Source organism: Mixophyes fleayi, chromosome 2, assembly GCF_038048845.1.
Source record: "Mixophyes fleayi isolate aMixFle1 chromosome 2, aMixFle1.hap1, whole genome shotgun sequence".
Taxonomy (NCBI): domain Eukaryota; kingdom Metazoa; phylum Chordata; class Amphibia; order Anura; family Limnodynastidae; genus Mixophyes; species Mixophyes fleayi.
This window is the reverse complement of record NC_134403.1, coordinates 35,464,775-35,536,863: the sequence shown is the minus strand read 5'-3', so window position 1 is coordinate 35,536,863 and position 72,089 is coordinate 35,464,775. Positions and strand designations below refer to the sequence as shown.

Sequence of the window (72,089 nt, the reverse complement as noted above, 5' to 3'; positions counted from 1 at the left end):
TAGGCTTTGAGGAACAGAAGAGTTTTAAGTGTCCGTTAGAAGGAGCACAAAAGAGGGGACAGTCGGATGGAGCGTGGGAGGTCGTTCCAGTGGAGGGGGGCAGCCCGGGAGAAATCTTGGATTCGGTAATGGGATGAGGTGATTAGTGTGGAGGTGAGAAGACGATCATTGGCCGAGCACAGGGAGCAAGATGGAGTGTGAATGGACAGGAGGTTGGACATATGAGGATATAAGTAAGGTTTGGAGATGGCCTTGTAAGTGTTGGTGAGGAGTTTATAAAGAATTCTGTAGGGGAACAGAAGATAGTGTAAGCAAGTGTGGCAAAGAGGCTTATTTGCCACAGTTCTCCTATAAGGGAGCTGATAAAAACACAGCTAGTCTGCAGCAGCAGGCAGGGTTAAAGGTTCCCTGGGATCCTCTTTTAGCACACACACAGGTGTCCCACATGGGTGTGATTGGTTATACTTTGCTGTGATGTGTTTGTAGTGCTTAGGGTGGAGGATAAAAACACTCTCTGTATGTGTGGGTGGGACCACCGATGCCAGTAAGTGGCCGGCTTGCAGACAGGGAAGTAATGTTTAGTCAGGTGTAGGAGGTGGGGATTTTGTGTTCCTTTTTCTGGATGACTGCTGTACCATCACTAGAACTGTTTACCATCCTGACAACTGCTAATAAACAGTTAAGTGGTTCAGCATACCTGTGTCGGATGCCTGTGAATGCTGTACTTTCTCACACAAGGCAAAGAGGGGAGGCAGAAGAAGAGCGTTATAAGAGGAAGATTATACAACTCTTGTAAAGTAAACTATATAAATATTTGCTGAGACATAAGTGTTTTTTCTGCATAGAGAACCTTTTTTTCCAGCAGTCTGTTGTATTCGATGTAATTGACATCTAAACCTATGTTAGAGCATTAAAACACATGTACAAAACACTAAGTATGCCGTGGGAAAACAATCTGGATTTTACTCTTTCTTATAGTAAATTCCAGTTATTGCATGACTGGACTTTTCTGCAGTTACCGGGGACATTATTAAACATTTCGCACATTGAGTGTTGTCTACATCGGAGCCAGATTCCTATTGGTTCATTCAATTTCTTAGCACAACAAAAGGCTTACAGAAAGGAACATGCTCAAATGAGTGTTTCATTCTGGGATCCGCAGCTCACATACAAACAACATATAGAATATAAGGGTATGCTGACAACTGAACATTAAAAGCAGCTCTTAACACTTTCAAATTGCATTTAGAATCTCTTTATTATATTAATAGGTAGCAGTAACCCAACTTAGTAACCTGTATTGGATATACGGATGAAAAGGAACCAGTGTTTCATAAAGAACAGATAGGTGGTGAAAAAAACTAGGACATCCATGTGATATGGAGGCCGTTTAATCTATAATTTCCATCACTTTGTTTTGGGTCTTAAATGCAATAAAAGAATGATAGTATACACCAGGGGCTGGCTGGCAAATTGTAGCCCAGGGGGCAAGACTCGACCCAACAGCCTATTAGGAATATTTTAAAAGAGAAAAACATGTAGGTGAACCAGTGACCGGGCCCAAGATAGCCCACTATGGGGCTGGCCCAGGGAGCAGATGCCCCCCCAGCCTACCTCTGGTATCCCAACTAATCACCATAATGAATTAATCTGGGCAGAATTTTTTTTTTCAAGAAAGCCCCCCTCAATCCTTAATTAGTAACCCCACTATCCCTCTGCATTGCACTGCAATGGTACTCAATCACATAATTGTCTAATTTAAATATTCACCATCTGTACATGGGAGCCCTTACCTGTACCACCTTAACTGTACCTCTATATAGTTAATTTCAACCAGATATCAGAACCTAACTTGCCATCATTTCATGGTTTATGATGACTACATTCTGTAAAATATTGTTCAATATACACAGTGTTGTTTACAGTGTCTTCATGGAATAGGAAAATTACAAAAAAAAAAAAGAACTAACAAAAAGTGCATCACACATATTCATGTCAACACCACTAATGCTGCTGTCATCACCTAATCAAAATATCAAAATTTAATAACTACAAATCTTTGCACCTTATTCCATGGTTTACTTGTGCCACCTAGTGGAGCATTGAGTAACAGTTTTTGAATTTTCTCTTAAGATCCTAAACAATTGTACTGGTTGAAACACCACTATCATCATCATCAACATTTATTTATATAGCGCCAGCAAATTCCGTAGCGCTTTACAATTGGGAACAAACATTAATAAGACAATACTGGGTAATACATACAGACAGAGAGGTAAGTGAACCCTGCTAGGAAGCTTACAATCTATAGGACAATGGGCGTTAGAAACACAAGGGCATGTGCTACATCATATTGCACAATGGACCAGCTAGAACGCAAAGGTAAAAGTATTGAGTGGGCTGTGTGTGTGGCAATGTTGGTCAGAGGGTTGTTGTCTTGCGTTAGCTGTGTAGAGGATGGTAATAGGGTAATCTAGGGAGATTAAGATGGTGGTTGAGGAATATCATAACCTTGTCTGAAGAGGTGGGTTTTCAGTAAACGCTTGAAGGTTTGAAGATGAGAGGAAGTCTTACTGTGCGAGGGAGGGAATTCCACAAAGTGGGTGCAGCCCGGAAAAAATCCTGTACCTGAGAATGGGAGGATGTAATGAGAGTGGAGGAGAGACGTAGATCTTGTGCAGAACGGAGGTGTCGAGTGGGGAGATATTTTGAGACCAGTGAGGAAATGTATGTCGGTGCAATATTGTTGAAGAATTGTATTGGGTATCTGTACCAGAAACACAAGACAAAGGCAGAAATGTACGCCACTAAATTTGTGTCTTAAAGATATATAAACGCCTTAACTAACATTTTCACATATGAACTATTCAGTTAAAATACATTGTCCCAGGTGGTAATCATCATCATCATTAATTTATTTATATATATATATATATAGCACCACTAATTCTGCAGCGCTGTACAGAGAACTCACTCACAGCAGTCCCTGCCCCATTGGGGCTTGCAGTCTAAATTCCCTAACACACACACATACAGACTAGGGTCAATTTGTTAGCAGCCAATTAACCTACTAGTATGTTTTTGGAGTGTGGGAGGAAACCGGAGCACCCGGAGGAAACCCACATGGTCGGGAATTGAACTCATGACCCCAGTGCTGTAAGGCAGAAGTGCTAACCACTTAGCATCAAAAAGATGAGAATGCAGGCCTTTGAGCTGCTGTGACATTAATGTGTATCAGTCAACCAACTCGCGCAGTTCATCTCTGCAAAGCAGGTATGCCAAGCTGTCAGTCTCTCTGTGTTTGCTCTGCTAGAGAAGCTCCTCCTGCCTTACCTGGCAGCCTATTTCAGAAGAGTGAAAGAGCATGGTGGACATATTTAGTTTATAAACAGTCCAGTCATTTCTAGTATATAGTTTAGCTCAGAAATACACATCCTTTGATATATAATAATGTCAAATACTGAATATATAACAAAGAATTTATGCACACCCCACTAATACCCATTGAATTAATCAACAAGGTTATTGGAATTTATTTTAAATGAATTGCTCATAAGAATTGCTCATAGTCTGTGTGTGTATGTTAGGGAATTTAGATTGTAAGCTCCAATGGGACAGGGACTGATGGGAGTGAGCTCTCTGTACAGCGCTGCGGAATTAGTGGCGCTATATACATAAATGGTGATGATGATAAGATTGTTAAATATTGTCTCTCCTTGCTCTGTAATCATATTGATTATTACAAGATTAAACATACTGAAAATAAATTGCACAAAGCAACGTCCGTTGCGCAAAATTCTTTGTATTTGTAATGGGATGTTGCCAAGGTTGATGAAACTCCTGCTATTTTGGTCAGTTCTCTAATTTGTTCCAAATCTTCTTATGGGTACCTGTTGCGCAACTTCATCAAACACTGTAACCCAAGTTTTAAACACATTTTAAGCGGGGCTTCTTTTTCTTTTTTTTTAATAAAGATGAATTTGTCCTGGACCATCTTGGACAGTGTTGTTAGCTGTAAAGGAGGGTGGTGTCTGAGACTTTACAGCCTAGGGGCCTGGTTCATTAAGTATCTTAAATGAAGAGGTATCTTATTTCAGTTTCCTGGTCAAAACCATGTTACAATGCAAGGGGTGCAAACTTTTTTTCTGTTTTGCACATAAGTTAAATACTGACTGTTTTGTCATGTAGCACACAAATACTTGATAGCTTATTTGTACACTGAAATTTAAAGTTGATATTTGTGTGCTACATGAAAAAACAGTCAGTATTTAACTTATGTGCAAAACAGGAAACTAGTTTGCACCCCTTGCATTGTACATGGTTTGGTCCAGGAGACTGAAATAAGATACCTCTTCATTTAAGATCCTTAATGAATCAGGCCCTAGTAGAAGTGAATATTAAATACAAAAGACATATTCACCTCTGTGAAACCTGCCTAAAATTGTATACATGAAAATAAAGCAATACTAACATCATCTTTAACCTAACATTAGTGGAACAATGTGAACAATTCTTACATTTGCAGTTTGTACAGTGTACAGATCCATGGATTTTTCATTTCACACGGACGTAGACGAGTCTGCTTGGTTGTCGATGATTGCCCTACGTTTCGGACAAGCCTGCTCAGTTGTAATGCAGGGCGCCAACACGGATGTGCCATTTGCTTACATAGTGCAGTGTACTGGACAGATCCAGTGACCCAGCTTTGTCCATGATAGGTTCTATTTCAAGATTACTGGATGCTATTTCTAATGGGAGATTTTTGTGTCTTGGCCCAGCTAGTTCCTGTTTTCTACCCACCCTGACTGTTGGCTTTGAACCATTTGACTACCCCTATACCCTTTATCATCCTGATTTTGTGGCTCTCTGCCTGGCTATTACTGACCGTGCTGTTTGTATTAAAATATATCAGGTATCAGTCACTAAATGCTAGCACAAAGAAAGAACGAAACACTCACAAACTATGTATATGAAAATGATTTAATTAATAATAAAATACTTAGCTTCAATAAGTTGTTAGACAAACACATAATTCCTTGGATTCAGTGCATGAAGACCCCGTATTCAGCACTGTTACTAGAGAATATCATATAACACGTTGGGCTTCATCTGCTGACGGAGTACTGGTAATCTAGCTATACGGGAAACGAGGGCTGGAAAAGGTGAAAACGTGGGCTGCTGGAGATGTAGGTGTAGCCGCAGCTAGCTCCAATTGTGGCCTTCCACATATCCTAACTTCGTTCCTGCTTCTGCTCCTCAGCTCAGGTGCAGGGTGCTGGGTCCTTTCTGATGTTGAATATAAATATAAAAGATATCTAGGGGTAAATGTATCAAGCTGAGAGTTTCCGACGGGTTTGAAAAATCAATCAGATTCTAGTTATCATTTATTTAGTACATTCTACAAAATGACAGCTAGAATCTGATTGGTTGCTATAGGCAACATCTCCACTTTTCAAACCCGCCGGAAAACTCTCAGCTTGGTACATTTACCCCCTATAGTCAAATATTTTACCAATTCTCTATAAATGTCAGAAACATTCAAAAGAAATCATTACAAAACAGCAGTTATACTGAATCTGACTATTTGAGTTTTACCAATCCATAGATTATCTCGACTTACTCGGAAACTCCCGCTCACCTCGGACCCACGAGAGTGTTAAGTCAGTGTAGAGATGTAGCTGAAAATTGTTAATAAATTATAACATGTATTATACTTTGTTACATTATCATATTGTGTACATATAAGATAATGTAACAAAGTATAATACATATATATATATATATATACAAGTTAACCCGTGCATGATACTCATGCATTCTAGTCAAATCAAGCTACTTAAGGTGTTAAAAAGGTTCTTGTCATGCATTTGGGCCATAGCCCAGGCCTCAACCACCAACCACTCCCCACTGTCACCCCCGGCAACCACCAACCACTCCTCACTGTCACCCCCGGCAACCACCAACCACTCCCCACTGTCACCCCCGGCAACCACCAACCACTCCCCACTGTCACCCCCGGCAACCACCAACCACCCCCAACTGTCACTTCTCCTTCAAGAAATATATATATTTTTTTTTTTTAAATCTTTATAAACACTTTTAACAATTAACAAATTAAATTAACAAATTAAAAACATTAGTATACCAAATTTCAGCCCTTTCTGAATTTTTGTTTTCCACACACACTAAGAATTTAGTAGGTCAGTGTATAACTCCACCCAGCAGGTGGCGCTGCAGCTTGGTTTTATTTTTTCCACACACACACAGACAGACTAACACACGCCACTAGGCATTTATATTATAGATATATATAGACCTTGCAGAACCAGTACTCTAATGCACCTGGTGGGGGGTTAGAACTATACTTTTTCTAAAGTTCTTAAACTCAGCACCTCTCTCCAAACACCACCAGGCATTGACAATGGAAACCCAGTCCGACGCTCTACAAATGACTTGTGACCACACACACACACACACACACACACACAGACACAGACACACAGACAGCAGCACCAGGAATGGGCGATAACCCACTTGCACATTGATTGAAATGTGGCTGAGTAACTTAATGGTCTGGTAGGTAGTGGTGAAGTATTCTAAATTTAATCTGATAAGGGCGATAAGGTGAGGATTAATGTGGCCGCAAGATATACAAGTGCAATGACAATAATACAAGATATTGGAATAGGATTCACTGTACAATGGCATACAACAATGACATGTAAGAGAACAATATATATGGCAGTATCTGATAACAATGGAATAAGCAATATCTGCTAAATATTAAATAGATGAACAATGGAAACAAGTGTGAACTGGTAGGGTCACCGTTAGAAAATGTAAACAACTCTTAAGAGGATTTGCAATACACTCTAAACATTTAGGGGCATATTCAATTGTTGGCGTTACAGCCAAAATTAACGCGCCCCGCACACAATTACCGTCATTATGGTAATAGTGCGCGTAAATACCGGTATTACGGTACTTTTCTCGCTGGACTTCAGCTCGCGGCTCAGGGGCCTGCGAGCTGAAATCCGGCTTACTATTACCGTAATGCCGGGAATAGTTTTTCCGCGGCGGAAACCGCGGGCAATTGAATATGCCCCTTAGAATGTGATGATCTATCAAAGACATGTTAAAAGTTACTTTACTTGTTATAAAATCATGGATTAATATGGGCTCTAAAAGAGTTGTCACTCTTACTTATACCTAAAGGTGCACATCCTGATATATAAGGAGCTGATTACAGGTTACATGGATGAAATGGAAAAGATAACACCTGCAAAGTAAACAGGTAGCACTAACAATAACAATTAAGACAATAATATCAAAGAAGCGTAATGATAGGTCTCTTGTAGGTAACGACGATAAGGATAATCTCACTCTGAAAAAGAATAGGAATTGTAATGTACTTATAAGAAGAAGACATAGATGTGCACAGTACATCTATCTTAGACCATGAAGTACTGACCCTTGAAGTACTGACCCTTAAACAAGATAATGGTTAATATGTTCAACGGGAGAGGGGCGGAGTAGTCCCTTGGACAATAAGTACAATTACATTTTAAGGGGAGGACCAGTTTCGGCAGTTGAAAGGAAAGCATCTGACTCAAATAGATTGTTATACTGACAATTAGCTCCAGGTGTGGTGCAGTGCAGTATATGGCAGTTTACACACACTTGCACTCCCCTTGTTCCTCTGGGTTGGACCTGGGCTCCCTTGATCATCTGGTTGGATCTGGACTTCGGCTGTACCTCTAGGTGGACCTGGGCTCCGTCTGTTCGTCTCGGGGCTGGACTTGGGCTCCCCTGCTTCTCTAGGTGGACCTGTACTCCCTCTGCTCCACTGGCATCTTACACAGGACCCCTGGCAACTTACAATCTGGCAACGACAGACTCCCTGATGGGATTGTATGTTCCAACTGTTAGTCTAGCACAGTGGAACAGGCAGTTCCCTCTAATAATCTAGGATAGGGACAAGCAATGAGTGGCCATCCAAGCCTTCACCTCTGACCCGCAGGTCTTTTCTGCGTTATGCTCCATAAGTCCTTTCCTCAGCTTTATGCCCCGTTGGCCACAGACCTTATTCTCTTCTTTATGTCGAGCTGAATCATCTATTATTGAATTATGGGGCAGTGGGTGAAGTTCTGTGGGTCATACAACAGAGAATGACACCCACAAGGAACTCGCACAGCTCCGGCAACACATTTGAGATCAGAGGCGGTGGGAAGCGGGCGTCTGCACAATGTGGACTCCCTAGTTGCGTGGTTCCTGCCTATTTCATTAACGTAAGGTGAGAAATATTGTAGGTGGACCCAGGGCCATTTTAACACCACTATAGGTCCCCTAGCAAAGCAGTGCACTGGCCTACCTAAAACCAAAACAAGGCCTCTGTGGGGTCATAGCCTTCAAACTTCATTGCTCTCCATTCCATTTCTCTCATTATCTATGTTTAGTATATAGCTGTGTAAATAGACCTGCAGCATTTCCTGCCTTTTATCTTTTCATTTTATTCTTACGCGTTTTACACTGTTAGTGCCCAGACTGCTTCCCGCACAACACAATTATTTCCTGCATTTCTCATTAGTTTCAATACCTATCTAGATGTAGAAATACACAGGCAGTTCACTGTAATCTCATCCTGTGTATTTTTTTAAAGGCGAGAAGAAAATGGGCATATTTCTGCCGCAGGTAGTCAAACTCTTCGTTCATTCATACATACAGCAAGAAACCAAATACGTCAGCGAAAAAACTGCGTGATCTTAACAAGGAAATCCAGCAATCTGTCACAATACGAAAGAGGACATTTATTTTGTTAATGATGCAAAAATTCATCTGACTTTCAGACGCATTTAGGCCAAATCGATTTGTCCACTTTTAGTAATGTTGTTTATGTCTCATTAACTTAGACATACATAAGCAGCATGAGGCTGTCACAAGAAATATCATCAGTGTAAGCAAGAATAACTGCATTGTGTTATAGCAAGTCCACGGGTGTAATTACAGAGTTTTACACATTAACATCAGCACTTTTCACTGGTGTTTGTATTTTTATACTGTAAATTGTAACAAACTTAGTAATTAGTTTCAACTTAATACACAGGTACAGAATGAAACTATGTGACCTGTAAACAGAATGAGCATCATAATTGCTACAAAGCAATTTCGCAACCGATATATTGAAGTGAAAAACAAACTCAGAATTTCCCTATCAAACTGAAATAATATAACTTAAAAGACACTAAGGGGTATATTTACTAAACTGCGGGTTTGAAAAAGTGGAGATGTTGCCTATTGCGATTAATCAGATACTAGCTGTCATTTTGTAGAATGTACTAAATAAATGATTACTAGAATCGGATTGGTTGCTATAGGCAACGTCTCCACTTTTTCAAACCCGCAGTTTAGTAAATATACCCCATAGCCCTAAAATGTCAGAAATAAACCGTGAAGATCAAATACATTGTTCAGTGCTAACCAAACATCCCTCTGCAGCCCTATACACAACACAACCGCACACTACTGCCGGCCAATGATAAATGATTATAGTCCCTGGGACTGCCCTGTACCAAGCAACCAATCACAAGTATTTTCACATACCCAGCCAATCACATGTGGTTCCCACTACCAGCAATTCAGAATTGACCAGCAGAGGAACGCTCTTGTGATTGACTGTGTGGATAAGAGGAGTTATTGGGCCTCCCAGGTTTGACCATATAACAGTGGTCAGTGGTACAGTGTTAGTGGGTAGGTGGATCAGGTTCTTTTAGAGATTTCACCATCAAATCAAATAAATAGCACATTATTTATGTAATAAGGGATGTGACAAGATTGGTCTGACAGGCACAGTCTTCCCCATCTGTCACTTTGAACAATTAAAATGCATTATGCCTGTGTGAGCTGTCTAGTTGAAAAGCACTTTATTTTTTACTTTATTAAGCACATAATTGCAGCCATGGATGGACTTAAATGTAACCGCCTTATTCTTAAATAAAGCCAGGTAGGTTACACATGTTCATCAGAACATCATATCGGATTACAACATGGTGGATGTTTACTGGCCAAGGCACCACCCCGCTCTTACAAACAGGAAGTCTGGACCATGTATATACCATGCCAGGTCACAAAAGCATAGAAGGGGTTAAAACCAGGATTAAGGCAACAATCAATTGGTTTGAGCAGCTATTGTTCTACCTGGATCTGTGTCAGACTCCTAGGCACCAAACCAGCAGGGGGGAAACCGGCGTAGAGATTATATCTTCCCACACCCGTCTCCAACCCCTAAGGATGTATGTGCCAATAACTTGTTGGTAATTTTTTCAGTCTGGGTTTGGAGTCTTGTCTCCAACCAGATCTAAATGGTGACCGCTATCCTGTTACCTGGAAGAAACTCTGCTCCATCGGGAGCTGCTAGTGGGTCTGTCCACCTGGTTTGGGCACTGGGCATACAGATCGCTACCATCTCGGTAGACAGCTTTGGCCAAGCTGCTGGGAAGTAAGCTGGGGAGACTAAAACTTGGGAAAGATCCAGTAAAGTCGAGTGCTCCATTGTCAAGATAATTACCTCTTGAACACTGTAACTTGGCCAGAGAACTATTCTCTACAATTTGACCTGGTCAAAAAATTATTCCTATTTAAAACTATAATGGTTGTCTTAAAAAAGCTGTCTTTGGAATGGTGTGGGGTTGTTATTAAAATTTTCTGATTTTCTGTTTGTTGTTTTTGTTTAAATACTTCTTCTTTTGCTATTGGTTACAGTATGTTTGTCTACTGTATTAAATATATGATTGTATCATCTCTCTTTCTTTCCATGTGTGATCTAGAACCCCTAGTTACCAGGGTTACCTAAGTGGGCTCCTGCCCCAACACCCTGGTATCCTGAAAAGGGTTTTTATTCAATTAATATTTATTTGTGTATAATATACCGGGAACACTGGAAGGGCAAAGTGCCACTCCAAGGGCCCCAATCTTTTTTATTACCTCTATACAATCCAGGTGGTTCAGGAAGAGCCCTCATGTTTTTTAGCATGAGGTTGGTTGCCTCTGAGTAGGAAGACATAGCTTTTTGCAGCCCGCCACAGAGCAACCAGCCTTGTGCTCCTCGGTATGAGGCTGGTAAGGGAAACCCATGCTCGTGGTCTCCTTGCTATCCTCAACCAATCCCAGGCTTTCTAGCACTGGGATTGTTTGAGGATTTGGGAAAGGGGACACACTGCCCATTTTTCATTTTCTATGTTGAACCATGCAGTATACATAGGGACTGTCTTTATTGCAAGTAACAACTGTGTGCATGAAGTATATTATTATATAGTACATTAATTGGAACCTGGAAAGGTGCTTAAACACCAAATTACAAATATGCAGATGCAGGATCCCATTAACAGTAAAGAACAAGACCTGGGTGTAAATGTATCAAGCTGAGAGATTTCCGGCGGATTTGCAAAACCAATCAGATTCTAGCTATCAATTATTTAGTACTTTCTAAAAAAATAACAGCTAGAATCTGATTAGTTGCTATAGGCAACATCTCCACTTTTCAAACCCGCTGGAAAACTCTCAGCTTGATACATTTACCTCTTGATCTCTATGAAATATGTGCTGGTGCAGAATACAAGTCCTTTATGTTGAGTGAGAATGCCAATGTACCACCAGGAACGCCCCTGAAAATGCTGCCTCTCCACCCCTTTATTTCATTATAATAATCACGTTCTGCCAAAAGACGCCTCTACCTGTGAATGTGACCATCATGCTCCACAAACCATTGCGGCCCAGATGAGCGGGCTTCACTACGAATCTTTCAATATTTAGTTTACATGCAGAAGTGGGCATTTTTTTTAGCTTAAATTGTGCTCAGAACAGGGTTTAATCTATTTGTGGGAAGGATGTGATGCAGATATTTTATTTCCGCCAGGTCAACTTTGCAGTTGTCTTTGTTTAGTCTGAAATTCTTAAGTCCAGCTTTCTCCACGACTTAACTCATTGTATGATTATGCTGTTATGAATTGTTGTCATCTAAGTTAAGTTGACAAACACCTAAATTTTTATCTAACACTTGGAAGTATTTTGCTTTAGAAAGCCTTTAGGTGATTCATTCCACTGTGGAAACCTGATAATGTTCCCGCTTCACAGGTATATTCAGATCTCTGGAATCCAGACATACGTTCCAGATTCCATTGGATTTTTCAACAATCATCAATGGATTATAGCGTTTGGTTAACTCTTCTATTGTAATTATACATTCTCCATTCTGTACTATTGTACTTTTGGGGAGTGGATTTTGTGAGAAATGTCTTTATTTACTTAAATAAATCCTGGTAGCCGATACCTGGAAACACATGTACAAATTCAGCAAAATTGTCCTGAATGTAATTTCCATTTATTGCTATCACTTTTTAAATAATCCCTGTATAATCACATGTTTCACAGGCAGTTATTGGTGTTACATTTAAGATAATATATATATATATATATATATATATATATATATATATATAGGACAAGATATCTAGATGGCGCTTAACCTAATGTTGTAATGTTATCCATAAGGCATAAAGACAATTAAGTAGACAAATACACCTCCACAGGTATATGTGTGGCAGGCAGTCTTCAAAAACGGATGGTAAGTCTGAAAACAAATAGTACAATGGGTAAAGAAGGACGGCGCCTTCAGGTGTATACAGAATATAAATGACAAATAGGTGTACAATGCACAATAAGCATAGAACTGTCCAGACAATATATCCAATAAATGTCTTTATAGAACACTGCAAAGGTCTTCATATACCAATAGGCCGAAAATCGGTACTTAATCAGCGTGTAACAATTGAAACATCATACAGTAAGTAATAAGATGGTGTGCGTACCAGATAGAAATATAAAAAACGCTTATCTGTATCGTGGCTCCTAGGTCATCCCGACATATGATGCTCCATCATGTCTCCCTCAGCCGCAGTAATATGGAAATATATATAGTACAAGTTAACCCGTGCATGATACTCATGCATTCTAGTCAAATCAAGCTACTTAAGGTGTTAAAAAGGTTCTTGTCATACATTTGGGCCATAGCCCAGGCCTCAACCACCAACCACTCCCCACTGTCACCCCCGGCAACCACCAACCACTCCTCACTGTCACCCCCGGCAACCACCAACCACTCCCCACTGTCACCCCCGGCAACCACCAACCACTCCCAACTGTCACTTCTCCTTCAAGAAATATATATATACATTTTTTTAAAATATTTATAAACACTTTTAACAATTAACAAATTAAATTAACAAATTAAAAACATCTTAGTATACCAAATTTCAGCCCTTTCTGATTTTTTTTTCCCACACACACTAAGAATTTAGTAGGTCAGTGTATAACTCCGCCCAGCAGGTGGCGCTGCGGCTTGGTTTTATTTTTTCCACACACACACACACAGACAGACAGACTAACACACGCCACTAGGCATTTATATTATAGATGTTCTAATAATAAACACAGCCGCAACACCAATCTCATCCGCTCGTCATTAGGAGAGAATATATGAAAAAGCCATATGGTGTAGTATTTTATATAAAATTTAATAAACAGATAAATTTATAAAATGCAAACTCACAATGCAGATAAAATAGAAAAGCTTATCTGTAATATTTAGGCAGGATTGCTGGTAAATTGTCACATCTCCTGGTGGTACTTATAGACGTCCCTCCATAGGCTCCATACAAAAGCTCAGTGTAGGATAGGATCTATAGCTCCCAGAGTGTGGTGGTGTATACCAGAATAGTGTAGTAGTAATAATATATATATATATATATAAATATACACACACAGTGGGCAGGGCCGTAGCAGGGGTGGTGTGGCCACAGCCGACCACTATCACACCAAGCAAGCTCTAGGGCTTGCTTGGGGCTGCCACAAAGTGGAAAGCAGTATGAGCAGCTCTTCCCTGAGGCTGGTCTACCAATATTGTAACTTTGACTGTTCGGCTGTCGAGGGCAATCTTGGCAATGTGCTCCTCCCAGCCCACCATCTTCTCTAGCCCAGAAACCTGCATGAAGATGCTCTGCCCACTGGACAACCCACCAACTTCTCCACCATTTTAGAGCTGCCAGTCCTCTCCAGTGATATAGGTAAGTAAACTCTAACACACTCAGCATGAGTTTCTCTATCTTTCTCTCCCCTTCCACTTTTCTGTCACCCCTCAGCATGAGAGTCTCACCCAAAGCCTGTCATCCTGTCCCCCCCTCCCTCCCTTCAGTCTGCCCCTCAGCATGTCAGTCTGTTTCCCCACCTCCTTCCCTCTCTCCCCCTCAGCATGTGAACCTTCCTCCCTCTTCCTCCCCTTTTGTGTTCCCCTCAGCATGGGAGTCTCTGTCTCCACCCCCATCAAAATGTGAATCTCGTCTTCCATCCTCTCTGCCTTGATCCTCTTCATCCATCCTCTCAGGCTAATAACTAAATGGAGATAGGAGCTACTAATGTATTGGTGAGGGCTATTAATGTAATGTGGATAGGGCCTATTACTTTAACAGGAATAGGAGTTATTAATTTAATGGTGGTTGCTATGCATTTAATTGTGGGATGATTGTGTTTGTGGGGGCTATTTAATGGTGGGGTCATAGTGGTGCCTAATAATTTAAGGTAGGGTGTTGGGACTTTTAATACTGGGAAGGTTTGGAGATTTGCTTTTGATTGAATGTGGAACCGAGTTGGAGTAGAAGAAGACCTATTTATGAAATGTGAATGATGTTAATACAATGTCAGAGCTGAAGACGAGGAAATTTTTTAAAAGTGAATAACATTAATTTAATCTTGGGAAGGAGGCATGATTATTTAATATGGGTGCTTTGATTTAATATCCGGCCTGTATAGGGGGAAATAGGCATATGGGAATACTATCAACATGAGGCCTGTTTATTAAACAAAAGTAGCTACAGATTTAATGTCCGGCTGGTTGGATGGAAGGGAGGCCTAGATTGTTTACTCACTGCCCAGCTTTCCAGGAGGTGAATAATAACTCTCTCTTTTACAAACCAACATTCCAGGATCCAGTCAAGCAGCAAACGAGCCACCGCTGAGAGGCAGCATCTACTTCCACCAAGATGGGGGGGCGCCAGTGTTCTCTCTTGCCCAGGGCACTAAAATATCTAGTTACGGTTCTGACAGTGGTCGAAGTGGAAATTTATAAGTGGCGGTATGAAAGATGTAAATTTATGGAATTTTATAGATTTACACTGAAAGCAGCATTAGAAGTGACGGGGGGCATACCACCATATACCAGCCCACTTTGACCACAAGTCATAACATTGGGGTGTTTTTAAATTCAGTAAATACACCTGTGTATATATTTCATCGACAGTTCATTTTGTTTTGGAAACAGCGAATGTCATGGGTTGGGGAGTGAGCTCAGGTGCCTAGAAGTTGTAGTGTTATTTCACAGGTTTCTCTAAGTCAATCTTCTCCGTAAGAACATGTTATCATTGTACCAGCTGCAATTATTGTTTTACTTTTTATCTTTCCAATTGCAGCTTTATAATTATGCTGCACAATCAGACGTGAATCATCTCGTCTGCTTCTTCATAAACATGTCTTCAATATAAAAGATGCTCTTGTGTTTTTTTTTAAGTCCATAACTAAACGTCCAGAGTAGATCCGTACGCTGCTGCTCTGGAATGGATGCGAAGAGATCTGTTCTGTTTTGGATGTTATGTTCCTGGCTTCATTTATGGAATTGTTCGTCTGCTGCTCCTGCTCTGTTTGCTTTTTCTAGAACCACGAACTTCAGAGAACTGTACACCGCAAAGGTCTGTTGTATAAGCACCTGGGAATGTGGGGGTAGTTTATATTCACCTTATTGTATGTGTCATAGAAACTTGGTGGTCAATCAAATAAGGCATTAAAGAGGAATTCCACTTTCAAGCAGATTTCTTTATTTTTGTTGTTTTTAGAAACAATATTATTACTATTATTATTATTATTATTATTATTATTATTATTATTATTATTAATAATGAATATACTGTATATAGTATTTGAAGAATTGATTACTATTAGATTCTACATATAATAATATATCTTAATTCTGTGTTGTGAAATTATGGGAAATTAAAGTGGTTAAACATGTGGCAATTATATTGCAAAAAAACCTGAAAAGTAATAAGTTTCATTACTTTATCATATTAGAGAAACGAAACATCCTACTTATTGAATACATATACATTGTGTGTATGCATATATATATATATATATATAATCGCAAATATACAGATATGTAGCAGCGCATGGAGGCTTCATCATGTTAAGAACAGACTATACATATCAAGAAAGAACTGGGAACATATAGATTATTGGTTTTGCCTAATTTGTGCCATATGGTGCCTCTTTAAACCAACCGCTTAAATCACTGGTTAAAATAGGGGTAATAACCTGGGTCTTGTTATACAGATATATAGTGGAGTGAATACATACTGTAGTTTTGTGCCAAGAATACACCTGCTGGTAAGTGTTGCATTATAACAGGGGCCATTACAACAGAGGGCATTATACCAGGGGGCCATTAAAACAGCGGGCATTATACCAGGGGGCATTATAACAGAGGGCATTACAAAAGGGGCCATTACAAAAGGGGCCATTACAACATGGGCCATTACAACAGTGGCCATTACAACAGTGGCCATTACAACAGGGGCCATTACATTAGGGGGCCATTTCAACAGGGGGCCATTACACCAGGGGGCATTATACCAGGGGGCATTACAACAGGGGTCATTATAACAGGGGGCATTATAACAGAGGGTATTAAAACAGGGGGCACTATAGAAAAGAAAGCCCTGTACTACGAATATTATGCAGTGCAATTTTTGCCCACTTCCTTTTGCACCGTTGCTCAAATTCTACCTGGTTGGATGGGATGAACAGCAATTCCTAATTCCTAATGGGATTAAGATCTGGGCTATGACTGAGTCACTCCAGGACATTGAAATTTACATTAAGCCACTCTACTGCAGCTTTAGCTGTAATAAATATGTTCTCCAAAGTCTAAACAAGTCTCTACATCTCTTGCAGACTGCAGCAGTTTATCTTTCAATGTTTGTCTATATCTTTTTTTATCTGTTTTACCTTCTGTTTTGAGTTTTCCCATCCCTGAAGCAAAGAAACATCATCATAGCAATAACCTTCTGCCATAATGCTTCACTAGACATGGGGTTCTTGGAATGTTGAATATCAAACCATAGTATTGGATCTAGCATTGAGACCAAAAGTTCAGCAGTCTCATCGCACCATAGAATCTTCATCCACTTGGTATAAAGGTCTCATATATGCTTTCTGGAAAGCTCCAGGAATAATTTATGACAGTTTTCTTTTCGCCACCCTCCCATAAAGTAAAGACACTATTTTGTACAATAGACAATTTCTTCCATCCTTGCCATGAAAGAGTGTTACTCTGTCAGAATTTACATAATCTTGGTGACCCCACTAAGAAGTGGCCTTTTCAAATGGATGCTCAGTGCAAATTCACATTCTCCCCATTTATGAATGACCCAAAAGTGCTAGGGGGAATTTTAATAGTGTTTGAAATACTAATTCTCTCCCTGATTGATGCTTTTCCAGAAACTTTTCTTAGATACATTGTTCTTTGATCTTCGCGATGAAGCTTTTATTTGGAAATGAACCAACCAAATGCAGAAGGTGTATTTATTTTGAAAACAATTGAAACACTTTAACTGTACACAAGTTAAAAACAGTCAATTAATTATATGACATATGAACTGAATGCAATAGGGTTTATTTATGTGTAGCTTAGAAAAATGGGTAAATATTTAGGTAATGAAATGTTGTCTGTTGTCTGTTTGTTATTGAAATTATTTTAGAAAGAGCTTTAGGGGTACATTTACTAAACTGCGGGTTTGAAAAAAATGGAGATGTTGCTTGTAACAAGCAATCAGTTTCTAGATGTCATTTTGTAGCATGTACTAAATAAATGATAACTGGAATCTAATTGGTTACTATAGGCAACATCTCCACTTTTTCAAATCCACAGTTTAGCAAATATACCCCTTAGAGTTTTAATTTTAGAGTTTTATTTTATTTGCACTATAGTTTATCTTGTGTTGATCATTGGTAAGAATTCCTTAGTAAATCCATTTTGTTTCCATGATATAAGAAAATAAAATGTAAAAAATGCTCAATACTTTTTAACCATTTGTTCATCATGAGCACCAAATGGCCAATTATTTAGACAGACATGGGTCATTGAGAGACAAGATTTATTATCCGTTCAATATCAGATTTTGATTGAACCAGTTGGTCTAAAACATCTACATTGGTCAGCAAGCATGCCATGTATATAAGCAACTTTAGTTACATGAAGTAACTCATAGCCATCAATCCAAAGTTAGTTTTCCTTGCTACTTTCACATTTAGTAGATTGACTAGTAGAAATAAGAAGAAGTCTGATGAAGTCTGTTTATAGACAAACCTTGTTTTTGGTACAGTCAATTATATTCCCTCATTCGAACTTGTTTGTGTTTGAGGTTCATCAGAAGATATAAGTTAATCAGAAGATATAAGGTCACCTACTACGATTAAAGGAAATAAGGCCTCGGTTTAGTAGCAGATAAAATACAACAAAACAGTAACGGACTTGACAATGTAGACTCGGAGGCAGAGCAGATTTAGACCTCATGGGGCCCTAGGCAAGATACTGGTTTGGGCCCCCTCCCTGAAAAAATCCATAGCACTAAAGTTTTTTAGCATAATATATACCCGGGCTGGCTGGCAGACTTTAGCCGGGGGGGTTGGCAAGCATATAGCACTGGCCCATAAGTAGTGGCCCATTTTTAAAGGGTGGTCTCACCGCCGGCCCTAGGAGGGCCCTAGGCAATTGCCTAGGTTGCCTAGTGGTAAATCCGGCCCTGCTCGGAGGTTGTGTGCACATACAAACTATGTATACAGAAATACCTGATGACTTTCTAGAATAAATGTTACTGCACAATTTGTACTCTTTCATCTGGATTAATAGAAATAAGATGTAGAAACTGTTAAACTTGATAGAAATGTTTAACTTTATAGTATGATTTATTAAATAGGATGGAAACCCATGTTCAAAATCGCAATAGATATCACGATTTCATGAAAGGTTTGCAGGCTGAAGGGGGAGTCCCAGGCTTGGATTTGAGATGATTCTGTGGCAATCACATCCCACCCCGGTACGGCCTCTCCATCTAGTTATGCTTTATTGATGCCAAACTGCCCAGCCTACCATAAAAATATTGCAAATTATCTGAGCATTTATATCCCCTTTAACAAAAATGATTGGTAGGTCTATATCATTTATAAGTCACTATTTGACTTATTTATTAAGCCAACTGAAAAAAGTACAAATATGCCCATATACTAGGGATGTGCACCGGCGACTTTTGAGGTCTCGTGTTTTGTGTTTTGGATCCGGATTTTCGTTATTTTTGGGGTTCGGATTTGTCTCGCAAAACACTTGACGAAAGGTCTCGGTTCGGATTTAAGGTTTTGGATTCGGATTTTTTTTGAAAAAAACATAAAAAGTTTAAAAATCAAGTTTTTGGGCTTATTTTCACTCCTAGGCTATTATTAACCTCAATAACATTCAATAACAAGCATTTCCACTAATTTACAGTGTATTCTGAACACCTCACAATATAGTTATTAGTCCAAAACGTTGCAACAAGGTATCTTTCTGGACTGCGTAGAGGAGTGGGTCACCACAATATATATTAAAAACCCTGAACTTTTATGATTCGCACCAATAAATGTACCTGGACTGCGTAGAGGAGTGGGTCACCACAATATATATTAAAAACCCTGAACTTTTATGATTCGCACCAATAAATGTACCTGGACTGCGTAGAGGAGTGGGTCACCACAATATATATTAAAAACCCTGAACTTTTATGAATCGCACCAATAAATGTACCTGGACTGCGTAGAGGAGTGGGTCACCACAATATATATAATAAGAAAACCATCAACTTGTTTGATTCGCACCAATAAATGTACCTGGACTGCGTAGAGGAGTGGGTCACCACAATATATTAAAAACCCTGAACTTTTATGAATCGCACCAATAAATGTACCTGGACTGCGTAGAGGAGTGGGTCACCACAATATATTAAAAACCCTGAACTTTTATGAATCGCACCAATAAATGTACCTGGACTGCGTAGAGGAGTGGGTCACCACAATATATATTAAAAACCCTGAACTTTTATGATTCGCACCAATAAATGTACCTGGACTGCGTAGAGGAGTGGGTCACCACAATATATATTAAAAACCCTGAACTTTTATGATTCGCACCAATAAATGTACCTGGACTGCGTAGAGGAGTGGGTCACCACAATATCTTAAAAACCCTGAACTTTTATGAATCGCACCAATAAATGTACCTGGACTGCGTAGAGGAGTGGGTCACCACAAGATATATAATAAGAAAACCATCAACTTGTATGATTCGCACCAATAAATGTACCTGGACTGCGTAGAGGAGTGGGTCACCACAATATATATAATAAGAAAACCATCAACTTGTTTGATTCGCACCAATAAATGTACCTGGACTGCGTAGAGGAGTGGGTCACCACAATATATTAAAAACCCTGAACTTTTATGAATTGCACCAATAAATGTACCTGGACTGCGTAGAGGAGTGGGTCACCACAATATCTTAAAAACCCTGAACTTTTATGAATCGCACCAATAAATGTACCTGGACTGCGTAGAGGAGTGGGTCACCACAATATATATTAAAAACCCTGAACTTTTATGATTCGCACCAATAAATGTACCTGGACTGCGTAGAGGAGTGGGTCACCACAATATATATTAAAAACCCTGAACTTTTATGATTCGCACCAATAAATGTACCTGGACTGCGTAGAGGAGTGGGTCACCACAATATCTTAAAAACCCTGAACTTTTATGAATCGCACCAATAAATGTACCTGGACTGCGTAGAGGAGTGGGTCACCACAATATATTAAAAACCCTGAACTTTTATGAATCGCACCAATAAATGTACCTGGACTGCGTAGAGGAGTGGGTCACCACAATATATATTAAAAACCCTGAACTTTTATGATTCGCACCAATAAATGTACCTGGACTGCGTAGAGGAGTGGGTCACCACAATATATATTAAAAACCCTGAACTTTTATGATTCGCACCAATAAATGTACCTGGACTGCCTAGAGGAGTGGGCACTGGGCACCACAATAAAATATATAAAAAACCTTCAACAGGTCTGCATTACACTACACATACGGCTGCTCCTCCATCCTCTCCATCATATACATGTTGGAGTTTTAGCGTGTGACAACCTCTTGTTTTTGATAATGTCAGTGCATTTTGAATATTTTTCAATTTGCCCCACACCACTGAATGTACTTTATCTATGATACGCATCTATCTATCTTGACTGCGTAGTGTGGTGGCCCCGGTACACAATTTGGTACCGAGGCCACAATATAATTAAAAAACCCTCCACGTGTCAGAATTCCACCAAAAAAGGGTATGGACTGCGTAGTGTGGTGGCCCCGGTACACAATTTGATACCGGGGCCACAATACCTCCTCCAAACATGGTACAGACAATTCGTCATTGAGATCCCATCAAGTATGTTAAAGACAGACAGGGTCCAAGTGTTATTGATTGACTTTGTAAACCAAAAAACTGTCCCTGTTGCACATAGTCGTGCAATGAAGACTGACTTTTTCATTTAAAGGCACCATCTTTCAAGTGTAGTGTTTGTAAGTCTAAGTCATATTATACTTTTGGTAAAATTGGTTTATTTTGTTCCTCTTTATGGTAACTACTAATAGAATTAAAGTATTAAATAGAAGCGGCAGTTCCTCTTTATGGTAATTAGTAATAGAATTAAAGTATTAAATAGAATTAAAGTATGAAATAGAATTAAAGTATTAAATAGAATTAAAGTATGAAATAGAATTAAAGTATTAAATAGAATTAAAGTATTAAATAGAGTGGTATAGAGTTGTAGTGTGGTATAGATAGAGTGGTCCCCACAATATAATAATAAAACCCTCAACTGGTCTGAATTCCACCAAACAAGTATCTGGACTGCGTAGTGTGGTGGCCCCGGTACACAATTTGGTACCGAGGCCACAATATAATTAAAAAATTGGGCATCAACTGTCACCGTTGTTTAATATCTGATACACCTAAATATGGACTGCACAGTGGAGTGGCCCCGGTAGTAAATTTGGTGCCGGGGCCACAATACCTCCATCAACCCTCTAAATCCCACTCCACTGATGGCGGACACCGGGCGCACGTCTAACACCAACATTGCAGTTACAGCCGCAGTTATACGCTTTGCAATAGGGTGACTACTATCGTATTTTGTGGTCATGGCAAACGACTGTTGGACGGTCATCTGTTTTGTGAAAGACTTAGCGGTCTTACGACTTCCCCTCTGGGAAGATGACCGACTAACAGCAGCAACAGCAGCAGTGGCAGTAGTAGGCGTACCGCTGCAGGATTCCTCGGATGAATCCCGTATTGAGGAGGACTCAGTCTGGCTGCTGACTTGGGCTGCAGGACTGAATCTGATGGAGATTGTGGAGGAAGTTGACGAGGAGGGTGTTGCTGGTGTGTATCCAACTGGACCACGGGATTTAGGTGTCCCTGTACCGATGAGGGTCCTAGCCCCAGTTCCTGAACTAACCACTGAACTATGAAGGTTATTCAGGTGACGTATAAGGGAGGATGTTCCTAGGTGGGCAAGATCCTTACCCCTGCTTATTTGAGCTTTACATAAGCTACATATGGCCATACATTGGTTGTCTGGATTTGGATAAAAATAACTCCAGACCGAAGAGGTGCATTTTTTGGTCTTCTGACCAGGCATGACGATGGGCTTTTTCATCCCATGGACATCAGCTGTTTCCCCCCCTGGTGCCTCATTTACAATAACCACATCACCATCCTCATCATCAAGTTCCTCCACAGCGCCAGCTACATCATCAATAGCCTCCTCCCGAGCCACCTCTTCCCGTACAGTGATGGGAAGGTCAGGATTGACAACCACCAACATCCTTGGACTCGCCTTGTGGATTTGTGATAATTTCTCTTTAGAAGGCAGAGTTGTTTGCTGTTTTGTTGCTGACAGCATAACTCTCTTCAATTTTTTGTAGGGGGGGGGAGGAGGAGGAGGGCTAAGATCCGTGGGTGAAGCTGAACCACTAGTCATGAACACGGGCCAGGGCCTAAGCCGTTCCTTGCCACTCCGTGTCGTAAATGGCATATTGGCAACTTTACGTTTCTCCTCAGATGATTTTAAGTTTCTCTTTTTGCTACTTTTTCTTAACTTGGGCATTTTGGATTTTACATGCCCGGTACTACGAGATTGGGCATCGGGCTTGGAAGACGACGTTGATGGCATTTCATCGTCTATGTCATGACTAGTGGCAGCAGCTTCAGCATTAGGAGGAAGTGGGTCTTGATCTTTCCCTACTTTATCCTCCAAATTTTTGGTCTCCATTATATGTAGCACAAGATACTGCAGAATGTGTGAACTTGGTAATATTGCAGTACCAATGGACTTATACTGCTGTATTGGTTTTGCAAATTTGGTTATAATTATTATATATTTTTTTTTTTTTAAATTTTTTATTTTTTTTTACTTTTTTTTTATTTTTTAAAAACTTGGGAATAATGGGGAAATAACTATGCCCTTAGAAGCACAGAGCACAGGACACAGCACCACTGGACTGAACAGGACACGGCACAGGACCCAGCAGCACTACGGAACTCAGCAGGACAGAGCACAGGACACAGCACCACTGGACTGATACTGCAGAATGTGTGAACTTTGTAATATTGCAGTACCAATGGACTTATACTGCTGGATTGGTTTTGCAAATTTAGTTATAATTATTATATATTTTTTTTTTTTTTTAAATTTTTTATTTTTTTTTACTTTTTTTTTATTTTTTAAAAACTTGGGAATAATGGGGAAATAACTATGCCCTTAGAAGCACAGAGCACAGGACACAGCACCACTGGACTGAACAGGACACGGCACAGGACCCAGCAGCACTACGGAACTCAGCAGGACAGAACACAGGACACAGCACCACTGGACTGATACTGCAGAATGTGTGAACTTTGTAATATTGCAGTACCACTGGACTTTTACTGCTAAATGTGTGAACTTGGTAATATTGCAGTACCAATGGGCTTATACTGCAGGATTGGTTGTGCAAATTTTGTGGTAATTAAAAAAAATTAAAGTAGTTTTTGGTATTTTTTTAAAAAACTTTTTTTTATTTTTTTAAACACAGGGGAATATTGGGGAAATAACTATGCCCTTAGAAGCACAGAGCACAGGACACAGCACCACTGGACTGAACAGGACACAGCACAGGACCCAGCAGCACCACTGACCTCAGAAGGACAGAGCACAGCACACAGCACCACTGGACTGATACTGCAGAACACAGCACAGCACAGCACAGCACAGCACAGAACTAAACAGCACAGCACAGAACTAAACAGCACAGCACGAGATCTACCAGGACAGAGGACCACCTAACACACCCTCCCTCTACCCTGATCAATGCCCGAGTGAAGATGGCGGCGACTAGCGGGGAATTTATAGGATCCGAGTATCGCGAGATCCGACAACGGGATTATGAGTCAGAGCCTCAGTTTCACATTTGAATTTGGCGCCAATACCCGGATCTGTCTCGGATCCGACTCGGATCCGCAACGTTCGGGTGGGCTCGGATTTCATAAATCCGAGTGCGCTCATCCCTACCATATACGGTGGTCAAAGTGTAAATGTAGAAGTGGTAGTATGGTAAATGTAATGGCAATGTAAGTGAATGGAATTTGCTAGTTTAACAATGAAGGCAGCAGAAGTGACGCTATGGCGTACCAGTGTATACACCCCCACTTCAACCACTGCTCCTATGTGCACTTAGTAGTGAGTACAATTCAGCAACAACAACGTTTTATGAACTGCATAAGTGACAAGTATTCTCGGAACTTATATTTATGAACAACACATTAAATTGATGCTTTCACTGTGACATTTTAAATACTTCTTTTGAATTGCCCATAATGAAAAATCACATTGCTATTTGTCAAAAAATGTTGTGACTTTTTTGCGTCTCTTTGTGAAGGGTTATCGCTATGTTTGCAAAGGTTATACCTAGGGGTAGATTTATCAAACCTTCTAAAAATGAAAAGAGGAGGTGTTGCCCATAGCAACCAATCAGATTCTAGCTGTCATTTATCTAGTACATTCTAGAAAGTGATAGCTAGTCTCTGATTGGTTGCTATGGGCAATTCCTCCACTGTTCCTGGAAAGCATAGATGTTGGAACCATGATTGCCAACCATCAGTAAATTTACTGACAGTCAGTATATCATGCTAAGGGACATGTGGGTGGAGGAGAAGAGGTTTGAGGTACAATAAAAAATATAAATTAAAAGTGACAGATTTTCTGCTGCTGTTCTTATGCAAAGGGCCACAGGGCTACACAGAAGGGCCACAAATAGCAGTAGTGCTCCACTCTCTTTATATCTATACTACCAGCTGCAGCATTTTCTTCTTATCCAAATAAAATACCCTGTGGCTCCTCTTGTCAATTTTAGGAATATCTTGATAAGTATTACAGTACCAAAGGGCGAATGCATATGGCAGAAATGGTGTCGGGAGATGTTCTGCTATCAAGAAAAATAAAGAAAATGCAAGAGTTTTTTGGTCTACAAGCTACTGGAAAATTGGATTATTCAACCATGGCCGTGATGAACAAACCACGCTGTGGCATGCCGGACGTGGCAAACTATCATCTCTTTCCGGGAGAGCCTAAGTGGCAAAAGAGTACTTTAACTTACAGGTGACTATTGCATTTGAGAATAAAGTTGCATATCATTTGTGCTGCATACTATAGGGATATATCTGTAGTTATTTACTGTAAAATAATTTGAATTAACATGCTATGCTGGTATATATGAAACATTATTGTCAATAGATTTTGAATTGCTTGTGCTGTTTTTGGTGAAGTCATCCTTTATGCTAACCTTATTGTTCCTGGCTTACTCCCTGAAAAATACAGAGATGGTGGAATTGCTCTTCAAAGCTGAATTACTGGGTAGGGTATAAAAACACCCTATACACAGCTCCCCTCACGCATTTTTTCTCCAAGGTTTTTCTGAAGGGGATGCTGAAGAGGACCACACCCTTGAAAAAGTCCTTAGAGACAAAATGCATTGGGGTCCTGCTGGCAATATCTTACTTCTGTGACAGGGATCCACTGGCTGCACTTTGTCACACCTGTTGCCCTTAGGTAGCAAATATGGGACAATAGGAATCCATAATATTGTGATATGGAAATGAGGAGTATTTTAAATTTGTGTGATTGCATTTTTATTGCACTTTTATTAAAACATTTTAAAACCGCACTACACAACTTTATGCATATTCCTTTTTGACAGTCTGCAGCTGACAGAATAATTTCTACATATGAGAGTACAGAGACGTATGCATTCAAAATACCTGAAAGAGACCCAACCAAGTGAATTCAGATAAGCCCCCTATTATTTTCCATTTGCTACGAGGCCAGTTTTTGTTGTGTGGACTACTATCTATCTATATATATATATATATATATATATATATATATATATCCACACTATATGGACACAAGTATTTGGGCGCCTGACCATTACACCAACAGGGACTGTAATGACATTGTATTCAAATACATATACTTTAATATGGAGTGGGTCCCCCTTTTGCAGCTATAACAGCTTCCACTCCTCTTTGAAGGCTTTCCACGAGATCTTGGAGTGTATCTGTGGGAATTTGTGCCCATTCATTCTGTAGAGTATTTATGAGGTCAGGCACTGATGTTGGACTAGAATGTCTGGCTCGCAATCTCCGTTCCAGTATATCCAAAAGGTTTTTGATGGGGTTGAGATCAGGGCTCTGTGTGGACCTGTTTAGTTCTTCCATACTGAACTCGTCAAACCATGTCTTTGTAGTCTGGCACAGTTATGTTGTAATAAAAAAGGGCCTTCCCCAAACTGTTGTCACAAATTTGGAAGCATAGCATTGTCCAAAATGACTTGTTATGCTGAAACATTAATATTGGCCTTCACTGGATATAGCCCAAACCCTGAAAAACAGCCCCATACCTTTATCTCTCCTCCACCAAATTTCACAGTTGGCATAATGCAGCCATGCAGGGAGCGTTCTCCTTACATCCGCCAAACCCAGACTCACCCATCTGACTGCTAAACAGAAAAGCGTAATTCGTCACTCCACAGAACACATTTCCACTGCTCCACATTCCAGTGTCATCTATCTATCTATCTATCTATCTATCTATCTATCTATCTATCTATCTATCTATCTATCTATATATTCAACTCACTGAGCACACAAATTAGTTACCTTTAGAAGCATAAGCTAACTTATTTATATTATTAGTGTTGCTTTTAAACAAAAAAAAAAATCTAAAATGGTTGTTTCTTAAGTAAAAAAAAATCACATTTGTTTTAAATCTGTAGGAACAGCATTTTGTCAGGTATATGATTAGTGGTTCAGATTTGAGTAACATTGCATTTTTTGATATTCTAATATAATTGTTTGTGTCCTGAATGCTGGTGTGAAGCATTTTAATATTTGGATTACAGACATTTATTATGTTTGTGGTATTTACTTGCATGTTTATATACCCAGAAGCAGTACAACATAGTAAAACTCAAATAAATGAAATAAATAAAGGACGTGTGCACACAAAAAAAGAGATCTTGCTGCAATTGTGAGGTTTCTTCTATGCTGTGACACAATGTACTGAGGTTGGTGCAACATGTGGTTATGTCACAAGGGGAAGTTGTTAAGATTGTCTCATAATCTCCTTCATAAACAAGTCAATTTATTATAGAGATTAATTTCTGCTGTCCTTATAAAACCACAGGTCACTCACACAGACAACCATTGGCAAAGGATTATTATATTTTCTAAGGAGACAAAATACCAGCAGATTAACTAGAAGATGTTAGGGGTCTATTGGCACAAATCTTGTAGACAACTGCTCCAGGTTGTCCACTATTCAGAAAACAGGTAGAGACAGGATAGAGTACCATATTATGTGCCTCAATAAGTCTTTTGGGTGGCCAGAGAAGCAAATCAGCTTTAATGAGCAGTGCCAATGCGGAGAAATGGGTTGGGTACATAATTCAGACACTGGAAGTGTCGGCAGTTATCCCGTCGACGTGAAAATGTTGGTAGGCTCCATGCTGACACTTCCATTCTGCTGACAGGTTAGAAATGTCCACAGCGTGATTGTCGACATTCACAATGTTGATAGTCACAATGCCGACATTATAAAACCAATGTCGGCATTGTGAATGTCGACAATGCCTTAAATGTGACCACATCCCCTGAGAAATAGGATGATAATATATTCCTAAACTTTATATGTTCTATCAAATGGTCACAGGCAGAGCGGAGGGGGCGGCTAGGAGTGTAGGTAGAGATGAGATTGGAGATGTAGGGAGGGGAAGATTGAATAAGAGCTTTAAAGGTGAGGGTGAGGAGTTTAAATTTAATTCTGTAGGGTATGGGGAGCCAATGTAGTGAATGTTGGAGGGAGACTGCAGAGACAGAGTGGAGGGAGAGAAAAATGAGGCGGGCAGCAGCATTGAGGATGGACTTAAGAGGGTCAAGGCGAAAATCAGGTAGGCCAGAGAGAAGGAGGTTACAGTAGTCAAGGCAAGAGATAACAAGTGAGTGAACAAGGGTTTTCTTAGCTTCCATGGTGAGAAAGGGACATATCTTAGATATATTCCGAAGGTGGAAGTAGCAGGATTTTGAGAGGGACAGAATGTGAGGCTTGAATAAGAGGGAGGAATCAAGGATGACCCCAAGGCATCGGACTTGGGGGACAGAAACGAGGGTAGTGTTATTAACAGAAATAGAGCGGGGGGGAGGGGGGAGAGTCCTGAAGGGGGGAAGACTATAAGCTCGGTCTTGGAAATATTGAGTTTAAGGAAGCGTGGGGACATCCAAGATGAGATGGCCGAGAGACAAGCGGAGACACGAGACAGAAGGGAAGGGGAGAGGTCAGGGGATGAAAGATATATTTGGGTATCATCAGCATAGAGGTGGTACTGGAGGCCAAAGGAGTGGATGAGGACACCAAGGGAGGAGGTGTAGAGGGAGAAAAGCAGGGGGCCAAGAACGGAGCCTTGAGGAACACCAACAGGCAGGGGAAGAGGGGGTTATGTAGATTCATGAGTAGAGACTGAGAAGGAGCGGTTGGTAAGGTAAGAGGAAAATCAGGAGAGGACAGTGTTACATAGGCCTATAGATTTGAGAGTTTGAAAAAGGACTGCGTGGTCAATGGTATTGAAGGCAGCAGAGAGGTCAAGATGGATAAGAAGGGAGTAGTGTCTATTGGAAATAGCGAGGAGAAGGTCATTAGTGACTTTAGTGAGGGCAGTTTCAGTGGAGCGGAGGGGGTGTAAACCAGATTGGAGCGGGTCAAGAAGTGAGTGAGAGGAGAGAAAGGAGGTGAGACGGTTGTAGACAACCCGTTCAAGGAGTTTGGAGGCAAAAGGAAGAAGCGAAATAGGGCGGCAATTAGAGAGAGAGACATAGAGGTGGTACTGGAGGCCAAAGGAGCGGATGTGGACACCAAAGGAGGAAATGTAGAGGGAGAAAAGCAGGGGGCCAAGAACGGAGCATTGAGGAAGGAGGTGAGACGATTGTAGACAACCCGTTCAAGGAGTTTGGAGGCAAAAGGAAGAAGCGAAATAGGGCGGCAATTAGAGAGAGACGGGATCAAGGGACAGTTTCTTGAGTATGGGGGAAACAAGAGCATTTTTAAAAGAGGAGGGGAAGATTCCAGAGGAGAGGGCTAGGTTGTGGAGGTGTATAAGGTGGGAGCAGGCTTCAAGAGAGAGGGAGCGGAGGAGGTGCGTGGGGATTGGGTCCTGTTTACAAGTGGAGGGGGGAGAGGAAGAGAGAAGGGTATGAACTTCATCTGCAGATTCCGGAGTGAAGGAAGAGGGCATGGAGGGGGGAGAGGGTGGGGTGGGGTAAGAAGGGACTCCTGGGAGAGGTCATTACGTATAGACTCAATCTTGGATGTGAAGTGGGTAGCAAAGTTGACAGCAGAGAGCGTGGGGGGAGTGGGAGAGGGGGAGGGGAGAGGAGGGAGTTGAAGGTGGCAAAAAGCCGACGGATTGGGAAGAAATGAGAGCTTTAAAGAAAGATTGTTTAGAGAGCGATAGGGCCGAACTGTAAGAGGCAAGTAGGAACTTGAAGTGGATGAAGTCAGCATGAGTGCGTGACTTTCTCCAGAGCCGTTGTGCACTACGGGAGCATTTTTGAAGATAGCGGGTAAGTTTAGTGTGTCATGGTTTGCGGCTGGGACCGACGAAGCTTGACGGTAACAGCCGGGGCGACAGAGTCAAGTGCAGCGGTAAGAGTGCGATTGTAAAAGGAGATAGCCTTATCGTGGCAAGAAAGGGTGGTGATGGGGGAGAGGAGCGAGCCCAGGGAGGAGGAGAAACTGGTAGGATCAACTGTGTCAAGATTACGCCTGGTGAGAGTAACCTTGGAGGACGGGGACGATGAGAGGGGTGGAGAGATGCTAAAAGAGAGGAGATGGTGGTCCGACAGAGGAAAGGTTGAATTAATGATGTCAGAGACATTACCGAGGTGTGAAAAAAACAGATCTAGGGAGTGGCCACTGCGGTGGGAGGAAGAGGAGGTCCATTGAATGAGACCAAGGGAGGAGGAGAGGGAGAGAAGTTTGGAGGCAGCAGGATCTGGGGGATTGTCTATAGGGATATTAAAGTCCCCCAAGATGAAGGAGGGAAGGTCAGAGGAGAGAAAGTGAGGGAGCCAGGTGGCAAAGTCATCAAGAAATTGGGAGACAGGACCGGGAGGACGGTATATAATCGCAACACGGAGGTGGACTGGGTGGAATAGGCGGATAGAGTGTACCTCAAAGAAGGAAACAGAGGGGGATGGTTCAGGGAGAAGACCCCGAAAAGAACGGCAGGAGAAGAGAAGTATGCCGACACCACCACCTTGCCATTCCCCAGGTCTGGATGTGTGGGAGAAGGACAAGCCCACAAAAGAGAGAGCAGCTGGAGAGGTAGTGTCCTCAGGGGATAGCCAGTTTTCAGTGATGGCAAGCAGGTTGAAGGATCTAGAGATAAAGAGATCATGGATAGAGGTCAATTTGCGACAGACTGATCTGGCATTCCAGAGACCACAGGATAGTGGAAGAGAGGGAAGAGGAGAGATGTGGATGAGATTGTTGGGGTTGCTCGTCTGCAAGGGTGAGTATGATATGGAGCAAGGGGAATGACAAGTAGAGAGGGTTGGAATTGGATGAGAAGCAGAAATAAGAGGGGATTTGTCAGCAGACAGGAGACAAGGGGCAGGGGAGCAAGAGGTAGGGGAGGAGTGGAGATGGGGCAGATCAGGGGGTTTATAAATGGGAGAGGCAGAAGGTAGGAGTGATTTGAGGGAGAAGATTACCTGGGGGGAAAGAGAGGGAGGTGGTAGGTAGCAGACTGACACTGAGAGAAGAGCAGCGAAGGGGACACGAGGGAGAGGGTGTGAGTGGGGAAAGGGAGGAGAGAGGAAAAGATGGAAGATGGGGCAGCGTGTTAGATCAGGGGCCCAGAGGCACAGAAAAGAAGAGAGGAGTGAAATAGGGAGGGGGTTGGGAAGTGAGAGGGGGGAGTGAGGAGGAGGAAGAATATGGAAAGGTTCAACATGGGAAGCAGGGGGATAGAGGGAGGGGACAGAAGTGAAAGAGGAGTAAATCATGATAACGCTAGAGAAGGTTTGGAATAGACAGTTGAAAGAATTCAGAAAACAAGAATGGTAAAGGCTAACAAGTGGAGTGAGGAAATGGTGAGAGCACAAGAGGTGAGTAATATGAAAGAATGCAAAGGTAGAAGGAGAGAAAAGAGGAAGAAGAGATGTAAAGTATGAGTCAGGGAATAAGAAGCAGAAAGGACAGCAGAGATAGCAGATGGGTGTGTTTAGAAAAAACAGTTAGATGAGACAGTGACATCAGGCATGATTGGAAGGCAATAGTATAACATAAGGCATAATACAAGGTGCACTGAGCTGGTTATACAAGTCCACAGGACAAGAGGGAGTCAGTTCAAAGTTCAAACTAAGTGGAGCAACAGTGTGTATTAAAAGTGGGAATCCAAGCAGCATAAAACGAATCACCAAGTCATAATACTGCAGCAGGCCTGAATAAGTGTGAGAAACAGTTCAGGGAGAGTCCAGGCAGTTAACAAACCAGGTGGTGAAGGATATCAGAGCTCAGGGCTGATTGTTGAATGTTGTCCTCATATAGCAGTGTTTGCAGGTAAAATGTTCCCCTTCTGTTCTCCTTTTGTTCATCTCTTGTATATCTCTAACTGTACTAACTAAATTAGTTAATACACTTGTAAGAATCTCACTTAGAAGAATTGTCACTAGCTAACAGCTTCTCCATCCCCACTGAAACCGTATCTCCAGACTACAGTAAAACATGTTCTACCATATTGAGAGAAAATGGTAGAAAAATCCAAATCTATCCAAATCAACAGCTTCTTGCACCATCATTACATCTATACCGTACTCTTATGTCCTCAAGCACCATAGATACAAATCTTTTGTTTGGTTCAACTAATTTATCATCGTATTCCACACCTGTGATGGAAGTACCTGATTTGAGCAGCCATTAGTCTTCTCAAGCCTATAATGAGCACTCTATCTTTAAGAAGTATTTACTGCATGTGCAGTGCGACCATAGAAATGCTAAACCTTAATAGAAGAGGTTAGTGCAATAAAGCAGTGAAAATACTAACAATCCTTAATACCATTTATTTTCTTTCCCAGAATCCCTTTAGTGCAGGGAAAGAAAACACATTTGTATACTCACTGGGCAGCAATTAGACAGAAAGGACCTGAGTCATTAAGGAAAGTAAGGCAAAAAAAGATGTTCTTCGGGACAAACTATGTTATAATGCATGGGGTGCAAATTACTATATTATTTTGCACATAAGTTAAATACTGGCTGTTTATCATCTAGCACACAAATAATTGATAAATTTATTTTTACACTGATATTTAAAGTTGATCTAGGACATGCCCTACCCCAACAATAAATGTGTTCCCACATTTTAAATTTACCTCCCCTCCAATGCAACATGGTTTTGCCCAGGTGCAAAGTTACTCCTTTTTTTTTGCTTTGCTCTCCTTAATCACTCAGGCCCAACGATTCTTCCTTCATCCACTATTGGCTTATTGAGGTTGAAGATCTAGAAATTATTGACTTTAGGGATGAAAAATAAAGTAGATTAAAAGTTCAGCTTTGAGAAAACAATTCTATTGCTAGAGAGTTAAAAGACAACTAAAATCCAAAATTGCAATGGAATCATAAAGGTAATATACATTGGTCAGTCTGACATTTCACTGCAGCTGTATGAAAAATGAATGAATTACCTCTGTACTACAGACAGATGAAACTTCTCCAACATCTTTAGGACAGGTGCCCTGAAGGGATCTCATACAGGTCAAAGTGGATTTGGCAGACATTTGAATTACAGTGACATTACTGGCCCTACCCCTGTGTATGAACCACAGAGTGTGTTTTTATACAAGTCTGCAAGACTGTCACTCCAACTCTTCTGCCTGCATAGGCAGAGAAGCACCTCCATCAATATATAAACCTGCTGCAGAGAGTGAAAGAGAGCACCTGGACATATTAAATACAGTATCTAGCTATTTATGATAAAGTGAATAAGTTCTGCCCTATTTAAAGTAATGCCTGGGGGGTATTCAATTGTTTGTTTTAACGCGCTAAAACCAAAAAAAACGAGCGCTCTAAAAAAACTTTATATTATACGGTAATTTTGCGCGCGTAAACAGTTAATACGGTACTTACTCGCTGCCAGCGGGCTGAATTTCAGCTCGCTGCTCAGGGAGCTGCGAGATGAAATTTAGCGAGTGATTACCGTATTAACGGTAATATTTTTAGAGCGCTCGTTTTTTTTTTGTTTTAGCGCGTTAAAACAAACAATTGAATACCCCCCCTGGAGTCTGATTATCGCAGTTTCAAGATCTGCAAAAATCAGGTAATTTTGCATCAAGGATGCCTCCCAAAATATGCAGTCTGCAGCCCTTGGAGTTCATTACAATATTTCGTCCAGCAAAGTGAAATCTAATTTTTTCACGGTTGCACAATATGGCATGTTACTGCGGCTAGCCAACAATTAGTATGGGATGCCCCCAATCTGCATCTGTGCAGACTCCATAGTTTTCCTTGTTAATAAATAAATGACCTTTACTGTCAAATAAAATGTCAAATTTATTTCATGGTGTTGCCCTATTAGCATCATTATATTTTATTTAATCTTACTTTCTTCAAAGCAAAGCAAAACGACAACTTCTACTTATATTACTAAATATTATATAAATATTCTTCCATGCAGGATTATGACTGTCCCTTCTTAATTAAACATATAGCAAGTAGGGGTATCCCCACACTAGGGATCCCGCTGTTACCTGTAGAGTAGACTCGACTAGACCAGAATCACACATCCATACAGCTCTTTGGTGAGCTATGGATAGACTTCGGCCACCAGTGCCGAGAGCCGCAGTGAAAACCTCGATCTCACTTCGGTAAGGGATTTCCTAGGGTACGAGGCCCCTTCTACTTGCTATATGCAGGGGGTGGTTTAATTAGGAAGGGGTTTTCCAAAAGCGGACAACCCCTTTTAGATTATAATAAGGTCACTGAAAATGTCACATTGCTAAATACAACAATACCTTTCTTTTTTAGGATTGCAAAGTATACATCTAGCATGAGTAGACTAGAAGTCGATCAAGCCATAGATATGGGCCTGAAAGCTTGGAGTGATGCCACACCTCTAAATTTTGTGAGAACCAATCAGGGGGAAGCAGACATCATGATTTCCTTTGAATCTGGAGGTACTATGGCTTTTCAAGTAGGAAATGTTTTGTCTGTTCATTTTATAAGGTTACAGAATCTAATACAGCAGTGATATACCTCAACACTCCATTAGTAGTCTTAATTAAAGGGGATCTCCAACCCCAGATATGTTGGGCCCGAGTCATTAAGGAAAGTACGGAAAAAAAAGGAGTAAATGTTCTTCGGGACAAACCATGTTAAAAAGCAAGGGGTGCAAATTACTTTATTATTTAGCACATAAGATAAATACTGGCTGTTTTGTCATATAGCACACAAATATTTCACAGCTTATATGTACACTACAAATTAAAGTTGATCTAGGACATGCCCTGCCCCAACTATAAATCTGTCCGCACATTTTAAAATTACCTCCCCCTCCAACGCAACCTGGTTTTTCCAAGGTGCAAAGTTACTCCTTCTTTATGCTTTGCTTTCCTTAATGACTCAGGCCCGTTGTGTCTATAGACCGCCCCATATAATTTAATTAAACTTTGCAGGTTACGGTAGATGTGTAAACGAATACTTACCTGTGCCACCACAACCTGACCTAGGCATGCCTGACTGCAATGCTCTGTTAAAACCACAGCTCTGCAGTTTCCTGTAGGGGTGTTTGGTGGAACAAAAATGCTGTTTGTGCCCATTTCCATACAGTGCAATGCTGTATTGAGTGCAGTTTATACGTATAAAACAATCTTGCCAAGAGGTGTTTTCCTTTTTAGATGACTAGCAATTTCAACATAAAACCACATGATGGGTCATTTATTAAGAATAAAATAGAGAAACACAGCACGAAATCCAGTTGTGATGACTCACAACTACTTCTGTCCCAGTTTTACATAGCTAGTATTAGATTTCTATGTCTTTGTGAAAGAGCATCTTTAGGGCATTAATGTAAATAGTGAGCTACTTTGAGCCAACTTTGCAACTGCCAGCTCTAAGTCCCTAAAACTATATTTTGCTCTGTATGTGATATGTTAAAATGGACTGAAACAAGCGAAAATAGGGCAATGTACAAACAAATATTGGGGTACATGCAATTATGATAAAACAAGTGCCATTGACAGTGCTTTTTTTGTAAGAAAAAAGGTGCCGGAACTCACCTCTTTCTGTCCCCTCATTTATGTTTTGCCCCCCTCGTTTTCTGTAGCCCTCTCTTTCTGCCCCCTCATTTTTCTGTAGCCCTCTCTTTCTGCCCCATCATTTTTCTGTAGCCCTTTCTTTCTGCCCCATCATTTTTCTGTAGCCCTCTCTTTCTGCCCCATCATTTTTCTGTAGCCCTCTCTTTCTGCCCCATCATTTTTCTGTAGCCCTCTCTTTCTGCCCCTCCCCCTGCTTTTGTAGTCTGTACTTACCTTCTATGCTTCTTTTCTCACTTTTCTGCTTGATTGCGGCTCCTCTCACCGGCAGAGTTGTAACGTCACAACGCTGCCGGAGCCAGAAGCAGGACACACACTAAGATGCAGTGCTGCACTCTACCAGCACCGCAGAGAAAAAAAAATGTTAAAAAGTTAATTAAACTTTGAAAACCCATGGAAAAAAGTGCCGGAACTCCTTTCTGAGCGTTCTATTACAAAAAAAGCCCTGGCCATTTATAATATTTTTAACCAATATATTCTGAAGAAATTTTGTGCACATAAAACGTAGCAAAACTAAATATATTTCTGATGTTTCAATATTTTTCTGTTAAATTCTTAAGCAAACTTAATACAAAGCAACAGTATGTTTAAGACCTGCCAATTAATTAGGCATGGAATCTACAAAGTACCAAGTTGTGGTCTCAAAAGGCTTTGTTTCCAAATTTCACATCAAACAGTTTTAAAATCAGTCACATTGGAAAAAAAATGGATTATTAAGTGTCTCCCATTTAGTTCCATATGTGATAAATGGGATTAAGATACTGAGATTGTGAGGTCCTTTTAGTACATTGTGGGAGGATTATCAAAATATTCCCACACAAAATGTACAATGTTTTTGGGTCATTGCTTTGCTAAGCAGAGCACACATTTTCTCCCCTCAGGTAGCTTTATATTCTAATTTATTTCCAAAAAATCTTCATATTCGTCCTTTGTCATTATTATTCAATACATTCTGGATTGAAAAATTGTACTGCCATACAGGCCCAGACCAAAAAAAGCATTCACCATGCTTCACAGTAGGTCCAATGCCTCTCTATCATATCTTCATATCTTAATGTTCTATTCACTCCCAAATAAATTAAACTTGCTTTAGCCACTAAATCAATCTGAATGGCCAATGCCGACTTCTGTGGCTTCTAAATATGGGTCATAGATGGCTTTTTTGCTTATTTTTTGTGCGGATTGTGCAGTAAAGCCATGCTTATTGAGAACATTTTTCCCAATGTGGGTCCTTAGATGGACTTCAAAGTTCACTTGTAATACAGCAACCATTTTTGGTGTGATAAGGTCAAAGAAATGTCTTCACTTGTCTGCTGAACTGCTTCTTAGACAACTTCTGTTTCTGTCTCCTTGTGATTATGCCCACTGATAGCAAAATCCATGACATTGACAGAAAGTATCTATAGTGAAGACTCTCAATGTGCTCTCGTATGATCACCTTTTGCCAATTATTCTGCCCACTTCGATGTGCCATCTGAAATTGGGCAAAATTCAATCTCTTTTGAGAGTTTGGGCTGGAAGTTTCAAACATATTATGATATTGACAGCAGTAGGAGGACTATATACAATTAAAGCAAAGTGAGCTAGTTTCACATTTGAATGCTTATTGTTTATTATTGTTTTGTTTAACTTTAAATCACAAGATATTTTTGATGAGAAGAGAACTAATTAACTGAATCCAATTATTTATTAGATCATGGGGACTCCTATCCATTTGATGGACCTCGAGGTACTTTGGCCCATGCTTTTGCACCAGGTGAAGGTCTGGGAGGAGATACCCATTTTGACAATGCTGAAAGGTGGACAACAGGAGCAATTGGTGTGTATACAATTTTTATGTGAATTTTGCTATGAGCTGTAAATATATTTTTTTATCAAGTGAAGTAACCAGAATGTTGACCACATTGTAGGGTTTAATCTGTTCACTGTGGCTGCTCATGAATTCGGACATGCTTTGGGGCTTGGACATTCCAGTGACCCATCAGCTTTGATGTATCCTACCTACAAATATCAGCATCCTATTGGATTTCGCTTGCCCAAGGATGACGTGAAAGGGATACAAGCATTGTATGGTATATAAACACATTGTTCAGCTACTTCTATTAACGTCATGCTGCTTGTTTGACACTTAGGATATCGTTAATGTAGTAATGTCTCGAAAAATCTTGGTTGGCATGGGAATAACCATCAGGGCTCCTCAGCTGTTGAGACCTTTATAGCTGCTACCTATGCTGCTCTTGACCGTGCTCTTCTTTTCCATCTCAAAGAGAAGCTTAATGATTTACGTGCTGTGAGACTGCCATTAAGGTATTTGAAGTCCCACAATGCCAAGCACACAAACCAGAAATACCATAAGCTGGAGGGGTCAATACGTATTCAGCCCATCAGAAGCGACTAGAAAGTGCTATATAGTCATCATCATCATTGTGTATCATTGAACAAACCCTTCAGCACCTACAAAAGGTATATCTGTGGATTTGTTCACATCTAATTGTATTGCAAATCTTTTTGTACTTTGCCGATGTTTGTCGACTCCAATTTTGTCTCATAAGGTGTAGGGAGATGTAAATAAATGCAAGTTAACAATATGCAAAAAACACACATATACGAACGTATGAGTGCACATTTTTGGTGCTTATGTATATCACAGAAATGCATATCTTATGTAGCAAACAGATACACGCCCAACTCTTATATACAGAGTAGTGAAGAAAGTAAGGTAGGAAAATTATCACTTATTTCACAAATGTTCTTAAAATAGTGTAAAACATTTTCCACAGCCACATACTACAATAGACACAAAAGAGAAGGCTTTGGGTTGAAGGTGCCATAACAAAGTATTGTTCATCATGCCCAAATGCCAGCACCCCACCCTCCCCTAAAAGGATATCATAGTCCACTGGTAACTCTACTGATTAGCAGCAGTACCCTTTGAGAGGATCACTATGGAGTAAGTCAATCTCTTATAAAATATACTAGGGGAATAAGTACTTATTGGTAGCTCTGGACCATGTTTTAGGACTTTATGACAACATATTTGCTAGCTTTTAAAATTAAGCATCTCAAAATATATGTTAACCATTCCCAGGTGGTCTAGTGGAGCTTTTTAATAAGACATTTTAGCCCGTGCTATGCAAGATAATTGATAAAGATGTTTTCCATCAAGGAAGTTCCTCAAACTTCCACAGGCTTCTCAGTATGGATGACAGCCTTGAGGATTGTATGGCAGCCTTCATGATCATAACAAAAAAATTTTTTAAAAAAAAGACCAGAGAATCCAGAAAAATAGATACAGTAGCTTTGTCAAAAATCAGGAATTTCCAGCCAGAGAAATGGTGCTTGTTTTTATCATGGAAAGCAAGTTTTCTGCCACATGGTATGGGCCCTATAAAGTAAGAAAAAGAGTGTAATACATTAATTATAAACACAGCCATGTAAAAAAACAAGAACAGGTATACCATATAAATCTGCAGTAACCTTAGAAAGACAGAGAGTTTCTAGTTGACCTTAAACCTCCAGATCTTCCTAGCTGTGACCTAGATGCGAATACATTTTCTGTGCACTCGAATCATGAGGTCAGAGATTTTGGGGTGGAACAAAGACATTTTGCCCAGTTCCAGGGAAATTGGAATACTTACACATCATCATGACAGAACCAGTGAGAAAACTTAATATAAAACCCTATAGAATACCTAAAGCTTTTAGTTTAGAGGTCCAGAAAATGCTTGACCTTGGTGTAGTTGAAGAATCACATAGAAACTGAAATAAAGCAGTTGTTCTGGCACCAAAACCTGATGGCACAATATGATTTTGTAATGATTACCCTAAATTAAATACAATTTACATATTTGACTCATATGGTTGATAATACACTTGGATAAAGGTCAACATCTGATTGCCCTTGCCTTAACAAATGTTTAGTAGTAGGTTCTCCTTACCAAACAGGCAAAAGAGAAAACAGTGTTCCCAGCACCAGATGACACGTTCCAGAACTAAGTGCATCCAATTCGTTTATATTGGTCTCCAGCCATATTCCAATAATTATGGGGAAAATATTGAAAACCTCTTGCACCGTAGTAGCATACTGTGTTATGTGGTCATCCACAGTACAGACTGTGAATCTCATCTTCAAGCAAGGATTCAAACAGTACTTGACTCCTTCTAGCCTGCAGGTTTGTCTGGTATCCCTTCCAAATGTACTATTGGCCTGCAAAATGCAAATGTCTCAGGTACAAAATTGGTAGGGGATTAGTTAAACCAGCAGAGGAAAAGTAGAGACCATCCATAACTGGCCATTCACTCTTACTTAATTAAAACAGGTTAGTACATTTCTGGGAATAACCAGCTAATAGATGTATCCCTAACTTTGCAACTATTACTAGCCTGTTAAAAGACCAAAAAAGGAGATAGCCACAATAGTGTTAAAATTGGCCACAGAAACAAAGATGCACTATGAAGCTAACCAGTGCTAGTGGCCCCTGACATCTTATTCTTTTATATATTGCAGAAAGAGGTACTCTTCTCCAAAAAATCAGGATGAATAACGCCAAAAACTAAACCCCCAGTGTAGCAGACAATGTTGAGTCATTAGTGAGGAGACAAGAAAGTTCCAAATTTGTACTTTTATTGTCAGAAATGCAGAAACATGTTAAAATGCCAAAAGCTGGTTAAAATCTAGGGTATTTCCTTAACTGCAAAGAGGAGGAAGAGAAGTTCTTTACAATTTTTCTTAATGTGGAGAAATCTCTATAGCATGGATTAAAAGGTTGCAGTTAACTCACAGTTACAGATGGTAGACCAATATCCTAACAGAGCACATTTCTATGATCAAATCAACCCCCATTTTCTCTAAGGATACCCAGACTATTTGGAGGGAATTAAGTCGGTCAGGATTTGAGTCCTTAGTGTTGTCACCTGACATTCCAGAAAGGCATTGCAAAACCACCCTGCCTCGGCATAAACTGCATCCAGAATAATTGGGTTGAAATCCCATCAAGAGTCTTGTCCCTTACAAGGTTACCTCCCCATGGAATAGTATGTGCCAGGGTCAATGACTGTCTCCTTTGGAGCATCAGCAACAAACTCCTTTGTTGAAGGCAGCAAATCTCCAGGCACAATTGAGATGAACCAAAATCCCTTCAGTGTGGTATCAGCAGGTGTAGTGATAAAGATGTCATTCCTAGCCAGCAAGCAAAAAATATATATATATATATATATATATATATATATATATATATATTGCAACAGAAAAAACAAGTAGGGCGCCCCAATGTGTAATATCACAAATATGGTGTTGGGAAGATGTAATAACTGCGTACCGTAAGGATGTATTCAGGAAGTAAAGGTCATATGGAGGTTTCCTCTTCAGAGGTAATCCCTCTCAGTCTCCATCAGACATAACGACAATGTAGAAAAAACAGAATAGAAAATAATATAGTGCAGTATTGTTATATATAAAAACTGCACCAGAAACCAGACATAGTCCTCCACCAGGAGACAGAGTACTAAAACAGGTAGTAAACCCAAAGGTGAAAAATGTAGCACACATGTGCAACATGCAACCCTAGGTAAAAATAAACTGCGTACCAGATAGTCACAAGACCATGAGCTTTCTTGGACCATATATAAGATCAAGCCATTCCTTTGTCACAACCTGCAGGGACAAGCACCTGTCTGAACCTCCCAAGTGATGGCAGCCACCACTTGTTGCAGTATTCTCGTTATCCGGATTAACCATCTGGCCACAAGTATCCTGAGGCTGCCACTCTCAACTGAGCTAAGTGTTGTTTTATGGGACTGATCCTTCAATACTGGACTTTATATACTATCTATACCAGTTGTTTATTCAAATTGTATTTACGCTGTGGTAATTAGCGCCATCATATATATCTCTTTTTGCTTGCTATATATATATATATATATATATATATATATATATATATAAAAGAATGGAGGAGGAGGAGCACAATAGTGTAGTACAGTAATATAAATGAATTCACACAAACGTGGAATCAATTCACCAGTGGAGAAACAACCACAAAATGCATCACCCGAATATAATAGTGCGTGTACCAGATATGTGAACTCAATAGCTTATCTCAGGTCAGTCACACTAATTAAATGACAAGTCCCTCATAGAGTGTGACGAGGAACACCCAAAACACACTTGTGCAGGTATATGCGTACCAGAGATCAGAACTTTGCAGCCTGTATATATCGAGGTCCCACAGATATTGATGGACAGGTCACACTTGCTCCATATCCGGATAAACAGCTAATGGCCTCAGAAATTGAAATACACAAGATGTAATATCATAAACAGCACTTTAATATAAAAATAGTAGCCACTTACATATCGAGTACCAGATAGCAGACCTATCTGAATAAAATCAACTCCCAGTGTGGTGGGGAAGACGATTAGAACTATCAACGCGTTTTGTGCCAAAGTCTTCCCATTCTGGTCCGTCCTAACATGATCAAATGCTAGATAAAATAGCGCCTCCTCCTCCATTCTTTTATAGGTATTTCCACGTCACATCGCCTGGCTTAAGGAGGATTGGCAGCCGCCCGCACATGGGAAGTGTGTCTATTGAGAAGAATATAGACTTTTATCTGGACTATTTATATTTACTGGTGAACTGCTATAAGCGCCATTATTGTATCTTGTGTTTTTGAGATATATATATATATATATATATATATATATATATATATATATATATGTTCAATATATATGTATTTCTATGTTCAAGCTGCTGTACTCATAGAGAGAATTCACAGTAAGCTGGATGTCAGCATGCTGAGTTGGAGTAGTAATGATGTTTGCCAGGGTGCAGGGTCTGAAGTCTTTGTTTGCTGTTTGCCAAGGTTGTAGAGCCAGAGTTAAAGCAGAGATCAATACACTGAAGAATTCCAGAGAAGATCCTGTGCAGGAGTCCAGAGTAAGCTCTATCACTTCCAAATATGCATAGAACAGTGTGTTTGAGGGAGGTGTTAAACTCCAAAGGTCCAATCAGGTCAGGAGAGAAGCGCATCCTAATTTAAGGATACAGGTGTGTAATGCTCAGCACAGCTGTAAAGGTAATATCATACACAGTCAATGATGTATGCTCAATAGAGTTAAAGAGGTAATCCCAAAATCCTAACACATAGTTATACCTTGTGCCTGCAAAGCATCTTTTATCCAAAAGGAATTCAGGATTGAATATTCCACAACAATCCATTACCCAGAGTAAGGAACGTTGAAAAACAAAACACAAAACATCATAAACAGACCATAAATGTATATGGTTGTACAGCTATGTATCAAGGTTAAAGAAAATGTGGGGTGTCACTCTACCATTGTGACAAAATAGAGAGTGAACGATGGTTTGCACCACCACAACAAGGTGTGAGGTACAAATTAATGTATAGTAAATAATAACCAACCTCATAAAATGTAAGGTTCGAAAGCAGACGGTGAACCAGTAATTGTTGCTTCCACCATCACCAAATCTTGCTTGTCACCATGTACTTTACAAAAGTCATCTTTATGCAAGCAAGATATTCCACTGTGCTACCACCAGTTATAAACTGTGACAGGATGGTCTTATTCTGCCACCCTGTCTTCCTCTCTCAACAATTAATTTGTGGTTTTACGCTTTTACTCTCTGTAACCTGCCATTACAGACAACGCCTAGTGGTGGTACTCAGCTACCAGACATTCTCCAACTGCCCATTGCCAGCTGAGCACTAGTTGTATGAGAGAAGTCGCGGCCACCACTAGGCACTAGGCACCAGGGACCGTATAATTCAGGGTGTTTGGTATAGCTGCTACAGCATCTGTTTTCTGGTGACTGTGGCTGGTTCCTCCTGACCGCTTACTTTGAATAAGTACTGCATGGTAACTGGATTCAAAACAGGACACCCAGGGAATAAATTAGAGATTGGCCTTATCTGTAGGCCACAGGATAAAGCAGGAAATTGGTGTCAGGTTATTGCAAGTGGAATAGTGTTTATTTGCTCTAAAGTAGTTCATACAGTCTGCTGCATACCAGTTTGTGGAACTGGTAATTCATCCAGAAGTCAAGATATCATACTTTACATGGGACTCTTCTGCCCTTTTATATACAAATTTTATACACATGTTAGCAGGAGGTAATCTAGCCCTCTGCTTCCCTAACCTAAGCCCCGCTAAATCGGTGCTGGGAGTCTACATATTAATATTAATTAATGCATAAGTGTTAGCAGATGAATCAATCCATTTTCTAAAATTGGACTTAAATGCAATTTTACAGCAATCTGTGACTTACAAAATTATTTGTTGTCTCATTTACACAAATCTCTGGTAAATCTAAAGCACATGCACACAGGCTACAAAGGACAGGATACAAAGATACAATGAACCCCTGCTAGGAAAGGTATGCAGTTGTCCAGGTAACACGATCCCCCTCATTGAGATGCAAATTATCATATGACTTTGTTTGATGTCACACAAAAACGCCCTTGCAAAAATACCGGTAGCAAAAATACACATGCTACAATCCCATTTCCATTTCTTTGTGAGACACGGTGGATCCAGACACAAGGGTATTGTCTGGGGTTGCTCTAATTAAATATACTTAACTATGGGAATAATGCAATAAAAAAAAATTTGTGTGATTCTGCCTGTCTGTCTTATCTAATACCCTTGATATAAAATAAAAATATGTAATCCAATATGCCACAAAATAGAATCCTTCTTTATTAAAAAAGGAAAAAACAATTTAGTATTTGTTGCGTAGACATAGAGGTAAAATAAAGTCATTCCCCGCAAACCCAAGGCAACATAAAACAATAAAATTGTTTGGGTTATTATGGTGCAAACTACATTCAGTTCTGAAGGGTTTGAATAAAAATTACAAAAGAGATATTTAACATAATTTTGAGAATGATATATTTTATATATTTGATCTTGTCTATTTTGTTTCAGGAAACAAGAAATCTGGACAAGAAAAGTCTATAATACCACAAACACCTAATTCACATCACTGTGACCCTAATTTATCATTTGATGCTGTTACAGTTTTAGGGAACGAACTTTTATTCTTTAAGGACAGGTGAATATAATCCCACATGATTATTTGAAATAGAGAAAGATATTTTATAGATATGGGAAGATATTTAACTTTCAAGTTGTGTTATAATTATACGGATCAGCTACACAACATAAACACCGTAAAAAGTCATGTGTTGCAACGGTTTTACCTGCAAAGACTTAACCTTCTTAAAAAGAGCAGACAGTGCAAAGATGGTTCAGGAATGTTATAAACTTACCTGAAGAGGTGTCTTTTGGCGGTTATGGGAATGTCTTGTTTCACAGAGCGAGAGCAGTACATATTGGGGATAGGAACAAGTATCGAGTAATGTTGGGAGGTGCAGAAATTGGGTAGAGATTTATGTTGGTGTAGTTTTGTTAATGGGTTTGTAAGTTAGTAGAAGTATTTTATATTTTATTTTATGTTGGATTTAATAAAATACACTCAACCACTTTAGGTAATGGCAGAATGTAGCAGCATATAAAGATAAAAATAGTCTAGCTGCGTTCAAAATGGATTGTAGGGTTAAAAGTCTGGTTAGGGCAGGGATCGGCAACCCCCGGCACGCGTGCCAGACGTGGCACGCAGAGCCGTTTTAGGCCACGTCCAGACATCAAGGGGGAACACTGGTTTCGGGAACTCTGTGCTTCCACAGCTGCTCTCCCCAGTACTCCGTTTGGGCTGGAGCATGAGTGAGTTCATTTACAGAGGCATTGCAGCATCTAGCGTCCGGCTTCTACTCTTCCCTTCAGCTTCCTCTATTGGTCAGACCTGACAGATGCCATGTGAGTGCTTCCTCTATTGGTCAGACCTGACAGATGCCATGTGAGTGCTTCCTCTATTGGTCAGACCTGACAGATGCCATGTGAGTGCTTCCTCTATTGGTCAGACCTGACAGATGCAATGTGAGTGTTTCCTCTATTGGTCAGACCTGACAGATGCCATGTGAGTGCTTTCCTTGCGGTACACAATCAATGATTCAGCCTTCTCCTAGCCAGTTAACTCTTCCACCTGCATTCCATCCTGGGGGTAAATGTATCAAGCTGAGAGTTTTCCGGTGAGTTTGAGAATCCAATCAGATTCTAGCTATCATTTATTTAGTACATTCTACAAAATGACAGCTAGAATCTGATTGGTTGCTATAGGCAACATCTCCAGTTTTCAAACCCGCCGGAAAACTCTCAGCTTGATACATTTACCCCCCTGGTCTTTTCCTGTCTCAATTTCTCAATTATTTCCTGCCCACGAGTGCCCAAAATCTGTGTTCTTTCTACACATGCTTGTCCCTTTCTCTATCCCCCTTTGTGTGTCTCCCTCTGTCCCCCCCCTTACCATCTGTTCCCCTCCATTTTCTCCCCTCAGCCCCCACAACCGACTGTCGCTTTGCAACGCAGCTTGTTCTCCCTCATCTTCCACTTCTGCTCTTTTCACACCTTACCGCTCTCCTGTTCCTCTGGATATGGTAGCGACATGGACGAACAGGTGCAAAACCGCATCCAGTGACACATAATTGAGGATAGCAGGGTAAGCACAATATACCTTTAATAAATTTCATGGACTTTGTTTTCAGTGAGCTACCACCAGGGACAGTACTGCTATTGCCAGTGGTAGCATATTTACAACAAAATACTTGTTCTTTTACAAGGCAAAAACTGACAGACAATAACATATATAAATATATATATATATAAATCTCATCATCACCATTTATTTATATAGCACCACTAATTCCACAGCACTGTACAGAGAACTCACTCACATCAGTCCCTGCCCCATTGTGGCTTACAGTCTAAATTCCCTAACACACACACACAGACAGACAGACTAGGGTCAATTTGATAGCAGCCAATTAACCTGCCAGTATGTTTTTGGAGTGTGGGAGGAAACCCGAGCACCCGGAGGAAACCCAGGCAAACACGGGGAGAACTTACAAACTCTTTACAGATAAGGCCATGGTCGGGAATTGAACTCATGACCCCAGTGCTGTAATATAAAAAAAACATGCAACTGGCACGCCTGGGCTTGACAAAGCTTTAGCCGGCACACCAATACAAAAAGGTTGCTGACCCCTGGGTTAGGGACAGACCAGTAAGAAGGGAGGTGTATCAGTTAATCTGGGACATTATGGGCATGACTTAAAGCTTTTGCTGTGTCAGTAACAGAATTTGAAGACAGATTTTCTGTGAAGAAGAAAAGACCGTTCTGTGTCAAGGATGATATTTGGGCTTCAAGCTTGAGGGGTAGCGTTTACCATCAATGAGGAACAGAATATTGTGAGTTAGTGAGGAAATTACATCAGCAAATCATCTAAATCATCAGCTGGCAATATAGATCACTGCAGTTATTGCTTTTCAGAAGAACTAAGGTTAAGCAATAAGCCAAACTGCTAATTGAATTGCAGCAGGATTCATCATATGTACTCGTAATGAAACTATCCTATTAAATGTGCTATGTAATTTGTAGATTGTTTATGTAGTTGGGGCTATTTAGTAGTCTTAGGAAACGCGGGGCGCTGTGCTGTATTCGTTTTCGGCCTCATACTGCTGCCGAACGGGGCATGGTTATTGGAACTCCCATTGTCTGCTTTACCCAACCCCAGAATTCTCCACCCATGTCTCCCTCTTTCTACAAACATGTCCATGTTATTTGTAGTAGATTAGTGTTCACCCACCTACCGGTTCTCTCTCTTCCACAATGGTTCTCTCTCTATCTCTCCTTTACCATGTTATTGACAGCAGAGGAGTCTCCCACTCATGTTTCTCTACATCCTCTTTGGATTTCTGTATCCTTATTCCCAACTGTTCCCTGTTTTCATAGTAGATTAGTGCCCCCTCCCCACAACCTCCATTCTCTCACTTCTATACTTTCTCCCAACGTTTCCTAGTTAATCATAGTAGATGAGTTTCCCCCTCTCCAGTCTCAAATATTAATAGCTTTTGGGGCAGCATGGTGGCTCAGTGGTTAAGCACTCCTGCCTCACAGCACTGGGGTCATGAGTTCAATTCCCGTCCATGACCTTATCTGTGAGGAGTTTGTATGTTCTGCCCGTGTTTGCGTGGGTTTCCTCCGGGTGCTCTGGTTTCCTCCCACACTCCAAAAACATACTAGTAGGGTAATTGGCTGATATCAAAATTGACCCTAGTCTGTGTGTGTGTGTGTGTGTGTGTACATTAGGAAATTAGACTGTAAGCTCCAATGGCGCAGGGACTGAGGTGAATAAGTTCTCTGTACAGCGCTGTGGAATCAATGGCGCTATATAAATAAATGGTGATGATGATGATGATGATTGGCTGGTTCTTCTGAGGACAGAGATACCAAAATATCAGAATCTAACCAATATAAAGCATTGCTTGCCTGTAATAAGACGTAACTACAAAATCAAAGTAAATCAGTTAAACTGTATATAAATATATTAAAAACAATGTTAATTCACATAAAAACTCAAGAATGGATCAATAAGTGATTCTAATCAAACCAGTTTATAATCTGCACAACCAGATTAAAATCAGTTAATCAAATGTTTAATTTAGGGACTGTTAAATGTGCGCGATGTATATTTGGTGGAACAGATTGTAAAGACGGCATTGCTGACATTTTTGGGAACATAGGGTCCGACTCTAGAAATCTAGAGACAACATCTTAAATCAAAAAGTGGTAACTTCATTTTACTTTACTATGTTATCCTCTATGAGCATGTCCAAGTTTCCAAGAGCGAAAAGCCCTATCTTTGTCCTACCTATCAAGGACTTAGCGCTGACAATAGCCCTGTGGAAGACCCCTTGGCTTTGACCAGTGATAGCTTCTGCATGCAAAGTTGGAAACTTATTCAACAAGGCTGGCGGAGGTAGAAGTATTGCCACAATCCTTCTTGTCTTATCGCCATCTTAGGATCAATAGCAGACAAAAATTGAAAGATTGTGCACTATTATTTCAATAATTTTTTCAAATTTTTATCTAATTTTTTAGTAGACAGATCCAGGGGCAAACGCAGGATTTGTAGAGAGGGGTTTCCATGTCACACCACCAGTGGGTGTGGCCAGCATGCTTCAGGGCGTAGCTATAATTTTAGACAGTGCTTGGTTGCTTTCCAACTCTTCCTATCCCCATCATATACACGGGCAATGCTGCGTGCACTACTGTTAGGTGCACACAGCTCTCCCTTTTCGAGCAGAGCCATGTGAAGCGGGACATACCTCCCAACTGTCCTTACAATCAGGACAAAGTCCTGACTGAGTGTGTCAGAACAGTTGACAGACTGTCCTGCTCTCTCCTACCTGTTCTTGCTGCTTTCAATACTTGTTGGGGAGAGATGGCTGTGAACAGTGCAGACAGAAATGATCTGCACACAAGCTGCAAAGTGGCTGGTCCCTGGGCAGGGTCCAACCACCTCAAGCATACAGTACCCCAGGCTGGAAGGGGGTTCCAGGCACTAGGAAACCCCCCTCGGTTTGCCTATGAGATCATATACACATCTGCCAAGACCGGCAATGCGGTAATATAATCCCGGTCAGTTTCAGCTGACCGGGATTAGTCTAGTTGGTCAGTGTTTCTCCCCCTGGCTGATTAATGCATAATCACAGTAATGGACAGACATATGTCAGTAAAAGAGTAGTGTCGCATGTGACTGAACCTGAGCTGCCACTGACCAATCAGGTACAATCTATCTTATAAGATGGACAGCTGTCTTTTCAGTTTACAGAATGCGCAACAGCTGTCAAATATAGTGGTCAGGCATTACATCACATTACATCGGAGTTCATAATTCTTCCAAATTAATATATAAACAAATCGTGTTCCATCTTCTGTGTTCAAAGGTCTTTCTGGAGAAGGCAGGCTCATCTCGCCAGTGTTAGACCCAGCTCTATAGCCAGCTCCTTTCCACAGCTTATGTCAAATGTGGACGCTGCTTACGAAGTTGCTGAAAAAGGAACAGCATATTTTTTTAAAGGTAAGACAGATGAAGACCGGCCATTGTTGGATGGGAGTTTTTCTTTTTTTTGTTTTTCATATAGGATATGCCGTTTTAAGCATGGCTGTATTTCAGGCACCATTTCCTTGCCTAGTTAAGCTAGTTATCAAATTTTAGGTGTCTGGGACACAGGAAGAACAGTCTTTCACTATCATTATATAGTCAGCAGGATTACCTGCTAAATGAATACTTATTCATATTGTCCTTGTGTTGCCAGTTTGGAAGTGGGGAGGGATGGAATAAGCTATAACCAATCAGATCATTAGAATTGTCACTGGCAGCACAGAGGTTATCAGGAGCTGAGTGTGCTGATCTTGGGAGAGCCTGTGATTGGTCTAGCCTGTGTGATTATATTAGGGAGAACAATTCTGAATATAACAAGGGCAGTGTCATGACATGATGAGGGGAAAGAAATCAAAGTGGAAACTACAGCTGAGAGTTAGATAATGGAATGAGCAGAGTCCCCTAACAGCACAAATAAATGTTTTGAGGCTCTTGTTCACTATGAAACAGAAAGATTTCTGGGCCAGGAATATTAAATCTAAAACATACCACTATTGGAGGCTAATCAATTTTAACATTAATTTATTCAGCTTAAGTAAGTTACTGTAATTGGAAAATAAGTGGGAAAAGCTCAAGTAGAGCACAAGTGAAGCTGAAATTAGCCATCTTATCCCAGTACAATTATCCTCCACCGATACTTTGAAATATAAAGCTAACGATATTTTCTCACATATACAAAAGTGGATGACAGAATGTTTCATGTCTTCAACAGGTCCCCATTACTGGGCTACAAGAGGTCTACAGATCCAAGGTCCTCCCCGGCCTATTCATGACTTTGGGTTTCCCAGCAATGTGCAGGCAATAGATGCTGCTATCTACTTGAAGAGTTCTAGGAAAACATTGTTCTTTGTTGGGGAAGATTTTTACAGGTAGGTTTATAATAACTATAGGATTATATGTTGTTTTTTTATGGATTTCTGTTAACTTTTTTATGGTAGTAGTTAATGCTTGAAACATTATAGGGTAGATAATGCACTGTCACAAGAAGTAGGATGTCAATACCTGGGGGTCCTTTTGGAAGAAAAAAGAAACATACTGAAAAGATATTTTCAATTCTGATGCAACCACTAATCTAGATATTGGTGGACTATTTAAAAATGGATGTTTCCTTGTGTCCTATTTTAGCAAGTCATGTCTATTGTAAATTTACTGCATCCTCTAATATACAATTGAGGTCTCAGTTCACAAGACTTTGCTGTAGGGCGGTGGAGCTTATGATAAGTTTGTATAGAGTGCCCAGGTAAGGCCATACCGTGACTTAAGCTGTCATGTGACTGCTCTCCTATACTTCAGCAGTCTCTTGGTAGATGCTAATACCGTTCAGAGGTATAAATTTATATATATATATATATATATATATATGGACAAAACTATTTGGGCGCTTGAACATTACACCAACAAGGACTGTAATGACATTGTATTCAAATACATATACTTTAATATGAAGTAGGACCCCCTTTTGCAGCGATAACAGCTTCCACTCTTCTTAGAAACCTTTCCACAAGATGTTGTAGTGTTTCTCTGGGAATTTGTGCCCATTGATTCTGTACAGCATTTATGAGGTCAGGCACTGATGTTGGACAAGAAGGCCTGGCTCAGAATCTCCGTTCCAGTTCATCCCAAAGGTGTTCGATGGGGTTGAGGTCAGGGCTCTGTGCGGGCCAGTCAAGTTCTTTCGCTCCGAACTCATCAAACCATGTCTTTGTAGTCCTTGCAATGTGCACTGGGGCACAGTCATGTTGCCACAAAGATGGAAGCATAGCATTGTCCAAAATGACTTGGTACGCTGAAGCATTAAGATTGCCCTTCACTGGAGATAAGGGGCCTAGCTCAAACCCTGAAAAAGAGCCCCATAGCATTATCCCTCCTCCACCAAACTTCACAGTTGGCATAATGCAGTCAGGCAGGTAATGTTCTCCTGGCATCTGCCAAACCCAGACTCGCCCATCTGACTACCAAACAGTGAAGCATAAATCATCACTCCACACAGTGTCGGACTGGCCCAGCGGGCTACCGGTAAAACCACCGGTAGGCCCGGCTACCTTACGGCCACACCCCCTTTTAGTAGTGGGAGGAGCTTACCTGGAGGCCCGTTGTCGTCATCCAGGGTGCCCGCTGCTGCAGATGACTGGCTGTCAGTGACAGCCAGTCATCTTTCAAATACGATCGCAGCTGCGATCATGTGACCCGCCCCCTCACCCTGTGATGATGTTCCTGCCGCCGCTAAATGGAGAAGAAGACTTTGAAAGGGGTATTTATGAATTAACTTTTGATCCATGCATAATTAGAGGATGAACATACTTACTAGGTTATTGTGGGAAGTTTGAATTGGTACTCATACTATAAGATATCAGTGCATACAACTTTGCATTTGCACTTTCCACCATGTGCATTTCCCGCCCAAGGTAGTCTAAGTTACTGTATGTGCCTTGGTTACTCATCCTTTTGATGTGCCTTAGTAAAGTTTAAGAATAGAAGTGTGCCTATGATTATATATACATATATGATGTGTGTGTATGTGTATATATATATATATATATATATATATATATATATTGTGTGTGTGTGTGAATTAAGAGCACTATTGCATGGCATACGTGAATTGGGGGCACTATTGCATATGAAATATGTGATTTGGGGGGCCCTACTGTGGGCATAATATCAATTGGGGACACTATAGCATGGTATATGTGAATTTTGGGTATTACTGTGTGGCATAACATTGGGGCACAACATTGTTTGGGGGCACTACTGTGTGGCATAATGTTGTTTGGGTGCACTACTGTGTGGCATAATGTTGTTTGGGTGTATTACTGTGTGGCATGTTTGGGGGCACTACTGTGTGGCATAACGTTGCTTGGGGCACTACTGTGTGGCATAATGTTGTAAGGGGGCACTACTATGTGGCATAGGGGGGGCTGCCTATCTATACTAAACTGTAGGGGGGCTAACTATGCTAAACTATAGTGAGGGGGGCTGCCTATGCTAAACTATAGTGTGGGGGCTGCACAGAGAACATTAATGTTGGGGTTGGTTGGAGGGAAATAGATCTATTTATCAAATGTGAGCACTATTACTTTAATGTTGAGGCTGGAGAGAGGCCTAATTATTAAATGTGGGTGCTGTTGATTTAATGGCAGGGATGGTTGCCGTTTCTAAATGTACCCATTATTTTTTCCAAATAGAGCCCTTAACATTCCAGGATCCAGACATGCCACAACTAAAGAAACCAGCAGTCACAGGTGGTAAAAGTGACAAGAACAGGTAGGACAGTCTGCCAAATGTTCTGAGTCTAGTGCAGGCTTGACTAACCTGTGGAACTCCAGATGTTGTGAAACTACAAGTCCCAGCATACCCTTCCAGCAATAAGCTGCTATATATTGGCAAAGCATGCTATGACTTGTAGTTTCACAACACCAGGAGTGCCACAGGTTAGCCAAGCCTGGTCTAGTGGGACAATCCTGATTTTTGGTGACTGTTCTGCCCAATCTAAGGGACAGGTCAACACTGTGTACTCTTTATACACACACTGCATTCTTTACATACTACACTATGGTGATTGCTGTCCTTCATGGGCTGACCACTCCCCCCTCTAGTGTCTGGTCACGTCTCTATGATGGCTGGCCACACCCCCTCTGGTGGGCCCCTAGCGTTGCAGTCCCCCGGTGGGCCCTTCATGCCCCAGTCCGACACTGACTGCACAGAAAACGTTTCCACTGCTCCACAGTCCAGTGTTGGTGTGCTGTACACCACTCCATCTGATGCTTGTCATTGGTCTTGGTGATGTGAAGCCAGGGCCGGACTGGGACTACAAATCAGCCCTGGCATTTAAAGCACACAGGTCCACCTCTATTCCAGATAATAATATTACAGTACTTTTTGCAAAGGTAACTGTTACAGTGTCCCGTGAGATACATATGTATTAGGTGCAGCTTGACTCTCTATTTGTAGCATAGAGCTTACCAGTATCAGCTAATGGTATGTACAGGACCAGCAAGAGAAATTTGGGAACTTTTGGTGCCGCAATCCATAGATGAGAAGCAAGTAAACTGTGTGCCGCCACTTCACACACTCTATTGACATATCACACACACACACACACACACACTCTATTGACATATCACACACACACTCTATTGACATATCACACACACACACACTCTATTGACATATCACACACACACTCTATTGACATATCACACACACACACACACTCTATTGGCATATCACACACACACTCTATTGACATATCTCACACACACACTCTATTGACATATCTCACACACACACTCTATTGACATATCGCACACACACACTCTATTGACATATCGCACACCCACACTCTATTGACATATCGCACACACACACACTATTGACATATCGCACACACACACACACTATTGACATATCACACACACACACACACACACACTCTATTGACATATCACACACACAATATTGACATATCACACACACACACTATTGACATATCACACACACACACACACACACTATTGACATATCACACACACACTATTGACATATCACACAAACACACACACACACTCTATTGACATATCACACACACACACACACACACACACACACTCTATTGACATATCACATACACAAACACACTATTGACATATCACACACACACTCTATTGACATATCACACACACACACTCTATTGACATATCACACACACACGCGCACTCTATTGACATATCACACACACACTCTATTGACATATCACACACACACACTCTATTGACATATAACACACACACTCTTTTGACATATCACTCACTCAGACACACACACACTCTATTGACATATCACACACACTCTATTGACATATCACACACACAGACACTCTATTGACATATCACTCACTCACTCACACACACACACACTCTATTGACATATCACACACACACACACACACACTATTGACATATGATACACACACACACTCAGAGCCGGATTTAGACCTCATAGGGCCCTAGGCAGGATACTGTTTTTGGGCCCCCTCCCTGAAACAATCCATAGCACTATATTTTTGCAGCCTACCATATACCCCTATAGTTACGTAGAAGTGAAAGCATGTGCCGCCGCGCAGCGCCAAAGGAGGTGAGGGCGTGGCTTGCATCTTTGGGGGCGTACCTAACATGTGAAAAGAGCAAGGCCACCCTGCTGCAGAAAAAGGCACCCCTAAATAATTACCACATGTGCCCTTTCACCATCACCTCTGTGCCCATCCCCATCACCACCTCTGTGCCAATCACCATCACCACCTCTGTGCCAATCACCATCACCACCTCTGTGCCAATCACCATCACCAATTCTGTGCCCCTTCACCATCACCACCTCTGTGCCCTTCACCATCACCACCTCTGTGCCCTTTACCATCACCACTTCTGTGCCAATCACCATCACCACTTCTGTGCCAATCACCATCTCTGTGCCCTTCACCATCACCACCTCTGTGCCCTTCACCATCACCACCTCTGTGCCCATCACCACCTCTGTGCCCATCACCACCTCTGTGCCAATCACCATCACCAATTCTGTGCCCCTTCACCATCACCACCTCTGTGCCCTTCACCATCACCACCTCTGTGCCAATCACTATCACCAATTCTGTGCCCCTTCACCATCGCCACTTCTGTGCCAATCACCATCACCACTTCTGTGCTAATCACCATCTCTGTGCCCTTCACCATCACAACCTCTGTGCCCATCACCACCTCTGTGCCCATCACCACTTCTGTGCCCCTTCACCATCACCACCTCTGTCCCTCCAGTTGTTTTACTTACCTTTCTATTGCCTTTCTTCTCCGGCGGGCTGCTCCTCCTCGGTCAGTCCAGATTTAAAAAAAAAAAAAAAAAAAGAGTCACATGATCGCTCGTCGGGTCCCGGCAGCCTCTCCTCCTCTCTCTATCACTGAGACACTGAGAGGAGAAGAGGCTGCCGGGACCCGATTCGCGGCACCCGACCCCCCCCTCCCTAGATTCGCGGCACCCGACCCCCCCTCCCCCGATGCGTGGCACACCTCCCCCCCACCTTGAGTCGCGCGGGGGGGAGGTCTGTCTCCCCCAGCTGTGCCCCCCGAGAGCCATGTTCACTCTGTCCCGTCCACCCCTTGCAACCATGTTCACTCTGTCCCCCCTGTGCAGCCATGTTCACTCTGCCCCCTCCACCTGCAGCCATGTTTACTCTGCCCCCCCCTGCAGCCATGTTCACTCTGCCCCCTCCACCTGCAGCCATGTTCACTCTGCCCCCTCCACCTGCAGCCATGTTCACTCTGTCCCGTCCACCCCTTGCAACCATGTTCACTCTGTCCCCACTGTGCAGTCATGTTCACTCTGTCGTCCCCCCTGCAGCCATGTTCACTCTGTCCCGTCCCCCCCTTGCAGCCATGTTCACTCCCCACCCCCAGCAAGCATGTTCACTTCCCCCTCCAGTAACTGTCCCTGTCCCCCCTGTGCCATTTTCCTTATCCCCCGAAAGGAATTCAAATATTAAAAGTAAAAGAAAACACTTACCTTATCAACCTGCTGGAATGGACTCTCCGCCCTGAACAGCTGAACCGAACATTGGGAGGTTTCCTGTGTGGCCGCGCATGACGTCATGTCGCGTGGCCGCACAAAACTAAAATCGGCGGGACCCGACAGCGCCAGGAGCCGGACTGGCCCACGCAGCCATCGGCCCTTCTGCCAGATGGCCAGTCCGGCTCTGTGTGAGGCTTGCATGCAGCTGCTCTGCCATGGAAACCGATTACATTCCTGACGCACAGTTTTTGTGCTTACATTATTGCCAGTGGAAATTCGGAACTCTTCAGCCATGGAATCAGCAGAGCGTTGGTGACTTTTACACACCATGCGTCTTAGCAGTTGTTGACCCAGCTCTGTAATTTTACGTGGTCTTTTGCTTTGTGGCTGAGTTGCTTTTGACCCATTTTGTAACGCAAATGTTCGCAAATGGAGACTGCATAGCTAGGTGCTTGATTTTATACACTTCTGGCAATGGTTCTGATTGGAACAACTCAAATCAATAATTAACATTTGCCGCCAAATACTTTTGTCCATATAGTGTGTGTGTATATTTAAATATATATAAACGTATTGCTGGGTGCTTGGGCGAGGGCTTAGTGTAGCAAAATTGCAGAGGCAGCATGATGCTCCATATTTCTTTCTTTTCAGATTTTCTATCTAAGATATGGCTGCATAAGCAAATCAATTCAAATAATGGTAGGGTACATTTATATCTTATGTAGTTGAGACATGGTAGAAGTGGTAGCCACAGAGTTCTTTGGCTATGGAGAAAAGAATGGTCACAGTTGCTATAGGAGCAAAAAAGTAGCCTGCATAGAAGAGCTCGAGGTTATGGGTTACCAAGGTAACATGCTCATCAGAGGATGGCTATCCCAGCTTGGTGGGTATGGGTTACCAAGGTAATGTGCTCATCAGAGGATGGCTATCCCAGCTTGGTGGGTATGGGTTACCAAGGTAACGTGCTCATCAGAGGATGGCTATCCCAGCTCGGTGGGTATGGGTTACCAAGGTAACATGCTCATCAGAGGATGGCTATCCCAGCTCGGTGGGTATGGGTTACCAAGGTAATGTGCTCATCAGAGGATGGCTATCCCAGCTTGGTGGGTATGGGTTACCAAGGTAACGTGCTCATCAGAGGATGGCTATCCCAGCTCGGTGGGTATGGGTTACCAAGGTAATGTGCTCCTCAGAGGATGGCTATCCCAGCTCGGTGGGTATGGGTTGCCAAGGTAACGTGCTCATCAGAGGATGGCTATCCCAGCTCGGTGGGTATGGGTTACCAAGGTAATCTGCTCCTCGGAGGATGGCTATCCCAGCTCGGTGGGTATGGGTTACCAAGGTAACGTGCTCATCAGAGGATGGCTATCCCAGCTCGGTGGGTATGGGTTACCAAGGTAATGTGCTCATCAGAGGATGGCTATCCCAGCTCGGTGGGTATGGGTTACCAAGGTAACGTGCTCATCAGAGGATGGCTATCCCAGCTCGGTGGGTATGGGTTACCAAGGTAATCTGCTCATCAGAGGATGGCTATCCCAGCTCGGTGGGTATGGGTTGCCAAGGTAACGTGCTCATCAAAGGATGGCTATCCCAGCTTGGTGGGTATGGGTTACAAAGGTAACGTGCTCATCAAAGGATGGCTATCCCAGCTTGGTGGGTATGGGTTACAAAGGTAACAAGCTATCCCCTGCAGATACTTCATATACCAGGGCATAATTGCCATAGGTGCAGGAGGGTGCAGCTGGTATGGGGTCCACAGTGGAGGGAGGCTTTTCACCATTGGGTGGTACATGGGGCTCTGCTACGGGGACTACAAATGTCTAGTTATGCCCCTGCCCACACTCCATTCAGGAAATAACTAAAATATTCAAATGTTCATGACATATAATCTTGTAATAGTGATTCCCATGAGCCATGTAATAAGCAATATTTACCTTATGAATATTAAACAGATGTTTTTTGACAGCTGGAGAACACCTTTAACAAGTCATTTTAATACATATTTTAAGGAACTGTGATTTCTGAATTTGCTGACATGCATTTTGAATTATAAAGAGTCAACATTTAGTGGAATGATTATTGCAAAATATAACGACCCATGTGAAATTTATCACACGTATTATGATTAATGAACCCCGGTAAGATGGATATAAATAAGTACAGAGTAATAGTTAGTCACAACTTGCTTCAGGGTGTGGGAGGATTTGGTTACAGAATAAGAAAACAAGTTTATAAATGATAGAGATTGTCACGTTCTCAAGCGATAAGCAGGTCTTTGCGATGCGAATCCTAGGGTTCGTACAGTTTAGCGCTACTCCAACAGGGCGCGGAGTCTAACGAGTAGACGTGTTCACCAGGAACCGCCACAAAGCAGTACGGTCTTAGCTGCGTCTGCTCGCAGGTCGTGGCCCCTGCTAGAGTACTGAGCGAGACCCTATTGGGAAGTCAGGAGACAAGGGACAGTCAATAGCGATGAAGGGTAGATGAAATACCGGAATAGCTGAAGGAGCGTCAGCTCAGTAGACAAGTGAATGGATCTGCAGGTATTTAGTTGGAGCGTAAGCTCTGTAGACAAGTGAATGGATCTGCAGGTATTTAGTTGGAGCGTAAGCTCTGTAGACAAGCAAATAGGATAGTGGGTACCTGGTTGGAGTGTAAGCTCTGTAGACAAGCAGACAGGGTAGTGGGTACTTGGTTGGAGTGTAAGCTCTGTAGACAAGCAGACAGGTACTTGGTTGGAGCGTAAGCTCTGTAGACAAGTAGACAGGATAGCAGGTACTTGGTTGGAGCGTAAACTCTGTAGACAAGCAGGCAGGTACTTGGTTGGAGCGTAAGCTCTGTAGACAAGCAGACAGGATAGCGGGTACTTGGGTGGAGCGTAAGCTCTGTAAACAAGCAGGCAGGTACTTGGTTGGAGCGTAAGCTCTGTAGACAAGCAGGCAGGTACTTGGTTGGAGCATAAGCTCTGTAGACAAGCAGACGGGATAGCGGGTACTTTGTTGGAGCGTAAGCTCTGTAGACCAGCAGGCAGGTACTTGGTTGGAGCGTAAGCTCTGTAGACAAGCAGACAGGTACTTGGTTGGAGCGTAAGCTCTGTAGACAAGTAGACAGGATAGCAGGTACTTGGTTGGAGCGTAAACTCTGTAGACAAGCAGGCAGGTACTTGGTTGGAGCGTAAGCTCTGTAGACAAGCAGACAGGATAGCGGGTACTTGGGTGGAGCGTAAGCTCTGTAAACAAGCAGGCAGGTACTTGGTTGGAGCATAAGCTCTGTAGACAAGCAGACGGGATAGCGGGTACTTTGTTGGAGCGTAAGCTCTGTAGACCAGCAGGCAGGTACTTGGTTGGAGCGTAAGCTCTGTAGACAAGCAGACAGGATAGCGGGTACTTGGTTGGAGCATAAGCTCTGTAGACAAGCAGGCAGGTACTTGATTGGAGCGTAAGCTCTGTAGACAAGCAGACAGGATAGGAGGTAGCTACGTCTAGCACCTAAGGTAACTAAAGGAACAGGCACTGAGTGTATAGAGGAGGTGCCTTTTGTATTTGGTGCCAAAATTGCCTGGATAATAGGGATGCGAGCAGAGGTTTTATAAGTTGCAGGTCTGCGCATGCGCAGAACCGAATCAAAGATGGCGGCGCCCGGGACGGAGCGGACAGCCGGAGTCAGGTAAGTTTGCCGGGGGGCAGGTGGGCTGCCCGATACCCCGGCGAGTGACAGAGATATAAAATAAAAATAACAGCACCCCACAGAATAAAATAGTGACCCAGTATTAAACGTTAATACACATATTAATATATACTTATATTAAAATACAATCAATTTAAACAATAATGATATTAGGAAATATTTACATGCTGGCAGTCGGTGTGACACATATAACAAATTACTAAAGTGCAACAATTAAGAAATACTAGTGGTTCATTAATTCCTACTCTCCTTCACTTTTTTTTTGAGCAGTGACTTCCCCTCCTCCCCCACTTTTCCCTCTCTCTATTCACTCTACTCTTTCCACCTTTCCTTTTTTATATAAGATGTGTTTGGCCTTTTTTCTTTTTATACTATGCCTGCTGATCAGCTGCATATTCCTATTGCTATAAAATATAATATATTCTTAAGCGCTCCTACTGAAAGGGTTAATTTAAAATGGCAGTTTCTGAAACTAACGTTCTTCATAGTCCCGTGTCGCCCCCTGTTTTGGCGGTGCAAGTCCCTAAAAACAACCAAGTATCAAACATGCATGGACAGGAGCGCCAAAGGACTGATCAGATATTAAATGTCAAAATAAAAATAACCAGCATAAATATTGCAGAGTAAGTATGACTATTTATTACATCAAAACATCGCACAATATACTACACTAAAGGTAATACAAAACTCTCAAAAGACTATAATAATACCAATGAATATAAATTAGCATCCAAGTGTCCCGGGTTCCTCCAAAAAGACAGGTAATCCTTATGTAAATAATGAGCTCTGTATCCTGCAGAAACATGATCACAGGTAAAGTGCCCGAGCTCAGATCTGGTTTGAAACACTGTCAGAATGCATAATCCTATGTTCCAAAGTGAATGGTCAGTTCACGTAATTAATGGGATATGAATCAATAGTGCAAATGTCATAATAAATCCTGATCTTATTTGTTCCTCATATTGGATATCACAAAGTTGAAATGAAAAATCATATTAAGAGAGACATTGGTAGTGATCTCACCCGATTAGGAGTAATATCTGTTGGCGGAAAATCTCCCCTTCTTAATATCCATCCAAGCAGACAGACAGCTCACAATTGGAGTCTCTCCATATATATCCGGGCGTTAGTCCCCATCTCTCAAGTCTTGTAGCACAGTCTTTTTGCATGTTCATCAAAAAAAAGACAGAAATAAAGATCGACATAAACCTGCTTCTTCAGTCCAACCACGTGTATAAGGGACTGACGCGTTTCGTCATTGCAGATATAACTTTCTCAAATAGGTGAACAGCAATATTCCTATTAGCGCTATATAAATAAATGGTGATGATGATGATGATCAAGCTGCCTTAGCACCATGTCTCCACAACGCCCTCTGCACACAGATAAGCCTCTAACACTTCATAAGCATCTCAACCTTCAAAATGTCCTTTGAATCTCAATTCTTTGCAGATAAACCCTTCCCGTACCTTGATCATTTCACTTAGACCTTGAAAACTTTTGCTAGAGAGAAAAACCAGCAGTAGTGCCATGGGTATCAATAGCTTTGAAATACTATCCCAGTTTAATTTGTCTCTGACTAAAGTACAATTTACCTCTGTGATTATCAAATGCCACCAATTCATATTCTCTCCACAGCTATGACGAGGCAAACCGAATCATGGAGAGGGATTACCCGAAAACCACCGACGATGAGTTCTCTGGGGTTGAAGGAAATGTGGATGCAGCAGTTGAAGTAAATGGTAATTGACGCCGCTGATTACCTGGAGCAGTTCTAAAAAAAAATTGGCATAACATGGACATCAGGGGGCTGGAGTTGGCCGCAATAGCGCCCCAAATCACAAGCGCAAATTGCGGGCATATGAAAAGCTGCAAGATATGTGTAGGTCTGTGCCAGTAGCATATGTGACCAGTTTATGCCAGGCACATTACATATACTTATGCCCATATTTATAACCATTTGTTTTGTTTGCAATACACGTATTCACTCTTAGGGGTAAAAGCAATTTCAGAAACATCTCTGATACAGAAGACACAACTCCCCATCTCGCATATGTGAATAACAGCTTACAAATGCACACAACATATGCAAGTGCAACGAAGAAAGCTCCTATCACCATCAGCGAAGCATTCGCAAACAGCCAATCAGAAGCAGCTCACTATTGCTGGCGACCCTCATCGTCCGCTATTTTACCACCATTAAGTAACACATCTTGGACAGACTATATATACCTGTGCCAGGGGCGGATCTAGATAATTGGTGTACCCGGGCGATTTAGGCGGGGCGATTTAGGCCCCGCCCCCTTCTGACTTCTGAGGCTGCCGGCGGCTGCCCACTATGTGCAGGTCCGCTCGGCAGTGACAGTGTGCTCTGCGGCTGCTCTGATTGTGTTTAAAACACAATCAGAGCAGCCGGGCAGCACACTGTCCTTGCCTGTCACTGCCGAACGGACCTGCACATAGTGGGCAGCCGTCGGCAGCAAGCCCCTGGTAGGGGGGGCAATTGCCCCGATCGCCCCCCCTGGATCCGCCACTGGCCTTTGCCCTGGCCTGCATCTGTTAGCAGTTGTACGAACGTGTGTCCGTACCGTACGCGGCCTAAGTTAGAATGCCTAGGGACTCCAGATATGTACATTTATCCCGGCTTATAGTCTGGGGTAACTATATACTGTACTAATCAATATATGGTAAAGAGGACCCATTGCAGAAATCCTATTCTGTATCACACAGTGGCTTACAATAATGACCTTGCAGTAGTTACAGACAGGTGGCGGCCTATCCATTTATCTATTTCTTTGACTCATACACAGAAGTTGGATACTTAAATAATTAACCAGGAACAATATTTAAACAAATTATTAACCAGGAAACTGAACTAATTGTTATTAAAAGAGGTACGCAAATAAATGCGGGGAAATTCCTGGAACTGTAAATTTGTTCCCATGATTAGTGCTGTGCACTATATGATAGAAGCTACTTTAATGTGAGAATAATGTAATCCCCCATTCACTTTTGTTGCAATTTGATTATTTAGCACAACCACGAAACCACTCAGTTCATTAGTTTTTTCGAGATGTTCCGTATCCTACCTCATGCACACTGCACATCTTCTCATAGGGATCAATGATCCTATAGACATTGGATTTAAAAAGGTAATCCACTTAAATTAAAAATCTTCCCTATCAATCTGATCCCTTTGTAATCCCCCTAAACTACATCACAGGCTCTACCAGGCTCAGCTTCATCTTCCGAGTCAACATGGAAATGGTTGGAGGAGTCTGTAGACTCAGGTTTCTATAACCCTCCTGTCTGCCTGAAATGCTATTTATGATAGGAATTTATAGTTGTAGGTTTCACCCATATGTGCTATGAAATATAGCACATTACAGTCCAATAGATAGACAGGAGACTTGCATGGAAATGTGGGTGCAGTAAATCCATTGCAAGAGGCGGAACTTGTCGCAAAACTGCATCGCGTCAGGGCCGTAATTAGGGCTGTGCGAGAGGGGCGACTGCCCAGGGCACAACGCTGAATGGGGGCACAGTTTATGAATATTTTAGATTCATTTCCCTACAATTGAGGTTTGGGGGGGCAGTTATGCTCCTTGCCTCAAGTGCTAAAATGTTAAGTTATGGCTCTGCATTGCTTGGACCCATATCAACGTTTGTGTAGGGGCCCATAAATGCAGGTGTAATCCCCCCGCTTTTCTCTGAGAAGAGCAGAGAAGGGGCCTCTTCAGAGTATGCAGTCTGCTGGGAAGAGGACTGCCCCCTGCTCTTTTCAGAGCACAGCGGTAGCCTTGAGGGGTGCAAGGCGGACATCTGCCAGGGACTCAGAAGGAGCCTCTATAGCTGCACCCCCCCCCCCCCCCCCCTCAACTCCGGGTGCAGTACCGGCCACACCCCCTGCAGTTCGCCACTGACTATATCAGGGAACTCAATGGTGGTCAATGTCTGTACACTGGACAATCAGCACACACACAGTGGCAGCAATGAAATATTCTTGTAATACAGTCTGGATAGGAGAAGTCCTAGATTATTTTGGGGTAATCACCCTGGTGTCCTATTTAGGCAGATACTGTATTAAAGAGGGGATTATGCTCTTTCAAGTTAGTTGACTGGAAGAATTAATTTTTCAAAATGTTTAATAAAAACACCGACAAAATGTTGTATTTTGAAGAAACATTAGTTCTTTTTTTTTATTTTTTGGGACGAAAAGTAAAACACCCTTGCTGAATACATTAATCTGCAAACATGAAAGCAAATTAAAATATATGAAAAGGTTAAAGATTATACTGCATGTATATAAAAGTACACCCGTAGATAATAGGTGGTATTTAAGTTGCATACGTAGAATTTCATTAGGTATTAACAATTGTTTTTCATTCTCTCCCTTTTTTAGGATTCATCTATTTCTTTTCAGGCCCAGAGGCTTACAAGTACGACATTGAGAAGGAAGATGTGGTTAGTGTTGTGAAATCGGGGTCCTGGATTGGATGTTGAGACAAAGCTCCGAGAGTTGTTGCAAGAGCTACATATGTGAAGATGAGAAATCGTGTGAAATATTACATCAAGTTACAATGTCTGCCACAAAATAAGTGTGAACATAACCACATTGCAGCAACAACCTTGTTTTTAAAAACATTACCTAATTGTTTTAACTTTTTAAAAAAAATAATATGATTAGGGCTCTTAATGCAGATGAGATTTTGTAATTGTAGTGAGATAAAGGGTGGAGAGGACACATTTTCAAGGTCATTTCCACCCGAATTCTGCACCAAGTGAAGATCATGCGTCCTCCTAAACTTTTACTCACATGACAATGTTTCAAACTTCGAAAATAAATAATTTTCCTCCTCCCAGCACTTAACAGTCTGGGTTTTCACTACCGTGGGCGCACCTACCGGGGTGGGGGGGGGGAGGGGGAGGGGGGAGAGGGGAACAATAAGGTCAGCAGGTGGCGCACAAAAAAAATAACACACAGACCCTCCCAGAGGCTACCAGAATGTGGGGCCAGTGTAATTGAAGATATTGAGCCCCCTGAAGTGGCACATTTGCCACTCCAATGGTTCTAGTATTATAAACTAAAATAATTGACTATTATACCAAAAAGTAAAAAAAAAAACCAAAACATAACACACAGCTTAAAAATAAACACTTAATTGAACAAAAGACAACTCAAATCCCTCATCTGCTCATTCATTATATTATATTATTCTTCTGTTCTTCTTTCCTGATCCATCTTAGTCCAAAAATACAATAAAATAATATTTCCTTCTTTCTTGATCTGTTGTAATGCAAATAGTTAAAAAACAAAACCCCAAAAAATAACCATAAGAAATTGCCCACCTGCACGCTATGATGCCTACTTGGTGAACAAGGGGTTAGGGGAGTATTTTATTTAATTAGAGTTTGTTTTACAATTGTGTGGACTTTTTTTTTATAAAAAGTTTTTTTGCACAAGGACAGGGGACCCCATTATACTGGGGTCCCCAATCGAATTAATAACCCAGGCCTCCACAGGCAAGGGGTATATATACGTACATTTGGCACACCAGAAAGAAAATGTATAACAAGTGATAACAAATTTACTACATTATTTGGCACAATGTGTTACTGTCCATGGTGGACCAGTCCAAGAAGGAGGAACACAAGGCACTTGTGATAGGCACAATTTCTGGAACACAGTAGTCAACTTATTATATGCTGTTGTTAACTGTGTTGTGTCCAAAATGCTGATTATAATTACGCTCCACCGAGTGGCTCCTTCAGAGTGGACACAACCCTCATTTCTGGCTCATGTACAGACACTCTGCTGCTGATATTGTGGGGACTATAGACTAGTCACTGTCGCTACCTGGCTGCAGGCGCAGAGCCGTAACTTAGAATTCTATCCTAAAATATTCCTAAATTGCGCCCCTCTTCAGCATTGCGCCCTGGGCGGTCGCCCCTGTCGCACAGCCCTAGTTACGGCCCTGCTGCAAGGCACATGATTTGGGACTGTTGTCATCACTGGTCTGTAAAGGGCAACTGGGAAGAAACAATAACTGGTGAGATCTATCCAATCCCGGCCAGAGGCATCTGCCTACAAGATATATGGTTCTGCTGCTACCCAGGCGGAGGAGCGTATGAGCCACCCGTATAAGGGCACTGAGCAGGGCAGCTGCAGCAGCTTGGGTTTACAATGAAATACATTTACAATGAAATAAACACATACATTGATCCAAAGCAAAGAGTTGGTTTGACCAATGAGGTAACAGAGCTGGCATATTCAGTGGGCACCAAGCTAACATATTCAATGGGGAAAAGTACTGGCATAGACCATAATGAGTGAGGTCACAGAGCTGGTAAAATGAAGGAGGAAAAGTGCTAATATAGTGCATGAAGTCACTGCTGATATCATGTTTGGGGGGCACTAGTTGGTATAATGGTTAGATTGTGCAACTTTTGCCTTGGATGACAAAAGCCCTTGCGCTGCCATTGTCTCCATGGTTTTGCAAAAAACATATTGTGCATCTAAGTCATGTGACTTGTTCATGGAGACATGGAAACATGCCAATCCTGCCATGTAAGAATCCAGTGTTTCCTTGACCCTTATTGAGTTCATACTGCCATGCATAATGCCGGCATTCATTCATCTGGTTAACCAGGACCTTTGTTTATTAGTCATTATATTTGTTGGAACCCATACAATATTACATATGCCTTGTGACAGTGCCCCTGCAACCAAGTATTATTATACAAAAATATGGGTACCCTAAATTGAATTTTACAATGTAGATTTAAATTTAAATTAAACTGTAAAATTAAAAACACTTATTTTAAACTTTATGTATGATGTGTCTTTCTGCGCATGTGAAAGTGATACAATGGATGTTATACTGGCTTAAGTCAATTGTGTAATATCAGCCTCAACTAACTGGAGCAGTAATGACGAGCTCTCTCAATGTAATTGCTGCTTCTTTCTCATACAAAGGGGCAGATTCAGAAAATGTCCGCGCAAGGTGCCTGCAGAAGAGCCGCGAGACACCTCGCGCGGATATTTTATGACAGAAGTAACGCTGATTTCTGCTCCCGCCCCATAGAGGTGCGAGTGAAATTCTGTGTTACTTTTTACCGTAGTAATGGTAATAAAGCGCGGCCGCGGTTTACTAAAACCGTCTCTTTTCCTGTCTCTTATTTCAAACCGCCAGACTTACTAGGAACACCCGCTGGAAAGATACCGTTTTATAAAGTGACACATTACAATTCGCCATCTCAGTTCTTTTACACACTAAGAATACAAAGCAGGAGATGCAGGGACAAAATGCTAATTGCAGATCCGAAAAGCAGACAAAGGAGAGCTGGCAAATGTTAGCCCGGGGGCAAAGCTCGACTCAGAAGCCTATTGGGAACATTTTATGGGACAAAAAATGCAAGTGGCCCAGTGACCCAGCCCAGGATAGCCCACTATTTTACCACCCCAGGGGTTGGGCAGGTGCCCCCCTGCCCCCCAACCTAGCCTGCCCTTGAACACAGATGCCAGGATAAGACCAGAGACACTGTGTTGTATATACACATATATACTATATACACATACATATAACAAGCTATGTTTTATTCTAAGTAATTTGTCCTCAAAGAAAAAATATACCAAATTCGTAAGACAAAGCTATTTTTACTTTACTCTATTATTGTTTTTATCGTGACACAAAATTACAGTATAAGTCATCCAAAGACAACAGAGATAGTGACACCCGTAATGAAATGTCAGATCTCTTGAATGGCAATAACATTAGACAACAAACCTTAGATTTGACCCCCTGATGGCTGGGTGAGCTTTGCTTTGGGCAGATTACTTTTCTGTTATCCAAGTGCATGTTATATTGTTCAATTCTCTATATACGTTACCGAAAGTGCATTCTTTTGGTAGCATTTTGAAATAAATGTCCTTTCATTTTTTATAGTTAGAAAGGTTAAGTTAAAAAAAATCAGTAAAAAATACAAACCCTTTTCATGATTATTTTTAATAAATTGGTGTACTCCAAATCATGTATCTTAAAATGTCTTTCATTTTTTTTATAAACTTAAACCCAATCTTATTTTATCTTTCTGATTAGAGTGTACCCCAGTAGGTTAGCATAGACCTTGATCAGTGCTATAAATATATATATATATATAATTTTATTATATTTTATTTTTACAGCAACTACATTACTTTGTTTTTCACATACCATGATCTAAACCAACTTTTTTGTTATTTTACAAAGCAATTATTTATTTTTGGTTACACACAGCAGTCCCTGAAGCATTGAAACTTACAGTCTAAATTCCCTACCATATGTCCATATGTTTATACACACCAGGGTCGATTTTGTCAGAAGCCAATTAACCTACTAGTATGTTTTTGAACTGTGGAAGGAACTGGAGCACCCAGAAACTGGAGCACCCGGAGGAAACCCACACAAACACGGGGAGAACATACAAACAACAGACAGATAGGGCCTTGATCAGAATCGTACTCATGACCCAGCACTGTGAGGCAACAATGCTGACCACTGTGCTGCCCTAGAAAAATGTTATTTAATGTGGATATGGTAAGCCAATTTTAATATAATTACTACATCTGGGGTCACATGGGTGTTTTCACACATTGCACTTTTCCAATTAGAAAAGCAATAGAAAGATACTGTAAAGACACAGAAGCAAATAGAAAAATTATTCCTCTATTACGTAGTCATACACTAAGTGCTCATAAGGACATCTGTGACAGAGACACTACGGGAGCTTCTGGCTGCGTAAGGGTGACACTAGCCTAAGTAATATCAAACTGACACTTGGCCAAATAAGGACGGGAGAGAAGTGACCAAAAAAGGACGGGAGCGAAGTGACCAAAAACGGATGGGAGAGAAGAACCAAAGCTGCTTATGAAACAAAAGAGCTAATGACTCATGAATGAGTTTACAAATTAATATTTAACACTTTTAGTCCCGGTAGAACTCTCTTAAAATCATCCAGCAGTAAAGCTGCATAATACATTTAATTATACCTTTAATCATATTATTTATTAAGCAGATTGTTTCTATTTTATTTTACTTCATCCATAAATTGAAAAGGAAAAAAAAAAAACCAAAAAAACGAATACCTTGTTAGCCTCATCGATTTCTTACACAAAAGTTTTTGTAATCACCTGCTTTAGTGTAAATATAGTACTACAAACCGCCTTCTTTATGAGCAAACATTCTGCTTTAGTACCTGACTTTATTTTTCTCTGGACACATTTTTAATACTAAAAGTAAATGTTTCAGTGATTCCAGTTTCTGTCTTTCTATTCTTATCATATTTGCAGTGCACACTGTAGGATTTGTGTGTTGACTTCTGAGTTTTAATGTAGTACTGACGTTTATTACCAAGCGGTGGAGCCATGACAAGCATGGGGCTATCACTGTTATTAATGTACACTTTTCACAGCATAAGCTAACAATGGTTTCGGATTAGAACTGTCTATTTAGACCCTAGTTTATTGCAGGTTATTTTTCATTTTAATTTACACTGAAATAATGATATTCTATTTCCTAAACATTATCCATCAAAATATCATACATTTAATGAAATGATGATAAAAAATAAATAAACTGTAAATCTAATTGTTAAGTAATTTGCATAAATGGCATAATTGCTGATCCAAACATTGGCACAGAAGATCTTACTTTCCACAATATTGTGATTAAATTTAGATCATTAACATTATTGTCTGCACTATGATTATTAGCAAAAGAGACTGCCTCCTATATTAACTATGATAACTAATGCCAGTAGTAATAGCAAGTAAGCTGAATATGCAGATTAGCGGTGAATACAGTGGTGCCTGTCTGTTTCTGAAAGTCTAATCTGCTAGCAGTTAAATGGTATTTACATCATATATTGGTTATCAGCTGGGGCAGTATTACACAATGGACACATGAGTGCAAAGCAGAATAATAAGAGACCTAAGCACTTCATTGCCACTTTCTGCATGTTGCATATAAAAAAATATTTATGTTCTGTACCTATAATATTTAATATAATATGTATTTATATATAAACACACAGGATTATTAATAATGTTAAGTAAATCATTTTTTTTATTACCAGTTGGAGTTGGTACATGGGCCACAAAATAAGTAGATGCATTATAAGTTGGGTCCACCTATCCACTGATTTCCTCCCTAGGTACACACCTCTGCAATCTTACTTCAAATGCCATTTCTGTAAACATTGTCCTGCTGATCATGCCGATTCATGTGTACACACCTACACGATTTACCATCAGATCTGTGCTCTTCATCTGTCATAACCATCTGCTGAAAAGATTGTGACTGCACACTCTACAGATATCTGCCTACACTGCTGGACGTGAGAGCGTACACACTTCCACATTTGCCCGACATCGTTCCATCGTTGATCATGATTTTTGGGACAAAAAAAAAACAACAAATCAAATGAAATTAGATGCTTTAAAACATGATTATGGGAGTGTACACACTCTTGCAGTGTCTGACTAAATGATCGTTTATCATATGATCTGCACGATAATTGTGTTAATGTGTATCCAGCTTTACTCTACTTCCTGCAGAGGCTAACAGCATTTGAGATTTTGTAGAACAGATATCAGATAAGATTTCAGAAGAATTAAAACACTTTCATAGATACCTTCTTTTCTAGGATTTGGTTTGCAAGTTAAGAGATGCCACATCTCCCACTTTGTTGGACTGGACTCAGTGCCACGGAACCTGGAGATTGTACCAGCTCAGGCATTTTAAAGATGTTACTTGTCCCAGACAGTAGGATAGTTTATTTATTGATTCTATCTCCTTTGACTTTATTTCATAGTCTTGGTATAACTCTTATGTTGTGATCGCTATCCTTCTGTGTCTCCAACTTTTACTTTATTATTTTATTATTTTTCCGTTATCTGAGGTACGACTGTTTCTATAAATTTAATAAGCTTCCTTAGACCCTCACACTAACTGCTGGTTATCATAGCAATAATCTGTCCCAGTATAATTTAAGTGTCCCACATAGAAAAAACCTGGTTATACTATGCATACATAGGCCACTGTTGTATACGTCTCACTGTACTTCAAATGTAACAACCTTGACATGCAAAAAATAAAATGAAGAAGTTGGATGCCTTGTCGTTGCTTAATAAAGAAGTACAACTGACACTACAATCTAACTGCGTCACTACACTGTGCCGCTGGAAACCACCATCCACTGCCCAAATCTCACGCAGCTTGTCTAAATAGTAAGCATTATAGGCAACAAGTCCAACCACTTACATTTATAGGACAGGCAATCTATTGGCTCGGTAAGGACAAAGTACATTCCAATAATCTGGAACAAAACCGTATTGCAATAGTTAATTCAGTAAAACAAGTATTTATAAGACCAGGAAAAAGCGTAATACTATCATAGTTGTCTATTTTTGAGGAGCCACAAAATTCTGCACTGATAGAAAGTCTACATGTGAGAAAACCTGCCTTAGCTGGGATAGTGGTTACCCTCCGTGGGATTCAACTCACTCGGGCATACCGGAATATATCCAAAATAAGGCTTTATTACAACAACACAACACCATAATACGTTCACA

At 41.1% G+C, this 72,089-nt stretch overlaps 1 protein-coding gene across 1 annotated transcript; it reads left to right on the top strand.

Moving 5' to 3' along the window:
• Window positions 1-15,659: 15,659 nt before the first annotated feature.
• Window positions 15,660-65,061, top strand: MMP20 (matrix metallopeptidase 20). Its single transcript, XM_075197659.1, has 10 exons — window positions 15,660-15,791; window positions 25,642-25,886; window positions 34,863-35,011; window positions 37,842-37,967; window positions 38,059-38,220; window positions 45,099-45,225; window positions 50,019-50,152; window positions 50,949-51,105; window positions 62,117-62,220; window positions 64,881-65,061. Exons 1-10 carry the CDS (start codon window positions 15,660-15,662, stop codon window positions 64,979-64,981), a joined length of 1,437 nt encoding a protein of 478 aa, XP_075053760.1. The 3' UTR covers window positions 64,982-65,061.
• Window positions 65,062-72,089: the final 7,028 nt, after the last annotated feature.

What these genes read in the sequence shown, in the direction of transcription:
- MMP20 (XM_075197659.1), top strand. Translation starts at nt 15,660, where the DNA reads ATGGATGCGAAGAGATCTGTTCTGTTTTGGATGTTATGTTCCTGGCTT. An exon ending in GAGAACTGTACACCGCAAAG is followed by an intron (nt 15,792 to 25,641) that starts GTCTGTTGTATA and finishes TGTCAATTTTAG; the next exon opens with GAATATCTTGATAAGTATTA. An exon ending in GTGGACAACAGGAGCAATTG is followed by an intron (nt 37,968 to 38,058) that starts GTGTGTATACAA and finishes ACCACATTGTAG; the next exon opens with GGTTTAATCTGTTCACTGTG.